Consider the following 71824-nt stretch of genomic DNA (forward strand, 5'->3'; position numbering starts at 1 on the left):
TGGCTTCGGTGCTCGGGGGCAGACACTGGCTATAAGTAGACTTGGCACAAATTGGTTTTGTTTCTCCCCTTAGAGGGTTAATATTGGGATTATTTTACCTTTAAAATTTTTAACTATTAAATTTTCCAGTCACAGGAAGCTCAGTGGGGGTTAAGGTGTGGGTTAGGATGAGGGCAGCGCTGCCAGCGGGGTGTGGGGGGGCTCCCGACCGGCTGAGGGATCTAAGACACCAGGGCGCTAGGGTCAGGGAAGGTGGCTGCTCTGGTCCAGTGGAGCAGAGATCCATGGCCAGGGCTGGGAGGAGGATGGTGGCGGTGATCACTGGGCCATAGGAGGGGCCATCTCATCATTCATCCTGGCATTGGCCACTGTTGGAAGACAGGATACTGGGCTAGATGGAACTTTGTGTAAGGGGACTGTTGTCCACTTCCTAAAACTCAGTGGGGTTGTTTTGGCTGGCTAGCTCCCAGTACCAAAAGGAAGGGGAAGGGTCGATGGGAAACCAGACTCTGAGACTGACAGTCCCCAGGAACAATATGGAGAGGCCAATGCTCCAGGTCAGCCTGATTGACAGGGAGGGCAGGCTAATCAGGGAGTCAGGCGGCCAGGGGGGTCCCTTCCTCCGTGTGATCTGGAATTGCCTCAGTCAGACAGAGTGGGGCCAAGCTAAAGAGAAAGCAGGAGCCCAAGCTGAGCTGGGGGCAGAGTTACAGAAGCAGCCCACAGAGCAGACCTGCAGCAACCAGAGCCAGAGATGCAGCCCAGGGAGCTGGAGGCAGAGCAGCAGCAGCGTTGAGGCAGAGTGGTGGAGCTGGAACTGGGGCTGGAGCAGTCCAGAGCCAGGTGCAGTGAGCAGCTGGAGAGAGCTAGGGGGACCGTTTCTCTTAAAAAGGGAAGAAGGAGGATCCCGGGAACTATAGGCCAGTAAGCCTCACCTCAGTCCCTGGAAAAATCATGGAGCACAAATCAATTTTGAAGCACTTCGAGGAGAGGAAAGTGATCAGGAACAGTCAGCATGGATTCATCAAGAGGTTACGAGGACTCTGCCATGCCGGAGAATGGAAAGGGAGCCCTTGAGGGCAGGCAGGCAGGCCTCTGGGTAAAGGAAGTGGGAGCGAGGACTCAGATCCTTAAACTAGCCCATTTCACCGGGGTAGTGTATAAGCCAGGAAAGTTCCCCACAATAGCGGGACCATTCCCCCGCTTACATTTGGTCTCACAAAGTAAGGCCATTCTCATGTATGTTCTTATGAACTGCTTTATAGAGCTGCTGTAAAATTGGAATGAAATCCACATTTGAAATCATGCAATTGCCGATGAAATAGAAATTTGGGTTCTACGCCACTCTCATAATATGACAATTGCACATTTCTTACAAATTTCAAATTTTATACAGAAATTTTTCTTGCAAGAAAGGATCAATGTCTAGCTAATGTGATGGTTTCCAGCAGCAGTTTTTTTGGTTTTTGTTTTTAATTAAGATCATTTCTCTATATGTAGACTGCAGGACAATGAAATATCGTCCCAGAGAAGGAGCTGTATTTGTCTGATGATAAAAACTTTAAAATGGCTCTGATAGAGTTAGGCAGCCCATTTCAACTGCAATACCCAGCCTTAGTTGCTTGTTTGTTTCTCTGTTCTGGGTTCCTCTAAAATATCAAATCCTGGCCCATTTCACCCATGGATCTCCATCCATAAAGGCCATTGCTCTGCTCTGATACACCAGGTAGTGAAACGTGATTATTTGAACCAACACATTTCTGTACGGTTGTACCTATAAGCCCCATCCCCAGTGTATTTGAATGCTTGGTGCCATCTGTTTCCAGAGAGATTAATGTTTCGTTTAACCTAAATCCTGGTCAGATATTGAATCAGTGTCAAGGATCAAGAGATCGCATTTCCCCTCCCCTGCACCCATTCTACACTCACTCATCGTTCTGGTAGTCAGCAGAGGGAGAAAATGGAAACAGTGCTGACGTTTTATTGAATAAATGTTCTTGGTTTATGTGGCAGAGTTCATTTCTTTCCCATAGACTCACACCATGGCGAATGCAAAACAGGGAAATGGAACATCTGTCAAGGAATTCATCCTCCTGGGGTTCGGGGATCTCCCAGAACAGCAGATCCTTCTCTTCCTGCTGTTTCTAGTGATCTGCATTGCGACCATGGCTGGGAACATCCTCATCATTGTGCTAGTTGTAGCTGATCAGCACCTTCACACCCCCATGTACTTCTTCCTGTGGAACTTGTCCTGCTTGGAGACCTGCTACACCTCCACCATCCTACCCAAGGTGCTGGCCAGTCTCCTGACTGGGGACAGATCCATGACATTCAATGGATGTCTCACACAATTTTATTTCTTTGCTTCTCTAGCAGGTACGGAATGCCTTCTCCTGTCAGTGATGTCTTACGATCGGTATTTAGCCATATGCAATCCACTGCACTATGCAGTCTGCATGAGTGTCAAATCTTGCCTGCAGCTCGCAGGTGGCTCTTGAATAGGTGGATTCCTAGGTGGTAGCATAACAACGTTGTCCATATCTAAGTTAACGTTCTGTGGCCCCAATGGTATTGACCATTTTTTTGTGATTTTATCCCCCTTGTAAAACTCTCCTGCAATGACCTTCAGGAGATGGAAATGGTGACTGTTGCACTCACTTTGATTTTCTCACTGGTTCCATTCCTTCTTACCTTGATGTCCTACATCTGCATCATTGCCACCATCCTGAGAATCCCGTCCACCACTGGGAAGCAAAAGGCCTTTTCCACCTGCTCCTCCCACCTCATTGTGGTGAGCATTTTTTATGGAACTCTGATGACTGTCTATATGTTCCCTACCACTAACATCCTGAGCGACTTCAAGAAAGTTCTGTCTGTCTTATACACAGTCCTGACTCCGCTGGTCAATCCCCTCATCTACAGCCTGAGAAACAAAGAGGTCCAGGAGGCCCTGAGGAAAGCTTGCAGGAAATTCATATTTGGACCATTCTAACGTGTCAGTTTCCTTAGGTTAAAATAGATATATCATGGGCTTGGGTAGGACCTGAACCAAAGACTGCTGAAGTCCCAGGTCGTGTTTCCCTGAGCTTCATTGATCTTTGAGGCATGCTTTTACAGAGAGGAGAGTGGAAATGGAGAGCCCTCTTAAAACCTGTGACCCTAGCCTTTTTAGGACCTATATAAGATGCCACAGGTGGGTACTACTGGGTTGGTGGGAGACTTGAACTTGTGGCTGCTCAAAGCTCAGACAAAGAAGGGAGACTGTGCTCAGTGAGAGGGTGCAGGTGAAACAGACTCAGCTGGAACACTGGGCATCTATTCTGTGTAGGGTGAGAGACTTCTAGATATACAGACAACCCCCTGAAAAATCAGACACCTGCATTCTAAAAATACAGAGTTGCAATGTCAGCATGGAACTCCAACATTAGAAAATTGAATAATTAACTTTCTTTTCATAGAGTGTATTTCATCCCCAGGCTTCATTCAAAGGAAGAGAAAAGCCAAAGGAAACCCTCTGACCTATGCCCCAGAACACAGGACATCAACACAATCCTCTTATTTGCCCATTTTCAGCAGCAATTGAGGGCGAGTTGTTTCCAGATACTTGGGGTCTGAGTGGAATTTTTTAAAGCCTCTGGGCACCTGACCTGCCAGATGAGGCTCTAGTGGAGAGTCAGAAAGCGGAACATCCACCTTCCCCAGGTTTGTGTGTCACTCTGGGGCTTTGGTGTCCAGATGCCTGCTGTGGGGCTCCACAGGGCATGGCCATGGGCACTATGGCCCATTTACTGCAAACAGCTGGGTTCCAGCAGGGTTTGCCAACAGCCAAGCTGGGTTGGTGAATCCCAGAGGGCCGGAATCACTCAGTGTGCTCATAGTAGAAAACCAACTAGCCAGTGTCCCACTCCAGTGCCCTATCTACTCCACCACATCTAATTGTATTAGACAATAGGACCAAAGGGTCTGAGTTGCTCAACTGCCATTAACTGCCCATAGGATTTGGGTGCCTAACATCAGCCTTTTATGGGAAAACCCAGCCTCTACATTTACAGGCAAAACTCTGTCCTGAGAATACCTTCACTCCCAGGGGACATTTACCACGAGTTACTTCTCATTTTTCTCCATTTTCTCAGTGACCCTAATAACTGTGTTTTTGTCACCAAGAGCATCGTGCAATAGAAGAACTAAACTCAGTTTTCTCTTTCTCTCGTCTCTGTTGTCAGACATCCCCTTATCTCTCCCCTTCATGTCCAGAGTAAGGAATAAATGCATGAAGACTTGTCTACACATAGAAATGGCATCACTTAAGCTATATTGGCCTATCCCTGCCTGTGACAGGGCCGTGTGCCCATGGGCTGGAGAGCCGGAGCCAAGCCAGCCCTGGTTAGAGAAGGGTCCCCACCTGAGGGGAATCAGGCCATTTCCAATAAAGGGCAGAAGGGGGATGGGGGAAGAGGCAAACTCAGGAGGCTGAAATGAAAGTTCAGAGAGTGAATGAGGGAAAACCCTGCGACCGGGGGAATTGCTCTAGCTAGGAAGAGCTGGGAGTGGCCTGCTAAGGCGGGCAGGACTCAGACTGGATGGCAGCAGTTTGGGGTACAGGTAACTGGAGGGAAGGTGTAATCTGTCTTTTAGTTTTGAATGTTAAGTTAATAAATAAAACCTAAATTAGGGGCTGTTGTGATTGGACTGGAAAAAAATGCATGTGAATTTTATTTGGGGAATGAACAAGGGAAACTGAGGTGAAGGGCTGTGTTCTGGGCTGCCCCGAGGCCTCCAGTGGGTGCCGTGAAGGGGCCATTCATGTAATCTGACTGGATACAACTACACTGATGTAAAGCTGCTTGTATCAGGATAGTTCATTCCAAAGGGGGATAAGCTATACCAGTCCAAGGGACCTTGATATTGGTTCGCTGTGTCCGAGCTAGAGGTTGTAGTGGTAGAATGATTTCCAAAACAAAGTCACACCACTAACACGAATAGTGATCCTGGTGCAAAATCTGCACGGAGACCTCGTGTAAGTGAGTCCCTGTGAAACTACATCAGTACATTCGTGGCTTTCAAAAGAACTCTGGGAATCCAAGGAACCTGTCTGTCTTCTGCATTAAAATAGTATGCTGAGAATTTACGCTGATTTGCCAAGTCAAAAGCAGCCGACTGACGGAAAGAGGCCCGACTGAATATTTCAGTTTACATAATGGGGTGTGTCTACACTGCAGCCAGGGGTGTGAATGGCATTTCCTGTAGCTCACTAAAAATAAAAACCATGGTACCAGCTGCAGCGCTGGCTGCACAAGCAAAAATGTACCGAGGGCCAAGGGGCATTGGGGGCTGCAGAGATGGGAAAGGGGCAGTCATACTGTATCATGGAGACTAGGGAGAACAGAGGGTGAAGTGTGGTAAGGGCGTTGCCATGGTGTACAATGGGCATTAGGAGGAAGCCAATGTTTTCTGTATCCTTCCTATTAATCTCTACATGGCAACTGATCACAGTGAATGGTTGTGACGGTGCTCCCCATAGGGCTTTATGGAATATGCTTATGAATGTATATATGACATAACTAGTGTAATTTTAGCGTCCTCGTGGCCAAGAGAGTCTGCTCTGCAGGCAGCTCTGGCCAAGAGAAGGCGCGCGCGCAGGAATGCAGCAGGAAAAATCCCCTCCACCCCAGGGGCACCTGTTCCAAATCCCCCAGAGTGAACACACACACCCACAGGAAAAGTACAATGGATATAACAAAGGGAAATATTTATTTACAGAGGGATGAAAGGAGAAAAACAACAAGGGGAAATATAGGGGGAACAGTAAAACAGGGCTGCATCCAAGCCAAGGCCCCACAGGCCCAGTCGTAGCACAGTCTGGAAGGGCAGACACTGAGCAATGTGTCTGCACATAGAGTTCAGGAGTCCTGAGCAAAGTTCCAGTCCAGTGGTGAGTCTTGGGTGCTCCTGGTCATCTTCGGCGCCAGTGAACTTTTCCGAGCAAACCCCTCCGGTGCCCAGGAGCGGCGCCAGGGTTTTTAGCGCCCTAGGCAGGGTCCTTCTGCGCTCCCGGTCTTCGGGGCACTTTGGCGGCGGGTCCCGGAGCGAGTGAAGGACCCGCTGCAGAATTGCCGCCGAAGACCCGGAGCACGGAAGGACCTCCCGCCGCCAAATTGCCACCCCCCCAAATGCTGGTGCTCTAGGCGACTGCCTAGGTTGCCTAAATGGAAGCGCCGGCCCTGCCAGTGCCCTCTTCTGCCGCTCTCTGAAAAGCCACACAGAGCGACCATCTCCCCACTTAACTAGCTACAGCCTCCCTCCTTGTTCCCAATGCAGAGTCACAAGCCCCAGTACTCACAGCCCCATGCAGCTCTGGGCAGCTGTGATACTGGGTCCAGCTCCGGCCTGTCCTTCTCGGGCGATTCCTCCCTGGCACAGTGCTCCTCCTGGCTCCTGTCCTGGGGGGTCCCCGATCGGCCCTGTCCTTCCCAGGCTTCAGGCAGGTTCTCTGCTGTTTCACTGTGTGAGGGCCTGCGGGCTGCTGCCTCTCCCTCCCGGGGAGCTCCAGAGCCACACCCCTGCATTTCCCTCCTTTCTCTCACTGCTCCCCCTCCCCCCAAGAAAAAGGTTTAAAGGGGCCATGCTTTCTGAACCTCAAAGAGGTTACACTAGAATATGTAGAGGGTGAAAAATTTATGAGTTTACCCTGTATAAGCTTTATACAAAGTAAAATGGAATTATTTGGGGTTTGGACCCCATTGGGAGTTGGACACCTGAGTGTTAAAGACTTCTGTTAGCTGCTTTCAGTTAAGACTATAGCTGTTAGAGGACGTGGTTCAGACCCTGGATTTGGGTTTGCAGCAGGCTAGCAGGTCTGGCTCAATCCAGGCAGGGCACTGAAGTCCTAAGCTGCCAGGGCAAGAAAGCAGGGGCAGAAGTAGTCTTGGCACATCAGTTGACAACCCCCAAAGGGTTTCTGTGATCCAACCCGTCACAATGGTAAATAGCCAGTAATAAAGATTAAAACCCTGAAATTTAACTGAAATCAGAAGATTCTGGTCTGTCTGTATTCTAGACAGTTTCAGATTAGATGTGCATCCTTCAAAGTGTTAAGCAATGGGATTTCATTCCTGTCTGCAATATTTTTGCCAGAGATTAATTTAAAAAAAAACCTCTTTTTTTAAAATACAGTTGTGTGAGCCACAAATATTCAACATTTGGGCATTATAAGACACAAAGTTTTGGTGACACAAAATTATTCACACTGGTGATAAATTGGCTGAGACCTTACTGCATGATTAGGGAGTAAATTATGCTAGGAGAGGACTTTGAATAACAATCATCTAGTTCGTTTTGTATTCAGGAATAAGTGGATATTTGTGTTCTTCTGTAACTGCTAGAACACACATTCTGATGGTTATCATGCACTCCAATAGACCAACAAGGGGGCTATAGTTCTGGTACAATATTCTCCGATATGTGCTAATGAAGATCGATAATTTTCTGATGGAATGTTTTCACCATCAGAAAATGCCAAATTGTCAAGATCAAGATGTTCCATAGGAAATTTCTACAAAATTTTGTGTAGGGTGAACAAACAATTGTATAAAATACAAAATTAAATATAATATAAAAATTAAAGAGTGGAATAGAATAGAAAATATAAGTGACATAAAAAGTAATAAAACGTTAAATAAAATTTAAAATAAAAAAAGTCAGAATTGGAATTAAAAAAAATTGAACTCATGGGATTTCCCATGAAATGAAAATTCTGGTTCTGAATAGCTAATAATGAGAAAATCACCATCACATTTCTTACAAACTTGATATAGAATTTATTCATGCCTAAGAAGGTAAATTTCCAGCTAAAATAATATTTGCAGCTTTTTTGGTTTGTTTTTAATGAAGATGGAATAGCTGTGTGACCAGTAATATTGTTTCTACCCCTGCATCATTGCCACCATCCTGAGAATCCCATCCACCACCTCGAGGCAGAAGGCCTTTTCCACCTGTTCCTCCCACCTCATTGTGGTGAACATTTATTATGCAACACTGCTGATTGTCTATATGTTCCCAACCACCAACATCCTGAGAAACTGAAAGAAAGTTCTCTCTGTCGTCTACACAGTCCTGACTCCCCAGGTCAATCCCCTCATCTACAGCCTGAGAAATAAAGTGGTCCAGGAGGCCCTGAGGAAAGCTTGCAGGAAATTCATGTTAGGACCATGCTAACTGATCAATTTCCTTGGGTTAAACTAGATATAACACAGGTTGAGGTAGAAACTGAACCAAAGCCTGCTGTAGTCCCAGGTCATGTTTTCCTGAGCTTCACTGGTCATTGAGCTTTTTTAGGACCAATATAAGCTGCCACAAGTGGGTATCACTGGGATGGTGGGAGACTTGAACTTGTGGCTGCTCAAAGCTCAGACAAAGAAGGAAGATTGTGCTCAGTGAGAGGTTGCAGGTGAAATGCACTCAGCTGGAACACTGGGCATCTATTCCATGTACGATGAGACTTCTAGATATACAAACACACCCCTGAAATCTCAGATGCCTGCATTCTAAAAATAAAATAGTTCCAATGTCAGCATGGAAATCTGTAATGGCGTTGGGACTCACCACCACAGCGCCTCCTGCTGGTGACTCCAGGAATTAGCTCAGTCCTTGGAGGAGCACCCTCTGCCGGTGTTGTCCCGTCCGTCCTCTGGTCCTTTCCTGTTGTCTGGACCCGTGTTGCTTCCCACTCAGCGGCATCCCCTTCAGGACACTGCCCTCCGGCAGTGCCCACTGCTCCGGTCTCACCCCCTTCTGGGGGTCTGGTGTTATCAGCAGTCCTTCTGCGCCCCAGACACCATGGTCAACCACACCCCAAAGTCTAACCCCTAGTGTTAGGGGTCTGGTGCAGTCCACTCTCACCACATGCACTGGCTGGGTGTTCATGCAAGGGGGAAGGGGGGACCCAGGCCCACCCTCTACACTGGGTCCCAACCCAGGGACCCTTTGGTGGCAGCTTTCCTGCCCTCCTTCTCTCCCCTTGTGTGCCTCTCTCCCTGGGCCACTTCCCCTTTAGCCCCTTTGCACCAGCTAGGACCTTCCCTCAGGGCCTACAGCCTGGCAGGTAGCGGGCTGGAGTTCCCTTTGACTCCCCTGAGCCTAACCAGCCCTGAACTGTCCCAGGTGCGGGTCTCCTCACTCAGGAGACAAACCTTCCCCTCTGAAGGTCTGGGAGAGACTGCCTGCCTTCTCTCTTAGACAGCCTTTATATAGGGCCTGGCCTAGCCCTCATTGGCTGGCTCTAATCTTGGCCCTGATTGGCTCCCAGTAAGCCCCTTTCTAAATGGCTGCTGGCCTGCACAGCCGCTCTGGCCTACTCTAGCACCCTCTTACATTGGGGTGGGGTGCCTGCCCCACCACAAACTCCAACAATAGAAAATTGAATAATTAACTTTCTTTTCATAGAGTGTATTTCATACCCAGGCTTCATTTAAAGGAAGAGAAAAGCCAAAGGAAACCCTCTAACCTCTGCCCCAGAACACAGGACACCAGCACAGGCCTCTTATTGGCTCATTTTCAGCAACAATTTAGAGCCAGAAGTTTCTAGATACTTAGGGTCCGAGTGGGACTTTTCAAAGCCTCTGGGCACCTGACCTGCCAGATGGGGCCCTGGAGGAGAGTTAGGCAGGGGAATGCGCAACTTCCCCAGGTTTGTGCATTGCACTGGGGCCTCGGTGTCCGGATGCCTGGTGTGGGGCTCCACAGGGCATAGCCAGGGGCACCTATGGCCCATTTACTGCAAATACTTTGGTGCCTGCAGGGTTTGCCAGCAGCCAAGCTGAGTTTGTGAATCCCAGAGGGCCGGAATCACTCAGTGTGCTCGTGGCAGGATACAAACTATCCAGTGTCCCAGTCCAGTGCCCTATCTGCTCCACCACGTCCAATTATGCCCAACTCCCATTCACTGCCCATAGGATTTGAGTGCCTAACATCAGCCTTTTATGGGAAAGCCCAGACTGTACATTTACAGCCAAACCATTATCCTGAGAATTCCTTCCACTCCCAGGGGATGTTTTCCACCAGTTCCTTCTTGTGTTTCTCCATTTTCTCAGTGACCCTAATAACTGTGCCTGTGTCATGAAAAGCATCATGCAATAGAAGAACTAAACTGAGTTTTCTCTTTCTGTTGAAAGAGCCAGCCCTGGTTAGAGAACGGTCTCCATCTGAGGGGAATCAGGCCATTTCCAAAAAAGGGTAGAGGGGGGATGGGGGGAAGAGACAAACTCAGGATGCTGAAGTGAAAGTTCAGGGAGTGAATGAGGGAAAACCCTGCGAACGGGGGAATTGCTCCAGCTAGGAAGAGCTGGGAGTGGCCTGCTAAGGTGGGCAGAACTCAGGCCGGACGGGGGGAGTTTGGGGTGTAGGTAACTGGAGGGAAGGTGTCATCTGCATTTTAATTTTGAACGTTAAGTTAATAAATGAAACCTAAATTGGGGGCTGTTGTGATTGGACTGGAAAAAACCCATGTGGCGTTTATTTGGGGAATGAAGAAGGGAAACTGAGGTGAGGGGCTGCATTCTGGGCTCCCCTGAGGCCTCCCGTGGGTGGGCCACTCATCTAACGTGATTGGATGCAACTACACTGATGTAAAGCTGCCTGTATTAGGATAGTTCATTCCAAAGGGGGATAAGCTATACCAGTCCAAGGGACCTCAATATTTACGCTGAGTTGCCCAGTCAAAGACAGCTGACTGACGGAAAGAGGCCTGACTGAATAATTCAGTTTACATACATGGGGTGCATCTACACTGCAGGCAGGGGTGTGAATGGAATCTCCTGTAGCCTCTCTAGCTGTACTCTAGCTAGCTCACTAAAAATAGAAACCACAGTACCAGCTTCAGCGCTGGCTGCACAAGCAAGAATGTACCCAGGGCCAAGGGGCACTGGGGGGTGCAGAGATGGGAAAGGGGTAGTCGTACTGTATCATGGAGACTAGGGAGAGCAGAGGGTGAAGTGTGGTAAAGGTGAGGCCAGGGTGTACAATGGACATTAGGCGGAAGCCAAGGGTAATATGGACAATGTTTTCTGTATCCTTCCTATTGATCTCTACCTGTCAGCTGATCACAGTGAATGGTAAATAGCCAGTAATAATGATTAAGCCCCTGATTTTAGTTAAAAAATATTCCTTAAATTATCATAGAATATCAAGATTGGAAGGGACCTCGGGAGGTCATCTAGTCCAACCCCCTACTCAAAGCAGGACCAATCACCAACTAAATCATCCCAGCCAGGGCTTTGTCAAGCCTTAAAAACCTCTAAGGAAGGAGATTCCACCACCTCCCTAGGTGACCCATTCCAGTGCTTCACCACCCTCCTAGTGAAAAAGTTTTTCCTAATATCCGACCTAAACCTCCCCCACTGCAACTTGAGACCATTCCTCCTTGTTCTGTCAGTTATGGAGTCAAACAACTTGGAATTTAAAATTTAAGCCACGGTCTGACAAGATTCTGGTCTGTGTCTGTATTCTAGCCTGTTTCAGATTAGATGTGCATCCTTCAAAGACTGAAGGAATGGGATTTCATCCCTGTCTGCAATATTTTTGCCAGAGATTAATTTTTTTAAAAACTCTTTTTTCCAAAGTACAGTTCTGTGAGCCACATATATTCAACATATGGACATTATGAGCCACAAAGCTTTGGTGACAGAAAATTGTTCACACTGGTGATAAATTGGATGAGACCTTACTGCACGATTAGGGAGCAAATTATGCTAGGAAAGGACTGGGAATAACAATTGTCTAGTTTATTTTGCATTGAGAAATAACTGGATACCTGTGTTCTTCTGTAAATGCTGGATCACACATTCTGATTGTTATCATGCACTCCAGTAGACCAACAAGCAGCCTATAGTTCTGGTACAGGATTCTCTAATATGTGCTAATGAAGATCGATAATTTTCTGATAGAAGGTTTTTACCATCAGAAAATGCTAAATTGTCAAGATCAAAATGTTCCAGGGAAAATTTCAAGAAAACAATAATTTTATAAAATAATTCACAATTAAATATAATATAAAAAGGAAACAGTAGAATAGAATAGAAAATAAAACAAACAACAAAATGTAATAAAAAATCTCAAAATAAAATTTAAAATAAAGAAAGTCAAAACTCATGGAATTTCCCATGAAATGAAAATTAAAGTCCTGAATAGCTCTAATAATGAGAAAATCATCACCACAAATTTGATACAGAATTTATTCATCCCTAAGTGGGTAAATTTCCAGCTAAAATAACATTTGCAGCCTTTTCAGTTTACGTTTTTAATGAAGACAAGACAGTTGTGTGACCAGTAATACTGTTTCTACCTCTGGGAGCTAACCACATGGATTTTCAAACTTCGTTACTTTTGGCATAAGGTGCTCCCCTGGCTGGGTCTCTGTATGTAGTGAGCTCTACTGTGGAATAAGGAAACCTGGTTAAAGAGAAGGACAAAAGTGTGTATGTAGTGCCGTACCCACTTGTCTGTGTATATGCCATGAGCGTCTGGACGAAACTGGACAACAATGATTTTAGACCTCAGTTCTGTCGTACTCATGTCTCCATCAAGAACACCTGCCCATCAAGCTCAGTTCTGAGACCTACCTCTGGCATAATTTGGTCCATAGTGTTGGTGACAGGGACCTAAAACAATGGATTTATGTTTTTAACACTGATGGAAGAGGGGAGAGATTGGTGCTTTAGTTATGCCAGTTACTTGTGATGGGTTTTTAAGTTCTCAAGGACACTTACAGACAGATTTTTAAGATATTTAGGTGCCTAGTGGGTTTTTCCAAAGCAGTGAGGCTCCTCAAACTCATTGGTTTCAAAGGGTGTTCGCAACTTCAATGATTTTGAAAGTCCCACCCAGGGCTGGATTCACAAAGGGTCTGTGATAATAGGCCTACAAACTTACCCTCAGTGCGAGCTCAACTGGGAGAAGTGAGTGAAAGTTCATAAAGCGTCACTGTGACCAAGAACAACAAATGGGGATGGAAAAAAGATGCAAAGAAGAGAAAAAAGACTGAATTAGTCCAAACAAAAAGCTTTTGCTAGAACTCAAGGACAGTGTTACGGTCATGCCTGGTAAACGAGAACAGCATGAGAGCGCAAGTCAATGAACCAAAACTGGTGTGTAGGAAATTAGAGCTAATTGACGGACAAGATAGTGAGGGGATGGGCTATTGCCCCATCACTCCCTTTGGGATTCTCAGAGAAAGAGACTTTGGGAGGAAAGTTGGCCATCACCACGCTGGCTGACCAAAGGACAAGAGAAGGGGAAGATGCACACATCACCAGTGTGGGCTCCCACACCCACTGTCTCCTGGCACTCTGGACTTTCTTCCTAATGAGGAGGTGTGGGGTAAAGCTACATGCCAATGCTACCGTAACTCTGCGCTCCTTGAGCAATGACCCGACCTGCCATAATCCACATGTGCTCACTCTGCCTTGGCAGCGCGCTCAGGCACTAGGGCACAGGACAGCACTAGGGCACAGACAGGACGTGGAGGAGGTGTATGAAATATCTAACAGATTGGAGCTTGGTTCTCTAAGCTCCTATGCAAGTGCCCCAAACAGTGGGCTGGTGCATAATTCTCAGTTTGTCTCTTTGGCCCAATGAATATCTATGTATTTCACACACACCTTCAACAGGACAGAGTGAGAGAGGCCTGGGGCAGGGACCATCTCTTTCTTCTCTGTTTGTACAGCACCGAACACAGTGGGGCCTGCTACATGTTTCCAACTTCAAATAAAGACTTTTTAGTTCTGAAGCTTTAGCTTCTCTGGTCCATTCCCTGATTGGCCAGAAGAAGTTTGAGTCTATTCACATACTGTCAACCTCAAAAACCTAAACAAAACATGCTATTCACTTTTCCTTCCCTGTAATTTAATGTGCCCATTAGCAAAGTCTCAAGGGGAAATTCACCTGTGGTGTTTGCAGGGTAAACAATGACTCAGGAGAGACATTTATTTTCTGGTGAGAGATACAAGGCAAAGCAAACCAATGGTCTCAGCACAACTACTGTGTCCAGCCCGGAACATGCAGGTCTTGTTACTGCTCTGCTCTGTGGTGTGTAGCTACACAGACCCTACACGCCTCCACCAGTACTGTGCAGGGTAGATGTACCTTGAAACAACTAAAATAGGTGAAGGGGGTGCAGATCGGAGATGGATCCCGCTCTCTGAAACACCAAGTGAAGAGGTCACGTTACAGATTCCAGCTTCTTCTATGCCATCTTTAAGGTAAACAAACCTTTCACCTCATCTTCGTTAAAAATAGATCATTGAGGATAGGGAAGAAAATGTCATCGTATCCATCACCTACACAAAGGCATCATTTCCTTTTCAATGATGCCAGGTCTTTTCCCCAGGCCATGGAAAGAATTCATGTTGTAAAGCATTTTGCTGATGGAAAACTCTCAGTGATAAGAATGAGTACATTGCTGAGGGCTTTCCATCTTTAGTACTGAGCATCGGTACCGATACTTTACCATATGAACATTCTGGGTTTGTACAGCTCCAAGCGCAATGGGTCTTGGTCCATGAGTAGGTCTCCTAGAGACCATTGCAACATTCATAATCAATAATAATCTCCATCAAGAATTGAGTCTTATAATAAGTCACTTAATCATTCACATAATCATTAATATAGTGTTGTGATAGATACTTTTGGGGACTACTTCACTGTATTAAGGTCATGGATCACTGTGGGTCAGGGCTTGTATGCAGCTCCAAGAAGGAGGGTCACCACAGTTCTGTCAGGAACCAAAAACTGGAGTGGAGGTGAGGAAGGCAAGTTACTGAGACTACACAACTCCAGAGAAGTTGCACTCTCTCAGGGATGGTTTGCATGTACTGGTTCAGGCTGGCTTTTCCAGAGACTGGTGGCATGTCTACACTGCAAGAGATAGTGGGGCACAACTGCAGCTACGCCACTATCATGTGTAGCATGTAGGATTACCTGCCCTGTGGGCGAGGGGCGTATGTGTGCATTCGGTGCAAGGAGCTCCTGGCCTTCAGATACCGTGTACGGGCTTTGGAGGCCAGGGTGGCGGAACTGGAGGAGCTAAGGGAGGCAGAGAGGTATGTTGATGAGGCTTTTCAGGAGACTAGATTTGTCCCACCTCCGGTCAGACAACCCCTGCGCTGTTAAGGAGGATGAAAGGCCCAGGGAAGGAGAGCAGTCAATGGGAGCAGAGGGAAACCTTCCCATAGTTGGGACCCTCCTTCCAGATGGTGGTGGGGTATCCTCTCGCACTGAGGTTACCTCTCCGGGGGAGAGAACTCCAGTCACTAGGAAAAGGCAGATGTTAGTAATGGGAGATTCAATCATTAGAAACATAGATAGCTGGGTTTGTGATGACTGGGAGAACCATATGGTGACTTGCCTGCCTGGTGCGAAGGTTGCAGACCTTTTGAGGCATCTAGACTTATGTGTAGTGCTGGGGAGGAGCCAGTGGTCGTGGTACATGTAGGTACCAATGACGTAGGGAAGGGTAGGAGAGACGTCCTGGAGGCCAAATTTAGGCTGCTAGGGAAGAGACTGAAATCCAGGACCTCTATGGTGGCATTCTCAGAAATGTTTCCAGGTCCACGCACAGGGCCAGGTAGGCAGGCAGAGCTTCAGAGTCTCAATGTGTGGATGAGGTGATGGTATAGAAAGGAGGGGTTTAGATTTATTAGATACTGGGGAAACTTTTGGGATGGGGGAGCCTATACAGGAAGGATGGGCTCCACCTAAACCAAAGTGGAACCAGACTGCTGGCACTTAACATTAAAAGGTTGCGGAGCAGTTTTTAAACTAAGAGATGGGGGAAAGCCAATTACTGCAGAGGAGCACATGGATTGGACAGAGACTTCTCTTAGAGGAGAGTCTATTGATAGAGATTCTCTAGGTTTTAGTCAGGAGGAGAGGATGGAAGAGGATAAAGTATAGGCCAGATCAGACAAGAAACATTCACATAAAAAAGAATCTGACACATCAGAAAAGGCCAGACAAATAAACAGTGACAAGTTTTTATAGTGCTTGTACACAAATGCTAGAAGTCTAAATAATAAGATGGGTGAACTAGAGTGCCTTGTGTTAAAGGAGGATATTGATATAATAGGCATCACAGAAACCTGGTGGAGTGAAGACAATCAATGGCACACAATCATTCCATGGTACAAAATGATCAGAAGGACAGAGCAGGTCATGTGAGGGCAGGGGGAGTGGCACTATATGTGAAAGAAAATGTAGAATCAAATGCAGTAAAAATCTTAAATGAATCCACATGTTCCATAGAATCTCTATGGATAGTAATTTCACGCTCTAATAAGAATATTACAGTAGGGATCTATTATCAACCACCTGACCAGGACAGGGATAGTGACGATGAAATGCTAAGGGAGATTAGAGAGGCTATCAAAATAAAGAACTCAATAATAGTGGGTTTCAGAGTAGCAGCCGTGTTAGTCTGTATCCGCAAAAAGAACAGGAGTACTTGTGGCACCGTAGAGACTAACAAATTTATTAGAGCATAAGCTTTCGTGGACTACAGCCCGTATGCATCCGAAGAAGTGGGCCGTAGTCCACGAAAGCTTATGCTCTAATAAATTTGTTAATAATAGTGGGGGATTTCAATTATCCCAATATTGACTGGTTACATGTCACTTCAGGACGAAATGAAGAGACAAAATTTCTCGAAACGTTAAATGACTGCTTCTTGGAGCAGCTGGTACAGGAACCCACAAGGGGAGAGGCAACTCTTTATTTAGTCCTGAGTAGAGCACAGGATCTGGTCCTAGAGGTAACTATAACAGAACCGCTTGGAAATAGTGACCATAATATAATAACATTTAACATTCCTGTGGTGGGAAGAGCACCTTAATAGCCCAACACTGTGACATTTAATTTCAGAAAGGGGAACTATGCAAAAAATGAGGAGGTTAGTTAAACAGAAATTAAAAGGTACAGTGACTAGAGTGAAATCCCTGCAAGCTGCATGCAGGGCCAGCTCCAGGCACCAGCTAAAGAAGCAGGTGCTTGGGGTGGCCAATACCAAGGGGTGGCACTCCGGCCACTATCGGGGCGGCACATCCAGGTCTTTGGTGGCAATTTGGCGGCGGGCCCCTCAGTCCCTCTCGGAGTGAAGGACCTGCTCCCGAATTGCTCTGCTGCGGCTTTTTGGGGGGGGCGGCGCTTGGGGCGGCAGAAAACCTGGAGCCGGCCCTGACTGCATGGACACTTTTCAAAGACACCATAATGGAGGCTCAACTTAAATGTATACCCCAAATTTAAAAACACAGTAAAAGAACTAAAAAAGAGCCACCATGGCTTAACAACCATGTAAAAGAAGCAATGAGAGATAAAAAAGCATCTTTTAAAAAGTGGAAGACAAATCCTAGTGAGGTAAATAGAAAGGAGCATAAACACTGCCAAATTAAGTGCAAAAATGTAATAAGAAAAGCCAAAAAGGAGTTTGAAGAACAGCTAGCCAAAAACTCAAAAGGTAATAAAATGTTTTTAAGTACATCAGAAGCAGTAAGCCTGCTAAACAACCAGTGGGGCCCCTTGATGATCGAGATACAAAAGGAGCGCTTAAAAACAATAAAGTCATTGCGGAGAAACTAAATGGATTCTTTGCTTCATTCTTCACGGCTGAGGATGTTAGGGAGATTCCCAAACCTGAGCCGGCTTTTGTAGGTGACAAATCTGAGGAACTGTCACAGATTGAAGTGTCACTAGAGGAGGTTTTGGAATTAATTGATAAACTTAACATTAACAAGTCACCAGGACCAGATGGCATTCACCCAAAAGTTCTGAAAGAACTGAAATGTGAAATTGCAGAACTATTAATTATGGTTTGTAACCTGTCCTTTAAATCAGCTTCTGTATCCAATTACTGGAAGATAGCTAATGTAGCGCCAATATTTAAAAAGGGCTCTAGAGGTGATCCTGGCAATTACAGACCGATAAGTCTAACGTCAGTACCAGGTAAATTGGTTGAAACAATAGTAAAGAATAAAATTGTCAGACACATAGAAGAACATAAATTGTGGGCAAAAGTCAACATGGTTTCTGTAAAGGGAAATCAAGTCTTACTAATCTATTAGAGTTCTTTGAAGGGGTCAAACAAACATGTGGACAAGGGGGATCCAGTGGACATAGTGTACTTAGATTTCTAGAAACCCTTTGACAATGTCCCTCACCAAAGGCTCTTACATAAATTAAGTTGTCATGGGATAAGAGGGAAAATCCTTTCATGGATTGAGAACTGGTTAAAAGACAGGGAACAATGGGTAGAAATAAATGGTAAATTTTTAGAATGGAGAGGGGTAACTAATGATGTTCCCCAAGGGTGAGTCCTGGGACCAATCCTATTCAACTTATTCATAAATGATCTGGAGAAAGGGGTAAACAGTGAGGTGGCAAAGTTTGCAGACGATACTAACCTGCTCAAGATAGTTAAGACCAAAGCAGACTGTGAAGAACTTCAAAAAGATCTCACAAAACTAAGTGATTGGACAACAAAATGGCAAATGAAATTTAATGTGGATAAATGTAAAGTAATGAACATTGGGGGAAAAAACCCAACTATGCATACAATATGATGGGGGCTAAATTAGCTACAACGAATCAGGAAAAAGATCTTGGAGTCATCGTGGATAGTTCTCTGAAGACGTCCACGCAGTGTGCAGCGGCAGTCAAAAAAGCAAACAGGATGTTAGGAATCATTAAAAAAGGGATAGAGAATAAGATGGAGAATATCTTATTGCCCTTATATAAATCCATGGTACGCCCACATCTTGAATACTGCGTACAGAGGTGGTCCCTTCATCTGGAATTGGAAAAGGTTCAGAAATGGGCAACTAAAATGACTGGGTGTTTGGAACGGGTCCCATATGAGGAGAGATTAAAGAGGTTAGGACTTTTCAGCTTTGAAAAGAGGAGACCAAGGGGGGATATGATAGTGGCATATAAAATCATAAGTGATGTGGAGAAAGTGAATAAGGAAAAGTTATTTACTTCTTCCCATAATATAAGAACTAGGGGCCACCAAATGAAATTAATGGGCAGCAGGTTTAAAACAAATAAAAGGAAGTTCTTCTTCACACAGCGCACAGTCAACCTGTGGAACTCCTTGCCTGAGGAGGTTGTGAAGGCTAGGACTATAACAGGGTTTAAAAGAGAACTGGATACATTCATGGAGGTTAAATCGATAAATGGCTATTAGCCAGGATGGGTAAGGAACGGTGTCCCTAGCCTGTTTGTCAGAGGGTGGTGATGGACGGCAGGAGAGAGATCACTTGATTATTACTTGTTGAGGTTCACTCCTTCTGGGGCACTTGGCATTAGCCACTGTTAGTAGACAGGATACTGGGCTGGATGGACCTTTGGTCTGACCCAGTCTGGCCATTCTTATGTTCATGCAGACACTTACTCCAGCGACTGAACGGGTTTTCCTATCTCTGTAGTAAATCCTCCTCCCCAAGAGGTGATAGCTCAGTGTGATGTTATCTGATTAAAATATGACCACATAGATCATTGTTACTGCCTCTGTTATACAATTGCAACAAATTTTATACAAAGTGTGTCAAGTAAGCTGTCAATAGGAAAGTGATGATTTGCTAAATATGATTGTGTTATTTGCATGCATGTATCATTTTTGTATCTGAAGTTATGAGTATTGGCCCCTTTTCTGCTCCAACCTCTGGATTATGATGTACTTGTACTAATAGGAGCATTCTAACCAAGGGACTGAGGATCTTCCAATGATTTGGAAACAACCAAAGACTTAACAAGCCAGCAGTTTATTCTATCACGGCTACAAGCCTGGTCCAAGAACTTTGCATTTATTGTATGTATTTGATTCCTTTAACCAATTGTAACTCTCACCTTTCTTCCTTTCTTTTTATAAATAACCTTTAGATTTTAGATACTAAAGGATTGGAAACCACATGATTATAGGGTAAGATCTCAGTTATATATTGACCTGAGTGGTCCTTTGGGATCAGAAGAACACTTTTGTTTGATGAAATTGGTTTAAATAACCATTCATCACTAAGTCTAGTGTTTTGGTGGTGGTACAAGGACTGGAATGCCCAAGGAAAACTGCTTTTCTGACTTCTTGCTAGCCAGCGTGGGGAGAAAAATTTACTTTTGTTGCTGGTTTGGTATATCCTATGGGGGATTAGCCACCAGTCTTGGGGTGTATCTGCCCTATTTCTCAGCAGTTCGTTCTGAATTTGGCATTCTCAGTTGTGAACCAATGAGGCACGGTTACGGTGGCAAGTCAGCAGGATCCACAGAACAAGGTCAATTAAACTTTGGATCAGAACCCCATGCTATTGAAATCTGATATTGAGAGTTTTAAAGGTTAAAGATCAGTGACCATGAACCAGAAGGTATCAGCAGAATCAAACTGCAAGCCCTGAGAGAGAGCCTGTGTCTTGAACATGAACAAAGAACGGCTGTAAGAGAGCGGGGCTCACCCCTGCGGCACCTCCTGCTGGTTGTCCTTGGGAATTAGCATCCAGCCTCCAGAGTGCCCTCTGCAGGCTGGTGTCTCGCCACCACTGTTGGCCCCCATGTCCCTCCCAGGACTCCAGTGCCCCTTTAACTGGGTGCTGCCACCTGGCAGTAACCCCACAGTTCTGGGTCTCCCCCTCCCAGGGGAACCCCCACCCACTATCCCCACTTTGCCTCAGTCTTGGCTGCTGCCCAGTCTCCATATAGCCCCCATTCACTGGGGCAGACTGCAGTATAAACCAGTCATCACAGGCAAAGCGGATCGGACCTGCTGCCTCTGCCTACCCATGGGTTGCACCATTGCAACCCTGCACCTATTCAGCCTATAGTCAGGCCTGCAGCCTGGAGCTTTCCAGGCCAGAGCTCCTAGCTCCTCTGGCCCTTCCCCAACCCTGCTCCTAACCTGGGTGTCTTGCTTAGGTCCCTGCAGCCAGGCCCTTCTCCCTCTATAAGCAGAGGGAGACTGACTGGGCTTCTCACTCCCAGGCTCTTATAGGGGCCAGCTGGGCCTGATTGGAGCATAGCCACAGCTGAGCCTACTTTCTCCAATCAGCCCAGGCTTTTTGCCCAGCCACAGCCCTCTCCTGGGCTGTTTCAACCACCCCGCTACAATGGCAAATATTCGATAGCAGGAACTAGTAGCTAAGGAAATGCTACAAAAGGTCAAAAGGGATATTGAAGAAGCTGACTAAAAATGGTCTATCTAAACAAAAGGCATGGCGTGACTAAATGCTTGTAAATGTACAATTGTGATCGATCTGATGTTAATATTAATGCTAATGTTAACTCTTGTGACTAGTTTGTTGCTGATGCCAACATCTGTAAAAATGTACAATATGCATGAGCTTTTGGAAAAACCCTTGAACATGCTGGGAGTGAGATGTAAGAACTCACTATGTGCTAGAAGCCTTTATGGTTATACTGTTTCATTTCAACATAACAACACACTTCACGTTAAAAGGCCTTGTGATTCTGATGTTTCAGTTAGTGCCTGTAACTAGTCTTGAAATTGTACTTTGGAGAAAAGACATTACATTCCTAATGTGCTCAAGGAAAAGGGAAACTGAGGCACACTACCATATTGCTTTCATGGCTAAATGCCAAAATTCCTACACAATGAAGAACATTAATCTCTTCAAAAAGAACGAGGAGTACTTTTGCCACAAGTACTCCTCGTTCTTTTTGCTGATACAGACTAATACGGCTACCACTCTGAAATTAATATCTACGTTGACTTCATGTTAATTGGGTTCCAAACATTTGCCAGAGCTTGGATGGATAAAATAGCTGTTTTCATTAGCTCATGGCAAGATTACATGAGATGTATAGGAATTATGCTGCAACAGCAAATCCAATCCACTATTGGTCTAAAGGATTGGCCATGGCATGATTATTGGGTAAGATCTGAGTTATATATTGACCTGGGTGTGTGGCTGGTCCTTTGGGATTAGAAGGACCTTTTGTTTCATGCAATTGGTTTAAATAACCCTCCTCATTACATCTAGTGTTTTGGTGGTGGTACAAGGACTGAAATGCCTAAGGAGACTCCTTTTCTGACTTCTTACTAGCCGGAGCGGTGAGACAGAAGTTTATTTTGTTGCTGGTCTGGTATATCTTATGGGGAAATAATCACCAGTTTTGGAGAGTGTCTGCCCTATTTCTCAGCAGTTTGTCCTGCGTTTGGTATTCTCAATTGTGACCCACAGAGGCATGGTGTCACTCGGTCAACAGAAGAATTGTTTCCTCAATCTAGTGGTGTCTACTGTGGTGGGGAGGGGGGTGGAGGTCAACTTGACTACGTCGCAGAAGGTGTAAAATTGTCCCCAGCCCAGAGTGATGTAGCTAAACTGATCTAAGTTTTAAGTGTAGACCAGCGTAGGAAACACAGAAATAACTGGATCTCTGTCCAAGAAGGGAGGGCAAAGAAGACTTTGCCCCACTCAGGCTCCATAAGGCTGCTCGGTGACACCTGCTGTGTTTGATGTTTGTTTTAAATCTGTCTGTTGTCTTTTAAAGATCTGTTCCTCGGTAATGCTTTCACCTTGAAAATAAATGCGCTGTGAGGTAACTCATGAAAGTTGGCAATACCTGTTCATCACCCTTGGCAAGAAAGCAACGCAGTGGTGCTGGGCATTAGACAGACTGGCTTGCTGGAGACCTTCCTGTGCAAGGCAGGGAGCTGTGCAGTCTTAAAACCCCCTGCCAGATGGGACTGTCTAGAAGGCCTGGGGAAAATGAGCCATACAGAGGATTGAGCGGCTGTAAAAATAAATCTTATCACACCCGTGCCATTATTGTCAGTCGAATTATACAGAGGATGACGGGGTTGCACTGATGTGACATGTTCGGGTGTTATGCGGTATTGGACACTTTGTATCACTAGGACACTGTTTGAAAATATCCGATTGCCTTCACTACTGGCACTACCGTGTGGCTGGCTGAGTGGCTCACTTTCCAAAACCAATGGGATTCAATAACAGAGAGTGAAGCCATGAGCTGGGGGACTGGGGTGTTGGATAAAATAGCATTAAAACAGAGCAATCAGAGAGTGGGGGGCAGCCAGTTTGGGGAGCAAGCTCATTGTGTTGTGGTCCTGTGCGAGTTCATAATCCCCCTTCACCCAGAACGTGAAGTTAATCACGGTGGCAGACAACACCAGCGGAGAGCGAAAACAAACTCACAGCAGGACTGAGGAACGATTCAGTTGCAGACAGAAACAAAACAAGATTCAATTGGCAAGTGTTTCTGAGGGAAAGTGACCGAAACACCACAGTGGTTGTGATGCTGGCAAAGGAAACTGTAAGGGGAGTGAAGTGTAAATTTAGCATCAGTTTGTGATTCATCAGCTCAGTGACGTGTTGTTGTATCAGCCAGGCAAGGAACTAACAAACTTCAACAGGACTTGATTTTTACAGTGGAAACCTCTTTACCAATCTGCTGCTGCACACTCTGTAACTCTCACTCAGCCTCCTCAACTCCTCCCCCCTCCTTCCTGTTTCCTGTCCTTTCAGACTCCCAACAGCCAGTGCTCCCAGTTCTAATAATTACAAGCACATCTAAACACCACATTCCCTCCTCTCTTAAGAAACTCTCTCAATTAAAATAAACATTGTTGTTCTAACCACAGGAACAAATAGGAAACAAGACACTATACTATTGGCAGAAATATTACACTGCAAACACTGTAGATACTACATAATACAGTCTTTAGTCCACACAGGTGGTCATCTGCGTCTGACAGGCCATCTCTCAAGCCCCGGTTCCAGTGCAATGTCTTGTTTTGTTGGTTCTATGGTGAAGTCATCCAATGCAGACTGGGTGTTGGCATAATCTCCTCTTGGTGCATAGGCAGGTGCAAGATAAGAAGTATTCCATACCCGCCCATCAGAAAGTCGATAGGTGTAAGGTCCCTTCTTCGCTATGATTTTAAGAGGAGCTGTGAATTTATGGTCTCCTTTGCGTAAAATTCCAGGTTTTCGTATTCTAACAAAGGAACCACACTTAAACGTTGTTTCCTTAGCACTCCGCCCCTTGTCTGTGAAAGCCTTATACTTTCTTGGGTTCTGTTCAATTGTTTTTCTCACCTCATCCTCGTTTGGGATATCAGGTCTTGCCTATAACAATCCAGCAATGTTCAGTTTAGTATTCATCTGTTTCCCATGCAGTAACTCTGTGGGTGATCTTTGCGTTGTGGCATGTCGTGTAGCCCGGTATGCTTCCAAGAAATCAGTAGTGATTTTGTACACACTCAGCACAGTAACATCTGGTATTGTAACTGCATGCACCTGTTGATTGAACTGGCTACTGCGACATACTTTAGCAAAATGCCCAATCTTTTTGCAATGATTGCACTGAGCTACTTTTCCTGGACATCCTGTGTAGCTTGCAAGGTGTTGTGGGGATCCACAGCGAAAGCATGCTTTTACTGTATTTTGCATTTGCTGATTCTGTGGCTTTTTATTAGTTTTCCTCTTGCAATTGTTTGTCAGCAGCGATAGTGAACTTTTCTGCAAAGGAGTCACAGCCTGAACTGTGCTTTCTGTATCTCTGCTCATTATTTTGGCTTCAGCTGTAGCCGACACAATCTGAGTAGCAATGGGTATTGCTTTTTCTAGTGTAAGTTGTGGTTCTAGAAGTAAGTGTTCTCTTAAATGAAGCATGGTTGTTTTCAATGAGCTGGTCTCTGATCGTCTTATCTGCCATATTCCCAAAGTCACAAGATACAATCAGTAGGGTTACCATATTTCCACAAACAAAAAAGAGGACACTGGGGGGGGGCTAGGGGGGGAAGCCCCGCCCTAGCCCCGCCCCGCCCCATCCACTCCCTCCCACTTCCCACCCCCTGACTGCTCCCCTCAGAACCCCAACCCCCCCTGCTTCTTGTCCCCTGACTGCCCCCTGCTGAGAACCCCCTACCCTAACTGCCCCCACCAGGACCCTACCTGTCCCCTGACTGCCCTGACCCTTATCCACTCGCATGGGTGGCAGGGTTGTAGAAATTTTGGTGGTGCCCAGAACCCCCCACCCCACCTGCCTAAGGCTCTGGGAGGGGGGTTGGGTGGGGGGAGGAGGTCTGGGGTGCAGGTCCTGGGCTGGGGATTAGGGTGCAGGAGGGGTGCAGGTTCTGGGATAGAGTTTGGGTGCTGGGTGCAGGCTCCGGGCTGGGGCAGGGGGTGGGTGTGCAGGAGGGGGTGAGGGTGCAGGCTCTGGGATGGAGTTTGGGGGTGAGAGGCGGTGCAAAGGGAGGGGGTGCAGGCTTTGGGAGGAAGTTTGAGGGCAGGAGGGGGTGTGTGGGAAGGGGGAGGAGGATTGGGAGGGAGTTTGGGGATAGGAGGGGATGCAGGGGTGAGGGCTGTGGGTCTGGGGATGAGGGGTTCATGATGCAGGAGGGGGCTCAGGGATGGAGCAGAGGATTAGGGTGTGTGGGGATGAGGGCTGGGGCTGGGGGGTTTGGGGTGTTGGAGAGGCTCAGGGCTAGGGTGGAAGGGCAGGGTAAGGGCAGCCTGTCTTCCCATTAGTGGATGGGGGCACTAGGACCCGGGGGCAGCAGACAGCAGTTGCTGCTGGCTCTGGCAGTACACGCAGACGAGGGAGAGGCAGACAGGGAGGGGGGACCCACGGAGGGGGGGATGCGCAGAGGGGGGATGGCAGGTGGAGGCTGGGGACCCATCCAACACTCCCCCGCTCCCTGACTGCCCCCCCCGCCACTCCTCTTACCATTCTGGCTCCACGTGGGTCGGTTTGTGTGTTACACAGGACTACAGAGAGAGGGGGGGGAGCAGGGGAGGCCAATGGGAGTGGGTCAATCGGCCTAGCCGCCCAATCAGCAGCCACACTCTGCATGGAAGGGAGGGAGGGAGGCGAGGAAGAAAAAAAACCCAGACATTTTAACCTTGTTACCAATTCCTCCCGGACGGCTATTTAGAGACGCAAAAGCCGGACATGTCCGGGGAAATACGGACGGATGGTAACCCTACAATCAGACTCTTCAGGGAAGCAATATACTGCATTATAGTCTCCCCTGGTTTCTGCTCACACTGGCAAAATCTGTAGCGATTAGCTACTACATTCACTTTTGGCACAAAAAAGTTCTTTAATGCAGTGAGTGCAGTTTCATATTTATCATCTGCAAGGGGAAAAGTGTAAAATATACGCTGCCCTTCTGCTCCAAGGCAGTGGATTAGCAGAGCACGCTTTCTTACTTCAGAAATCTCTGTAGCGCTGATTGCAAGCAGGTAAGTCTCAAACATATGGATCCAGACAGTAAAAGCAATTGGAGGCTCACCTGGGCTTTGCAGAAAGGATGCAGGTGGGTTCAGAGGCAGAAGATCCATCCTCGTCACCAAAATGTTGTATCAACCAGGCAAGGTACTAACAAACTTCAACAGAACTTTATTTTTACAGTGGAAACCTCTTTACCATCTGCTGCTGCACACTCTAACTCTCACTCAGCCTCCTCAACTCCTCCCTGCTCCTTCCTGTGTGCTCCCAGTTCTAATAATTACAAGCAACATCTAAACACCACAAGTGTCTCTCTCCCTCTCTCTCTGGAGAGATCCAGGAGAATGTCAAAAAATGGAAAAAGAATAAAAGCAGGAAAGGGCTGGACCTTGTCTCATGGAGACTAACGTAACCTGCTTTGATACTGTGTTGATCACAGTCCCCTCCTCTTGGCTGAGTCCAATAGAGCCTGTTATCCGTTAGATGAACCGATAATATGTTTGCAGTGCAACAAGTCACAGTCCACCATGGTGAGCCATGGGGACCACTTGTTGAAGTTACAAAAGACTAATACAAAATGGCTTTGCCAGTTTTGACATAAATATACCCAGCGGTGTGTGTGGCTTTCTACCTGCACCGATCTCTTAACTGAGCGGAGGGCAGGTGATAATGGAATCTCAAAGATCTAAATAGGAAATTTGCCTCCAGAGTCTTGGTTCTTCACTGTCCCCACAGGATGAGGGGCCTTATGGAATATTTATGGAATTAAATTGATGCTAAAGCATGATGAAAATGTATCCTCTTCAGATTTCATTGTAAATGTTGGTTTCTTTCCCCTAGTTGGACCTCATGGCGAACCCAGAGTGGGGGAATGAAACAGTTCTCACGGAATTCATCCTGGTAGGATTTTGGAATCTCCCTGAGCTACAAACTCTTCTCTTCCTGCTGTTTCTCGTCATCTACATCGTGACCGTGGCTGGGAACATCCTTATCTTTGCGCTTGTTGTGGCTAAACAGCACCTTCACACCCCCATGTACTTCTTCCTGGGGAATTTGTCCTGCTTGGAGACCTGCTACACCTCGACCATCCTACCCAAGGTGCTGGCCAGTCTCTTGACTGGGGACAGGACTATTTTGTTTAGTCTCTGCCTCACACAATTTTATTTCGTTTGTTCTCTGGTGGTTACAGAATGCCTTCTCCTGTCAGTGATGTCCTACGATCGGTATTTAGCAATATGCAATCCAATGCACTATGCAGCCCATATGAGTGTCAGGGCCTGCCTCCAGCTTGCAGGTGGCTCTTGGATAGGTGGCTTCCTATGCAGTGGCATATTAACATTGTCTATATCTCAGTTAACATTCTGTGGCCCCAACGTTATTGATCATTTCTTTTGCGATTTTATCCCCCTTGTAAATCTCTCCTGCAATGACCCACACTTGATGGAAATGCTGGCTTTCACACTCAGCTTTCTTTTCTCACTGGTCCCATTCCTACTTATCATGATGTCCTACATCTGCATCATTGCCACCATCCTGAGAATCCCATCCACCACCGGAAGGCAAAAGGCCTTTTCCACCTGCTCCTCCCACCTCATTGTGGTGAGCATTTATTATGCAACTCTGCTGATTGTCTATATGTTCCCAACCACAGATATCCTGAGCAACTTCAAGAAAGTTCTCTCTGTCATCTACACCATCCTAACTCCCCTGGTCAATCCCCTCATCTACAGCCTGAGAAACAAAGAGGTCCAGGAGGCCCTGAGGAAAGCTTGCATGAAATTCATGCTTGGACCATGCGAACCGGTCAATTTCCTTGGGTTAAAATAGATATAACATGGGTTGGGGTAGGGCCTAAAGCGAAGCGTGCTGTAGTCCCAGTCCTGTTTCCCTGAGCTTCACTGGGCTTCATGTCCTGCTTTTACACAGTGTCACTCAACCTTTCCAGGCTACTGTACCCCTTTCAGGAGTCTGATTTTTCTTGCGTATCCCCAAGTTTCACCTCACTTAAAAACTGCTTGCTTACAAAATCAGACATAAAAATATTTGTAGAAATACAAAACAGTCACAGCACACTACTACTGAAAAACTGCTGATTGTCTCATTTTTACCATATAATTGTGAAATAAATCAATTGGTATATAAAGATTGTACTTACATTTCAGTGTATAGTCAGAATATACAAGTCATTGTCTTCATGAAATTTTAGTTTGTATGAATTTTCCTTGTGCTTTTTCTGTAGCCTGTTGTAAAACGAGGCAAATCCCTAGATGAGCTGATGTACCCCCTGGAAGACCTCTGCGTACCCCCAGGCTACACTTGCCCCTTGTTGAGAACCACTGCTCTGACAGCCCTGGGCGAGACCTCTCAAAACCTGGTACCCCAGTCTTTTTAGGGCCTATATCAGATTACACAGGTGGGTTTCACTGGGCTGGTGGGAGACTTGAACTTGTGGCTGCTCAGAGTTCAGACAAAGACCCGCGATTGTGCTCAGTGAGAGGGTGCAGGTGAAATGGACTCAGCTGGAACACTGGGCATCCATTTATTGTAGGGTGAGAGACTTCTAGATACACACACACAAACACGCATATATACACGCACACATACGCACATGCACGCATATGCAAACGGACACATACACACACATGCGCGCACACATGCACACACACATACCTGCACATATACATACACACATGCATAGGTACATTCACGCATACGCACAGGCACACTTACCCAGACACACGTACGCATGTGCACACACACACATGCACACATACACACATGCATACGCGTGGACAAGATACACACACCAACACGCACACATACGCAAACATAAGCACACACTCACACGCATGCACACATATATGTATGCACATGCACACATATTTACATGCATGCATGCACTCACGCACACATACGCACACATATGCACATGCATGCATACACACGCCACACACATATGCATGCACACACACATGCACACATGGATAAATTGGATTTAGACCTTATTGGCGAATTTAGATTTAGGATTTATATTGTGCTTGCAGAGCCATTGGCCATTATCTTTGAAAACTCATGGCGATCGGGGGAGGTCCCAGACTATTGGAAAAAGGCTAACGTAGTGCCCATCTTTAAAAAAGTGTAACCCCTTTGAGGTTTAGAGAGCATGGCTCCTTTAAATCTTTTTCTTTGGGGGAGGGGGAGCAGTGAGAGAAAGGAGGGAAACTCAGGGGTGTGGCTCTGGAGCTCCCCTGGAGAGAGAGGCAGCAGCCCACAGGCCCTCAGAAAGTGAAGCAGCAGAGAACCTGCCTGAAGCCTGGGAAGGACAGGGCTGATCGGGGACACCCCAGCACAGGAGCCAGGAGGAGCACTGTGCCAGGGAGGAATCGCCCGAGAAGGACAGGCCGGAGCTGGACCCAGTATCACGGCTGCCCAGAGCTGCATCCGGCTGTGAGTACTGGGGCTTGTGACTCTGTATTGGGAACAAGGAGGGAGGTTGCTAGCTAGTTAAGTGGGGAGGTGGTGGCTCTGTGTGGCTTTGCAGAAAGCAGCAGAAGAGGGCCCCGGAAGGGTTTGTTGGGGGAAAGTTCACTGGCGCTGAAGACGACCAGGAGCACCCAAGACTCACCACTTGACTGGAACTTTGCTCAGGACTCCTGAACTCTGTGTGCAGACACATTGCTCAGTGTCTGCCCTTCCAGATTGTGCTACCACGGGGCTCGTGGAGCCTTGGTTTGGATGCAACCCTGTTCTGCTGCTCCCCCTATATTTCCCCTCATTGTTTTTCTCCTCTCATCCCTCTGTAAATGAATATTTCCCTTTTTTATATCCATTGTACTTTTCCTGTAGGTGGGTGTGTTCACTCTGGGGGGGTTGGAACTGGTGCCACTGGGGTGGAAGGGATTTTCCCTGCTGCATTCTTGTGCGCGCTGTCTCTTGGCCAGAGCTGCCTGCAGAGCAGACTCCATCTTGGTCATGAGGGCACTAAAGTTACGAAAGGGAAGAAAGAGAACCCGGGGAACTACAGACCGGTCAGCCTCACCTCAGTGCTGGGCAAAATCATGGAGCAGGTCCTCAAGTAATCCATTTTGAAGCACTTGGAGGAGGAGAAGGTGATCAGGAACAGTCAACATGGATTCACCAAGGGCAAGTCATGCCTGACTAACTTGATTGCCTTCCATAATAAGATAACTGGCTCTGTGGATATGGGGAAAGTGGAGGATGTGATATATCTTGTGTCATAACTATAAAGGGAAGGGTAACAGCTGTCCTGTGTACAGTACTATAAAATCCCTCCTGGCCAGAGACTCCAAAATCCTTTTCCCTGTAAAGGGTTAAGAAGCTCAGGTACCTGGCTGGCATCTGACCTAAAGGACCAATAAGGGGACAAGATACTTTCAAATCTTGGGGGGGGGGAAGGCTTTTGTTTGTGTTCTTTGTTTGGGAGTGCGTTCATTCTTGGGACTGAGAGGGACCAGACATCAATCCAGGTTCTCCACATCTTTCTAAACAAGTCTCTCCTATTTCAAACTTGTAAGTAAATAGCCAGGCAAGGCATGTTAGTTTTCCTTTGTTTTCTCAACTTGTAAATGTACCTTTTACTAGAGTGTTTATCTTTGTTTGCTGTACTTTGAACCTAAGACTAGAGGGGAGTCCTCTGAGCTCTTTAAGTTTGATTACCCTGTAAGGTTAATTTCCATACTGATTTTACAGAGATGATTTTTACCTTTCTTTAATTAAAAGCCTTCTTTTTAAGAACCTGATTGATTTTTCCTTGTTTTAGATCCAAGGGGGTTGGATCTGTATTCACCAGGAGTTGGTGGGAGGAAGGAGGGGGAATGGTTAATTTCTCCTTGTTTTAGATCCAAGGGGGTTGGATCTGTATTCACCAGGAGTTGGTGGGAGGAAGGGGGGGGAATGGTTAATTTCTCCTTGTTTTAAAATCCAAGGGGTTTGGATCTGTATTCACCAGGGAATTGGTGAAAGGTTTCTCAAGGCTTCCCAGGGAGGGAATCCATTGGGAAATGGTGGCAGCGGACCAGACCTAAGCTGGTAGTTAAGCTTAGAAGTTTCATGCAGGTCCCTACATTTGTACCCTAAAGTTCAAAGTGGGGATACAGCCTTGACACCTTGACTTTAGCAAAGCTTTTGATACGGTCTCACAGTATTCTTGCCAGCAAATTAAAGAACTATGGTCTGGATGAATGGACTATAAGGTGGATAGAAAGCTGGCTAGATCATCGGGCTCAATGGGTAGTGATCAACAGCTCCATGTCTAGTTAGCAGCTGGTATCAAGCAGAGTCCCCCAGGGGTCGGTTTTGTTCAACATCTTTATTAATGATCTGGATGATGGGAGGGATTGTACCCTCAGCAAGTTCGCAGATGACAATAAGCTGGGAGAGATAGATATGCTGGAGGGTAGGGATATGGTCCAGGTGACCTAGACAAATTGGAGGATTGGGCCAAAAGAAATCTGATGAGGTTCAACAAGGACAAGTGCAGAGTCCTGCCCTTAGGATGGAAGAATCCCATGCACTGCTACAGGCTGGGGACCGACTAGCTAAGCAGCAGTTCTGTAGAAAAGGACCTGGGGATTACAGTGTCTGAGAAGCTGGAAATGAGTCAGCAGTGTGCCCTTGTGAGGCTACATCTGGAGTATTGTGTCCAGTTTTGGGTCCCCTACTACAGAAAGGATGTGGACAAATTGGAGAGTCCAGCGGAGGGCAACGAAAATGATCAGGGGGCTGGGGCACATGACTTACACAGAGAGGCTGAGGGAACTGGGCTTGTTTAGTCTGCAGAAGAGAAGAGTGAGGGGGATTTGATAGCAGCCTTCAACTACCTGAAGGGGGGTTCCAAAGAGGATGGAGCTTGGCTGTTCTCAGTGGTGGCAGATGACAGAACAAGGAGCAATGGTCTCAAGTTGCAGTGGGGGAGGTCTAGGTTGGATATCAGGAAACACTATTTCACTAGGAGGATGGTGAAGCACTGGAATGGGTTACCTAGGGATGTGGTGGAATCTCCATCCTTAGAGGTTTTTAAGACCCGGCTTGACAAAGCCCTGGCTGGGATGATTTAATTGGTGTTGGTCCTGCTGTGAGCAGGAGGTTGGACTAGATGACCTCCTGAGGTGTCTTCCAACCCTAATCTTCTATGATTCTATGATGTAGTCCTGTCCTCTGAACTCAAGGCAGGACTATGTCATTATCAAACCGTTCCTCACAGGTGTTTGGACTGTTCTTAAAAACCTCCAATGGTGGAGATCCCACCATCTTTTCCTAATGTCCAGTCTACAGCGCCCTTGCTGCACTTTAAGCCCATTGCATTTTGTCCTATCCTAAGAGGTTAAGGAGAATAACTTTTCCCCATGCTTCTTGTAACGACTTTTATGTACTTGAAAACACTTGTCATGTCCCCTCAGTCTTCTCTTCTCCAGACTAAAGAAACCCAATCTTCCCTCATAGGTCATGTTTTCTGGACTTTTAATCATTTTTGTTGCTCTTCTCCGGACTTTTTCCAATTTGTCCTCATCTTTCCTGAACAGGACACAATACTTCAGTTGAGGCCTTATCAGCGTGGTATAGAGTGAAAGAATTGCTTCTCTTACCTTGCTTATGTAATCCTTCTGCCCCTCTGAGTTGGCAGCAACAAGGGCCGGGTTCAGTATCTAGGGGTTCCGTTTCAATAATGCAATGCAAAACCGACTCGAGCCCCCACCCAGTGACCTAGGACAATTACATACCACCCCCCGGGCGCCTCTAGGAGGCAATACTTTACCTTTCGCAAGCCCTGGGAGGGGCCATCAGGGTGGAGCATGGGCGGGGCCATACTGGAGTGTTTGGGGAGGGTTAGCTTCCCCCAGCCTACGATATGCGCCATCCAGGCCTGACAGCAATATTTTTCCCAGAGATCAATTAAAAAAAACAAAGAAACAAACAAACCCCTTTTTCCAAAATACAATTATGTGAGCCACAAATGTTTAACATTTGGACATCTTAAACAACAAAGCTTTACACAAAATTTTTCACACTGGGGATTAATTGGAATGAGACCTTGCTGCATGGATAGGGAACAAATTATGGAAGGAGAATACAATCTCCTAGTTGGTTTTGCTTTCAGAAATAAGTGTATATTTCTATCCTTTGCAATACACACAACTCAAATGATTATATTGACTGTACCGGAACTGGCCCATGAACTGTCTAGTGTGAATGTAGAACAGTGTCCTTCACGGGATGGAATCAGTGCTATTCCTTGGTTCTCAAATGCTAACAGACCAATTAGAGACCTACAGTTCTGGAACAAGATTTCATAATTTGTATTAAGTGCTGTGGCACCGAAGGTGCTTGTGACCCTGAAACTTTTCTGGGAATGGGAAGAAATTATTTGTATTTTATAATCTCAGGTCTCTGACTTCCGTGCTTCCATGGTGTGGGCCTTTCCAAGAAGCCTAAGGGAGTTAGGTGCCAAATTCTCATAGCAATCATGGGAGTTTGGTCTTTATTGTGTACATTACCCCCCACTGCTATGGGTATCCGCATGGCCCCACAGTATGCCAACTTTTTTATGGCTGACTTAGAACAATGCTTCCTCAGCTCTCATCTCCTAACGCCCCTACTCTAGTTCCGCTACTTTGATGACATCTTCATCATCTGGACCCATGGAAAAGAAGCCCTTGAGGAATTCCACCATGATTTCAGAAATTTCCATCCCACCATCAACCTCAGCCTGGACCAGTCCACTCAAGAGATCCACTTCCTGGACACTACAGTGCTAATAAGTGATGATCACATAAACACCACCCTATACCAGAAACCTACTGACCACTGTACTTACCTACATGCCTCCAGCTTTCATCCAGACCATAACACACGATCCATTGTCTACAGCCAAGTTCTGAGATACAACCACATTTGCTCCAGCCCCTCAGACAGAGACAAACATCTACTGAAGTGAAGAAACAAATTGACAGAGCCAGAAGAGTACCCAGAAGTCACCTACTACAGGACAGGCCCAATAAAGAAAGCAACAGAACACCACTAGACGTCACCTTCAGCCCCCCAAATAAAACCTCTCCAGTGTATCATCAGGGATCTACAACCTATCCTGAAGGACAATCCCTCACTCTCACAGATCTTGGGAGACAGGCCAGTCCTCGCTTACAGACAGCCCCCCAACCTGAAGCAAATACTCACCAGCAACCACACACCACACACCAAAAACACTAACCCAGGAACCTATCCTTGCAACAACGCCTGTTGCCATCTCTGTCTAGGTATCTATTCAGGGGACACCGTCATAGGACCTAATCACATCAGCCACACTATCAGAGGCTCGTTCACCTGCAGACCTACCAATGTGATATATGCCATCATGTGCCAGCAATGCCCCTCTGCTTTGTACACTGGCCAAACCGGACAGTCTCTACGCAAAAGAATAAATGGACACAAATCAGATGTCAAGAATTATAACATTCAAAAACCAGTCAGAGAACACTTCAACCCCCCTGGTCACTCAATTACAGACCGCAAAGTCACAATACTCCAACAAAAAAACTTCAAAAAGAGACTCCAATGAGAAACTGCAGAATTAGAATTAATTTTCAAACAGGACACCATTAAATTAGGCTTGAATAAAGACTGGGAGGGGATGGGATACTCACACCTTCTTGTCAACTGTTGGAAATGGGCCATCCTGATTATCACTACAAAAGTTTTTTTTCTCCCACTCATAATAGCCCACCTTAACTGACTACTCTCGTTATAGTTAGTATGGCAACACCCATTTTTTCATGTCCTCTGTATATATATATATATATATATATATATCTTCCTACTGTATTTTCCACTACATGCATCCAATGAAGTGGGTTTTAGCCCACGGAAGCTTATGCTCACATAAATTTGTAAGTCTCTAAGGTGCCACAAGTACTCCTCGTTCTTTTTGCTGATACAGACTAACACGGCTACCACTCTGAAACCTAAATATGTGAAGCACCCTCTTGCACCTGCATTTTATCTGAGCAGCAGCCTGCACTTCCTTGTTTCAGAAATGACTGACCAGGAGGCATTGAGCTAAGGTTCACATTTTCAAAAACACTTAAGCAAACTTCAAAACTGACATAGGAGGCTAAGTCCCATTGCCTTTCAGTGAGATTTAGGTTGCTAAGATTTAGCAACTGAGAAACTTTTGAAAATAGGATGTAGGCTTCTAAATCACTTAGACTTTTTAAAAAAAGGTAACTGAATTAATTGAATGAGCTCATTGGATGGGGACTGGGTACATGTTTACTTGCTATAGAGGGTAACAGGGGGGTTAGTTGGAGAAAATGTAAGATCACCTAGCTCTGCTGACTGTCTCAAACCTTTCTAAGGGAATTGGATGGGAACTCAGCATTTAAATCACTGAGGCAGCTGTAAAATCTAGAATTAGTGCGTTATTTCTTAACAGTCACCATAACATTCACGCAATAGGGAGAGAGATTTGTTTCCGGAGCAAAAGTTTCTTCCCTCTCCAGGACTCTCCCTTTGAGATTAGAAGTTTGATGCTGGTTTAGTTTTAGAAAATGTCAGTAAATACCAACTTCCCCTTGCCTGTTGCTATCCCCACAGCATACGTGCCTCGGGAGACCGCCTCTCCCCGCAGAAGGATATATAATGAATCAGAAAAGACATTCCCCATTTGACAGAGGGTCTGAGGCACAGGGTAATGTTACCAGACATGGAACGGAGCCTCAGTAGCTTTTCTAGGTTGTCTTTCTAGGTACTGGAAATGCGGAAGTAGGTGAATGCAGTGTGGAGAGAAAATGAGCTGAAAAAAATGGATCCTGGTCCCTGAAATGCTGCATGAGGAGGTGACAACCGAGACTCCACCTGCTGACAGACCCGCCTTAGAGGTAAATCAATCCTTTCCTCCCTGATCCATGAATCTTAAGGAGTTTGAAGCAATGTTGGTGTGTTCGGTAACTAATTCCACTGGAATCCAAGGGGAACTGCTGGGCACTGGTCTCTCTTAAACTCCCAACCCAAAGCAAAATTACGGTTTTTGGAAAAAGGAAAGACTTGTCAGGTCACGTCTATCCTAGCTCCTTATCTGGCCTCCATCACCCTGGTATCTTGGCACCTCACTGCCTTGAATGCATCTATCCTCCCATGACCCCTATGTTATGCAATTACCCCTGCTTTACAGACAGGACCTGGCACCCAGAGGGGCAGATTTATGGAGGTTTCTTGGGACCTCAAGACACAGACCCCCCAGCAGGATTGGAAATCGATGGGTGTTAGGTACGGCCCCTACTCAGGTACCCATGTGCGTTGTTAGGTACATCTGGCCTGAAAGTCACACAAAGAGCTGGTGAAGAAGCAGGGAAATGAACCAACATCTGCCAAGTCCAAAGCCAGTGCTTTAAACATGGGAGCAGCCTTCGTTCCTCTTTAACCTCCCCTCCTCACCCCATTAGAGTTGTGCCCTCCATGGCAGCTCCCTCCTCATGGAACATTGAGTGATCTACCGTGGGGAAAGCGGAGCTGCTTTTGGCCTGCTGTGCTCGGTCCTCAGGGGGCAGACACTGGCTATAAGTAGAGTAGCCACAAATTGTTTTTGTTTCTCCCTTTAGAGGGTTAATATTGGGATTATTTTATCTTTAAGGTTTTTCCCCCCAATTTTTAACTATTAATTTTTACAGTCTCAGGAAGCTCAGCGGGGACTAAGGTGCGTGTCAGGGTGAGGGCAGCACTGCCAGCGGGGAAGTGGGGGGTTCCTGACCGGCCGAGAGATCCAAGATACCAGGGCACAAGGGGCAGGGAAGGCGGCTGCTCTTGGCCAGTGCAGCAGAGATCCATGGCCAGGGCTGGGTGCAGGAGGAAGATGGCGGTGAGCCCCCGGCCATGGGAGTGGTCACCTCATTGTTGAGCTGCTCCATCGATGGGCAGAAGCCATTCGGCAGCGGGGTGGCCTCCCCCACAGCCAGGAACTCACCCTCCTCCTCTCAGCCCAGGCCTGCCAGGGCCGCAGCCTTCCCCGCATCTTGCGCCTGCAGGGATGGGTGTCGCCAGTCATGCGGCCGTGCAGGGATCCCTCTGCAGCTCTGCTGTCCCAGCCCCGCTCATTCACTCCCGTGACAGCTGGGTACAGAGGGGTCCCTGCTCGGCAATGGGACCGGTCACACAATCCCTGCAGCTGCAAGGTGCAGATAGAGGCTGCACTAACGCCCACTCTTCCTGATAGTTTCTGTTGTTGGTTTGGTTGTATCAGCGCATATTGACCTTTACCAATGTCTGTTGATGGAAATCGAATCCAGCTGAGCTGTACGTTTAAAGAAACCTCAAGGCGTTCGCTGTCCAAATCCCATTGAAATCAAAGTGGCCCCATCCATTAAGTCAGTAGAACTTTTATTGTAGATGTCAGCGAAAAAGTATCAAACGGAACAGAATTATTCCCGGGGTGTAAAATTAACCTTGTGCATAACTCTGTGCAGTATCAGGGCCTTACTGAACAGTTAATAAAGATTAATAAATCAGTCCGGGAAAAGATACGACCTCACCCAACTTGTCTCTCTAGGATCAGTAATGGGGAAAGAGACAGTAATGACAGACTAGAGAGAGAGAGAGAGAGAAAGACAGGATTAAATATTACTTTTAACCAAAGATAAAGACAAAAATGTAAAGCTGATAAAAAATTCTGAGTGGCATTTTTGATGAAAAAAATGTTTTGTTGATAGAGATCAAAATGTTCCACAGAGGGAACAGATCAATTTCTACACCGTTTTGTTTAGGAAAAGAATTATTGTATAGAGCTTTATGAAATAAAATATAAAAATGAATAGAAATAAACGTAAATAACTATAATATGCAATGTAATGTAAAATAAAAATATGCTAAATATTAAATTAAAAATAGATAAATACATTTTTAAAAAGGAAAAGTGGAATGAATGTTCTTCATTTATGTCACAAAGTTCATTTGTTTCCCATAGATGCACCCCATGGCAAACACAGAGCAGGGAAACCAAACGTCCATCACAGAATTCATCCTCCTGGGATTCGGGGACCTTCCAGAACTGCAGATTCTTCTCTTCCTGCTGTTCCTAGTGATCTACATCGCAACCGTGACCGGGAACATCCTCATCATGGCACTAGTTGTGGCTGATCGACACCTTCACACCCCCATGTACTTCTTCCTGGGGAACTTGTCCTGCTTGGAGACCTGCTACACCTCCACCATCCTGCCCAGGATGCTGGCCGGTCCCCTGACTGGGGACAGGACTATTTCATTCAATGGGTGTGTCACACAATATTATTTATTTGGTTCTCTTCTTGCTACAGAATGCCTTCTCCTGTCAGTGATGTCTTACGATCGGTATTTAGCCATATGCAATCCACTGCACTATGCAGCCCGTATGAGTGGCAGGGCCTGCCTCCAGCTTGCAGGTGGCTCTTGGATAGGTGGCTTCCTAGGTAATAGTATAACAACATTGTCGATATCACAGTTAACATTCTGCGGCCCCAATGGCATTGACCATTTTTTTTGTGATCTCATCCCCCTTGTAAAGCTGTCCTGCAATGACCCTCACCTGATGGAAACATTGGCTTTCATACTCAGCTTCCTTTTCTCTCTTGTCCCATTCCTGCTTACCTTGATGTCCTACATCAGCATTATCACCACCATCCTGAGAATCCCGTCCACTACTGGGAGGTTAAAGGCCTTTTCCACTTGCTCCTCCCACCTCATTGTGGTGAGCATTTATTATGCAACTCTGCTGATTGTCTACATGTTCCCAACCACAGACATCTTGAATGACTTCAAGAAAGTTCTCTCTGTCGTCTATGCTGTCCTCACTCCCCTCGTCAATCCACTCATCTACAGTCTGAGAAACAAAGAGGTCCAGGAGGCCCTGAGGAAAGCTTGCAGGAAATTCATGCTTGGACTACGCTAACCGGTGAATTTCCTTGGGTTAAAATAGATAAAACATGGGCTGGGGTAGGGCCTGAAGCGAAGCCTGCTGTAGTACCAGGTCATGTTTCCCTGAGCTTCATTGGGCTTTGTGTCCTGCTCTTACACAGTGTCTCTCAACCTTTCCAGACTACTGTACCCCTTTCAGGAGTCTGATTTGTCTTGCGTATCCCCAAGTTTCACCTCGCTTAAAAACTATTTGCTTACAAAATCAGACATAAAAATACAAAACTGTCACAGCGTACTGCTACTGAAAAATTGCTGACTTTCTCATTATTACCATATAATTATGAAATAAATAAATTGGAAACAAATATTGTTCTTACATTTCAGTGTAAAGTCTATAGAGCAGTATACACAAGTCTCTATGAAATTTTAGTTTGTACAGACTTTGATAGTGCTTTTTATGCAGCTTGTTGTAAAACTAGGCACATCTCTAGATGAGTTGGTGGAAGACCTCTGTGTACCCCCAGGCTACACGTACCCCTGGTTGAGAACCACTGCTCCTACCGCCCTGGGAGATGGAGAGACCTCTCAAAACCTGGGGACCCCAGTCTTTTTAGGGACTTTAAAAGAGTTCACATGTGGGTATCACTGGGCTGGTGGGAGACTTGAACTCGTGGCTGCTCAGAGTTCAGACAATGACGGGCTATTGTGCTCAGTGAGAGGGTGCAGACGAAATGGACTCAGTCGGAATTCTGAGTATACATTCATTGTAGGATGCGAGACTTCTAGATACACATACACTAACACACACAAATGTATGATGCCTACGTTATAAAAACATGGGCTCGCAATGTCTGCCGGAATTCCAGTGTTAGGCGATTGTACAATTAATGTTTGTTTCCTAGTGTGTATTTCATCCCCAGGCTGCTTTCCAAAGGTAGAAAAAAGCCAAAGGAAACCCACAGCACGCCAGCACAGTTATCCTTATTTGCCCGTTTTTCAGCAATGGTTTAGGGCCAGTTGTTTCCAGATACTTGAAGGCCCAGTGGGATTTTCCAAAGCCTCTGGGCCTTGCAGGCAAATCAGGCAGGGGATCGCCCACCTTCCCCAGGTTTGTGCATCGTTCTGGAGCCTTGGTGTCCAGATGACTGGTGTGGGGCTGCAGAGGGTATGTCCAGAGGCACCTACACCCATTTACTGCTAACACTTGGGTGCCTGCTGGGTTTGGTAATCCTGGGGGGCCGGATTCTGGGATTCGGGTGCCTAAAGTGGGAGCTTTGTGATTCTAGCCCTAGCTCCACACCCTTTTCCTCACATTATAGCTGGGGAAAGTCAGGCAGAACGAGGTGATGTTACCTGCCCAGAGTCACTCAGCAAGCTCGTGGCAGGCAATCAACTCAGCAGGATCGTTAGCCAGAGTCCCAGTCCAATACCCTGTCTGCTCCACCACGTCCAGTTGTAATTGACAATGGCACCTAAGGGTGTGAGGTGCCCAACTCCCATTCAATGCCTGTAGGATTTGGGTGCATAACATCGGCTTCTAATGGGAAAACCCAGCCTGTACATTTACAGACAAACCAGTATCCTGAGAAATCCTTCCACTCCCAGGGGATGTTTTCCATCAGTTCCTTCTCCTGTTTTGCTGTTTTCTAGGAGCCCCTAATTATTGTGGATCTTACACCAAAATCATCATGCAATAAAAAAAACTAAACTAAGTCTTCTCTTTCTGTCATCTGTTGTCAGAACTCCTGTTATCTGTCCCCTTCATGTCCAGTGCGTGGAATAAATGTGCAAGGCTTGTCTACAAATCAATGTTGTACCACTTTACCTATATCTGCTTATCCCTGCCTGTGACAGGGCTGCATGCCCAGGCGCTGGAGAGCCGGGGGCCAAGCCAGCCCTGGTTAGAGCAGGGTCCCCACCTGTGGGGAATCAGGCCATTTCCAATAAAGGGCAGAAGGAGGGCTAGGGAATGAGGGAAACCAGGGAGGCTGTAATGAGATTTCAGAGAGTGAGAGAGGCTCCTGCAGAGAAAACCCTGAGACCAAGGAAATTCCTCCATTATACAGGGAACAAAGAAGGGAAACTGAGGTGAGGGGCTGTGTTCTGGGCTGCCCTGAGTCCTCCATGGGGCGTCGTTAGGTGTCCACTCATCTACACCAAGTAGATGCAATGATACTGATGTGACGGTGCTTCTGGCGGGATAATTCATTCCCCCATGGAAGGGGAATAAGCAATTTATTGGTAAACTCTGTGCACACTAGAGGCTGTAGCGGTATAACTATTTCCATAACACATTCTCATCACTAACCAAAATAGTTATCCTGGTGCAAAATCTGGGTGGAGACCTCGTGTGAGTCCCTGTGAAAATACATCCGTATGTTCCTGGCTTTGAAACAAACTCTGATAATCCAAGGGAAATGTCTTTTCCATGAACAGAATCATAGAAGAGTAGGACTGAAAGGGACCTGAGCTGGTCATCTAGTCCAGTCCCCTGCACTCAAGGCAGGACTACGTCATTACGGGATCATTCCTGACAGGTGTTTGTCTGACCTGTTCTCAAAAATCTCCAGTGACGGAGATTCCACAATCTTGCAAAGCAATTTATTCCAGTGCTTAACCACACTATCTGTTAGGAAGTATTTCCTAATGTCCAACCTAAACCACCCTCGCTGCAATTTAAGCCCATTGTTTCTTATCCTATCCTAAGAGGTTAAAGAGAATAACTTTTCACCCTCCTTCTTTAAACAATCTTTTATGTACTTGAAAACTGTTATCATGTCCCCTCTCAGTCTTCTCTTTTCCAGACTAAACAAACCCAATTTTTTCAATCTTCCATCATAGGATCTGTTTTCTAGACCTTTAATCATTTTTGTTGCTCTTCTCTGGATTTTTTCCAATTTGTCCCCATCCTTCCTGAACAGGACGCTAAAAGTCCACCAACGCAGCAGGGCTCAGGCAGGCTGCCTGCATGCCGTGGTCCCACGCCGCTCCCAGAAGCGGACAGCTGCTGACACATCTCTGCAGTCCCTGGCGGGTGGAGGGAGGAGGTTTCATGAGCTGTCCCAGCCCCCAGCACCGTCCGGGCAGCTCCTATTGGCCGGGAACTGCCCCAGGACAGAATCCCCTCCTGCACCCAACTCCCTCTAAGAGCCCGCACCCCTCACCCTCTCCTGTACTCCAACACTCTGCCCCAGCCTAGATCCATCCTGCACCCAAAATCCCTCCCAGAAATAAACTAATATAATAGCTGTTCCAAGGCAAGAAGTAGGCTATTTTGAATTAACTTAACTATATTCTACATATTTTAAGACTGAAATGTAACCACAGAACAGCTTTCTGTTAATTAATATGCAAGATTAATATAGCATTAATAGCCTCAATGCCATAATTGTGATCATTTTGTTTTAAATTAGGAAAAAGACTTGTATACAGGGGCCCCACAAAATCTAATAGTCCCAAACCCAAAGGAGAGTTAATCCAGCCCTGGTTCTGTAACAAGATTACATAAAGCAACCCATCTTTTCATGTTCTCTGTATTGTGTCAGAGCTCTGACCTTGTCCCCGTGGATCCCGCGCTTCTAGGCAGTTTATGCTAGCCTCAGAAGCTCACTACAATCCTCCACGTAGCCCTTCTCTCTCTAGGGCCAGGGTTACTGAGCCCTTTTCATCATAGGCCAGCAAGTAGGTTGGTGAGAGAACTCCCACAGTCTCTGTTGTCTCTAGGGCTTATTTCAGAACAGTTTAGCCTCCTGTCCTGACAGGCCTGTCTACCCTTCCCAGGAGGTGTTTCTGTAGTGGCAGGTTGGGGGAACCCGGGCCCGCCCTCTACTCCGGGTTCCGGCCCAGGGACTTCTAATGGTAGCAGCTGTTGGCAGCCAACCTTTCACTGCCAGAGTTGCTACATTTCCTTGGGCCACTTCCCCACAGCTCTCCTGCTTCTCCCTTACTTTAGGCCTTCCTTACCAATGGTTTGAGGGTGTCTTCATTAACCAGCCCTTCAGCTGCACTTCCTCTCCTCTGGCTCCCTGGCTCTCCCCAGCCTGACTGGAGTGAGCCCTTTTATAGTGTCAAAAGGGCCTTAACTTGAGTCAGGTGTTCACATTATCTTAATGGACTCAGCTGACTCTTTGGTTCTGGTCAGTCAGGGAACAGAAAACTGCTAATCCAGTGGCCAGTAGATCTCCCTTTGACTCCTCTGCTGTAGAGGGAAGGAGGGAGAGGGCTGCTGCTGCTGCTGTTCCTGCTGGGCACTGGGCCCTTGCTGCTGCTGCTGCTGCTTCAGTTGCTCCCCTGGCTGGGCTAGACACCTCCACCAACCATCTTTCTCTGTTACCTGCTTGCTGGCTGGCTAGTGGGACCCCCCCCCCCTCAGTTGCTGCTGTCACTCCAACTACGGCCCCTTGGGGATGGGGGGGCTGCTGGCTTGCTCCCCAGAGGAAGGGAGTGAGGGACCCCAGCTCCAGCCTTTTTTGCTGAGGACACCACCATCTGAGCGGGGTCCCTCCTGCCTGGGACCACCACCACCTGGAGCTGCTGTGTTTGCTGCTGGGGAGCTGCTGGAACCCTGAGGAGGAGAAGGAGACGACCACCTGTTGCTGAGGGAACATATGGAGGCTTTGAAGACCACTGTGGAGGGGGCATTTCTGGACTGAGTATTTTTCAAACTGTGCTCTTGTGGTGGGGGTCTGGACTGTGTTTTGGGGGACACCGGGGGTGTGGTGTGGAGCCTGCCCCCGGTCCATCCGTGTCCCCCTTCGCCCCCACCACCACCATCATTTGCCCCCTCCACCACCCCCACTGGCTGTTTTCCATCTGCCTTGTCCTCCTGCCTCTGGGACTGAGCTGCTCACCTGGCTTGCCACACCCACTTCCACCATTTGGGCCTGCAGCAGCAGCCAGCCAAACATTGACTTTGTGTACAAGCACTTGTGGGCACACATACCCCTACCCCCCTTGGACTGACCCCCTCTCCTTTGCAACAGGCCCCCAACTTATCCCTTGCTGCCTACACCATTTACCCCTACAGCCTTTGCCCATCCCCATCCCCAGCCTCAGCTTCAGTTTGTTTGTCTGCCCCGCCTAGCTCTGATTGTCCTGCCGCAGCCCTGAAGCTAGCCCCTTGGTCCCTCCGCCCCATTCCCAACTCGATTCTTGTTCCCCCTACCCTATAGTCCCCCCAGCCCTGATTAGCCCCTCCCCTCGTGCGCACATGCCCCCTCCCATGCGCTTGTACCCCTCCCCTGTTTGAGTTTACCCTTGTTCACTGCACTCCCTTATGCTGTTATCACCCTCAATCCCCTAGTGTAGCTAGAGGAGCCGGAATTCCACTCTGAGTCAGTGACTGACACCCCCCGCAAGTCCTTGATAGCTCCCCAAAACCCATTTAGCCCTCCCCTTCTGGCGCCCTCCTCCCCTGCCTGCAGCCTAGTGGGGAGGAGTGGTTGCCTCCTCTCCCTCCTCTCCCTCCCCTCCCCTCACTGTTTGTCCCCCTCCCTGCTCTCATTATGGCGGGGGACATGGCGGGGGAGACATATGGTCCCCTTCCCACCCCCCAGATTCCTGAGCCGGACTGAGAGGGGCCACCATCCAGCGGCCCATCTACTAGGGCTCGGGATCCTGCCTCTGTTCCCCTCCCCAATTCTGTTCCTGATCCCTGCCCTGACCCTACTCCTGTCCCCAGCCCTGTCCCTGATGCCAACCCCATCCTTATCCCTTCCACCTCCTGCGATGCCATTGCCGCCCCTGGGGCCGACTCCTTCCAGATCCCAGAGGATGACACCTAGGGAGCGGCCTTTGTATTTCCCTGTCCCGACCCCCAGGGCTGCTGTTTTCCCTCCGCCGCCCCCTGTTGAACCGGGGAGCAGGGCAGGCCGCATGGCGTCAGCCCATCGGACGCCACGTCGAGGGTCTGCCCCCTGCTTACCGGTCTCAATGGGGCACAAGGCTGTGACAGAGGCCCCACTGGGGGAAAGTCATAGATCAGTAACCCCGCCCCACCATACGCTGAGAGAAGAGCTGCGGGAGTTCCTTGAGGACGTCCGTGGCTCCCGTAACAAGGTACAGCTTGCACTCCAGTGATGGGGGGATTTCCATCAGATCCTCTGGGCCGCGAGGGCCCTCATGGGGGAGGGTAAGAGGACCGGGTAGCAGGCCACCGTGGCCTACCAGCGGGTCCTCCTCTTCCGTGACTCCTTACTCACCTACAGGGTAGGTCACGGTTTGCTGCGCGGCCCGACGGAGGCCATGGGCATCTCAGCTGGAGAGGATCCCCCCCAGCCCTCCTCATGGCACCGATCATCTTCGCAACATTGAATACCCGGGGCTGTAGGATGGGTCTCCGCAGGAACCAGGTGCTCTCCTTCCTTCGGGAGGGGGGGTACTCTGTGGTTTTCCTGCAGGAGACCCATACGGATCCAGCCGCCGAAGCTAGCTGGCAGCTGGAGTGGGGAGACAGGGTCTACTTTAGTCACCTCCCAGTTCATACGGCTGGAGTGGCGACCCTGTTCTCCCCTGACCTATGGCCCAAGGTGCTGGGGGTCACCGAGGCTGTGCCGGGCCACCTGCTGCACCTCCAGGTCTGCATGGAGGGGCTTGTGGTCAATCTCATTAACGTTTAAGCCCCGACATCGGGCCAGGAGAGGTTGCATTTTTATCTGCAGGTGTCCGCCTTCCTCAGTTCCTTGGATCCTCACGAGTGCCTGGTCCTGGGCAGGGACTTTAACACCACCCTTGAGGAACGGGACTGCTCGGGGACCGAGCAGTGCCCGGGTGCCGTGGATGTCCTCCGGGAGATCGTTGAACATCACTCCCTGTTGGACGTCTGGCGCGACCACCACCCGGACGACGTCTCGACGTTCACCTTCGTCCGGGTGGAGACCCATCGGTCGTGCCACTCACAGCTGGACCACATCTATTTGTCACATTTCCACCTTTCACGGGCCCACTCCTCCAGCATTCGGCCGGCCCCTTTTTCAGATCACCACCTTGCCACCGTGACGGCCTCTCTCTGCGTGGAGAGCCCGGGGCTGGCCTATTGGCACTTTAATAACAGGTTGCTGGAGGATGCGGGCTTCGTAACGTCCTTCCAGGAGTTCTGGCTGGCCTGGCGAGGGCAGAGGCACGCCTTTCTCTCGGCGCAGCGGTGGTGGGATCTGGGGAAGGTACGCACCCGGCTCTTCTGACGCGACTACACACGGGGCGCCAGCCAACGGAGGGATGTGGCGATAGAGCAGTTGGAACGGGAGGTCTTAGAGCTGGAGAGGCGTCTGGCCTCCAGCCCCGAGGATCCATCCCTCTGCAGAGCATGACGGGAGAAGTGGGAGGAGCTCCGGGTCCTCAAAGACCATCGAGCCGGGGGCGCCTTTGTTCGATCCTGCATCCGCCTCCTTCGGGAGATGGATCGCAGCTCCCGCTTCTTCTATGCCCTGGAGAAAAAGAGGGGGGCCAAGAAGCACGTCACCTGCCTCCTGGCGGAGGACGGCACCCCCCTCACGGATCTGGTGGAGATGTGCGGGAGGGCCAGGGCCTTCTATGCAAATCTTTTCTCCACGGATCCGACCGATGCTAACGCTTGCAGAGTGCTCTGGGACAGACTCCTGACGGTCAGTGCGGGCGACCCTGACGGGCTAGAGCTGACTCTCACTCTGGCCAAGTTCTCGGAAGCCCTACGTCGCATGCCCACCAATAAATCTCCGGGAATGGACGGGCTGACTGTGGAATTCTACCACGTGTTCCGGGATATCCTTGGCCCAGACCTAGTCACCGTCTGGGCTGAGTCTTTGCAGAGCGGGGTCCTCCCTCTTTTGTGCAGGCGAGCCGTGCTCACCTTATTGCTGAAGAAGGGGGACCTCCGTGACTTACGGAATTGGCGTCCCGTCTCGCTCCTCAGCACGGACTACAAAATCGTGGCGAAGGCCATCTTGATGCGGCTAGGGTCCGTGCTGGTGGATGTGGTCCACCCAGACCAGACCTACACCGTCCCGGGCTGCACAATATTTGATAACCTGTATCTGGTCTGGGACCTCCTGGAACTAGGGTGTAGGGATGGTCTGTCGTTCGCCCTCTTGTCCCTGGATCAGGAGAAGGCATTTGACAGGGTGGACCACGGGTATCTCCTGAGCACTCTGCGAGCGTTCGGCTTCGGACCCCAGTTTATGGGTTTTCTCCAGGTGCTGTACGCTTTCGCAGAGTGTCTGGTCAGGCTCAACTGGACCCTGACCGAGCCGGTCAACTTCGGGCAAGGAGTACGGCAGGGGTGTCCCCTCTCAGGTCAGCTGTACGCTCTGGCAATTGAGCCCTTCCTCTGTCTCTTCCGTTGGAGGCTGACAGGGTTGGTGCTCCGAGAGCTGGCACTGCGGCTGGTCCTGTCGGCATGTGCCGACGATGTGCTCCTCGTGGTCCAGGACTCAGGCGACTTGGCACGGGTGTAGGCTTGGCAGGCCATCTACTCGGCAGCCTCCTCCGCCCAGGTCAACTGGGTCAAGAGCTCTGGCCTGGTGGTCGGGGACGGGTGGCAAGTAAGCTCCCTCCCACCCGTGCTTCAGGCCATCCGGTGGAGCACGGGTCCGCTGCTCTATCTCAGCGTTTACCTTTCAGCCGCACATCCGTCTCTGCCAGAGAACTGGCAAGGCTTAGAGGGCAGGGAGATGGAGCAGCTCCAGAAATGGACAGGCCTACTCCAGTGCCTCTCTCTTCGACGGAGAGCACTGGTGATCAATCAACTAGTCCTGTCCATGCTCTGGTAGCAGCTCAACACCCTGGTCCTGGCCCCGGGTTTCCTGCCCAACCTCCGGACGGCGATTCTGGAGTTCTTTTGGCCAGGAATGAACTTGGTCTCTGCAGGAGTCCTCCACCTGCCTCCAGGCCCTGCAGAGGCTCCTGTATGGTGCAGGTAGTCCGGCTAGGAGAGTAATGGGGCACGCCTTCCTGCGCCGCTTCCGAGGGCTCCGATACGACTGGCAGTTCCTTTATCTCCATCCGAGAGGTCTTCAGCGAGACTCTCCGGGCTGCCAGTCTTCTACCAAGACCTCCTCCGGACCTGGAAGCTGTTTTCAACGACCAGGTCTGTGGCGGCCACCGTGGGGGCTGATCTTGCGGAGCCCCTTCTACACAACCCCCAGCTTCATGTGCAGGTGGCGGAGTCCCCCACAGTGCACCAGAGGTTGGTCTTGGGTGAACTCACCAGAGTCAGAGACCTCCTGGACTATGACTGGGGAGACTGGCTGGATCCCCTGACACTCGCTCAGCGCATGGGGCTCTCCAGACCTCGCACTCCCCAGTGCGTACTTCAGGAGGTGAATGCCATTTTACTGCCCGCTGTTCGGGCCTACCTCGACCGGGTCTTGCGAGAGGGCACGCCCTGCCCACCCTCCACCCCAGGCCCAGTGGACCTTGTCATCGGGCCCCTGTCCCGTGGACCCAACCGGCCCCCCCGCCCTTTCACTGTGAGCTGGCTGCAAAATCTGCAGCCGGTTCTGTTCCAGACCGCGGCAAAGAAGCATCTGTACACGCTCGTGCTCCACACCCTTCACTTCCTCACCCTCGCGTCCCACCCCGACACAAAGTGGTGGGACATCCTGCCACCTCTCAAGGGTGAGAAGCCCCGGTGGGCCAGCCTATACTCCACCCTGGTTCCAAGGCCCGCCGGGGATATCAGTTGGCGGCTCCTTCACGGGGCCGTGAGCACGGGCGTGTACTTGGTGCAGTTTACCCCTATCCCAAACACCTGCCCCTTTTGCGGCATGAAGGAAACCCTGGCGCACATTTATCTAGAGTGTGCCAGGTTTCAGCCCCTATTCCGGCTCCTCTTAGATATATTATCCCGTTTTTGGTTGCACTTTTCCCCTCATCTGTTTATCTATGTACTCCCCATCTGTGGCCCCACAAAGTCACGGGATCTCCTTATCAGCCTCCTCTTAGCCCTGGCCAAACTAGCCATCTACAAAACCAGGGAGAGGAGGTTGGCCGATGGGATTTCCTGCGACTGTGGGGCCTATTTCCGCTCCTCCATCCATTCATGCATCTGGGCAGAGTTCCTCTGGGCGGCATCTGCTGGCTCCCTTGACGCCTTCGAGGAGCAGGGGGCGCTGTCCAGGATTGTCTGCTCAGTGTCCCCATCAGGTTCCCTCCATTTAGCCCTATGACCTCACTCCCATTCCTGTTTTTTTCATTAGTTGTCCCCCGTGTTTATTTGGTATCAATGGACCTGTGGATCCTCCCCTTAGGCTGGGGGGAGGTCCTTTCACAGTGAGCGGGATTCGCCCGCCCACTTCCTAGATACCAACAGGACTACTTTGTTGTACCCAACTGGCCTGGGTCTTGTTAATACAATCTACACACCCCCATTCATTTGTCCAGGCCACCTTGCAATCCCGCACCGGACCCGAAGCCAGGAAAGAGGCCCAATAGACTGAACGACCTTATTAGGGCATAGTGCTTATCACAGGAAACTTATGAGGGATGTATCCATAGTGTTACCACACAAAAACCGTTTCTGCATTTATTGTTCTTCCTAATAAGGGGAAGACAGTTGGGGCACTAAAAAACCAATCAACGCGTGCCACATTTACTTCCAAAAACTATATATTTAGTCGTTCCTGTATAGCAATTAGAGGTGTCCCAAAATGAATTTACGTCACTACCAGTCCAGGTCTGATCAACTTGGGCTTGACCTTCCCGCTCCCGAATCCAGCCCGAGCATGTGTCATGTAGCCGGCTCGAAGTAATTATGTATATGTTCTCCCATCTGGCTGTTATCTGCATGGTCGTAAGTAATTAGTTACCCATCATTGCTTTGCCTGTGGTCACTTTGCTTGTTACCCCATACTGTGGTTAGACTGGAAAAAGGCTTTAATTGTTAATGTGATTCCTCTCCCTTATCTTGTAAGTGTCTTAAAGGTAGTTACATAATAATTGTAAATGTTTCAAAGTTAGTTACATAGTAATTATAGTTGCTTAAAATCAGTTACATAGTATTGTAATAAGCTAATAAGAATTCATAAAATTAACACTTTATTATAATCATCATCATATAATAAAATTGAGTTGTATCCATTCCTCCTTGTCCTGGGTTATTCAACTCAGTCCTTCACTGAGAACCCTTAAAGAATCACAAACTCCTTTTTGGGCAGAACAGGTTTATCACAGTATATATATCTATATCTATAGATATATAGATATAGATATCTTCCTACTGTATTTTCCACTCCATGCATCTGTTGAAGTGGGTTTTAGCCCATGAAAAAATAAATTTGTTAGTCTCTAAGGTGCCACAAGGACTCTTCATATAATTTGTATTATGTGCTGTGGCACTGCAGATATGTGTGAGCCTGAAACTTTTCTGGGAATGGGAAGAAATTATTTGTACTTTATAATCTTAGGTCTCTGACTTCCATGTTTCCCTGGTATAGGCCTTTCCAAGAAGCCTAAGGGGGTTAGGTGCCAAATTCTCATAGCAATGTCATGGGAGTTGGGTCTTTATTGCGTACATTACCCCTCTTTGAAGATCCCAACCTAAATTTGTAAATCACCCTCTTGCACCTGCATTTTATCTGAGCAGCAACCTCCACTTCCTCCTTTCAGAAAAGACTGACCAGCAGGCATTGTGCTAAGGGTAACATTTAAAAAAACACTTAAGCAAACTTCAAAAGTGACATAGGAGGCTAAATCTCATGGCCTTTCGATGATATCTAAGCTGCTAAGCCTCAGAAAGTGAGAAACTTTTGAAAATGGGACAGGCTTCAAAATAACTCAGTCTTCTTTTAAAATGTTACCTGAACTAATTGAGTGAGCTCATTGCACTGGGACTGAGTACATGTGCACTTGCTATGGAGGGCAACAGGAGGGTTAGTTGGAGAAAATGTAAGATCAGCTAATTCTGCTGACATTTTCAAACCTTTCTAAGGGAATTGGATGGGAACTCAGTGCCTAAATCACTGAGGCAACTGTAAAATCTAGAATTAGCGTGTTATTTCTTGACAGTCACCATAGCGTTCACGCAACAAATAGAGAGAGAGATTTGTTTCAGGAATAGAAGTTTCTTCCCTCTCCAGGACTCTCCCTTTGAGATTAGAAGTTTGACACTGGTTTAGTTTTAGAAAATGTCAGTAAATACCAACTTCTCCTTGCCTGTTGCTTTCCCCACAGCAGACGTGCTTTGGGAGACCACCTCTCCCCGCAGAAGGATATTTAATTTGACAGAGGGTATGAGGCACAGGGTCACATTACCAGACATGGAATGGAGACTCAGTAGCTTTTCTAGGTTGCCGTTCTAGTTACTGGGCATGCAGAAGTAGGTAAATTTAGTGGGGAGAGAAAATGAGCTGAATAACCTGGATCCTGGTCCTTGACATGCTGTGTGACTGAGACTCCAGCTGCTGACAGACCCGCCTTAGAGGTAAATCAACCCTTTCCTCCCTGATCCATGAATCTTCAGGAGTTTGAAGCAATGTTGGTGTGTTTGGTAACTAATTCCACTGGAATCCAAGGGGAACTGGGCACTGGTCTCTCTTAAACTCCCAACCCAAAGCAAAATTACGGTTTTTGGAAAAAGGAAAGACTTGTCAGGTCACGTCTATCCTAGCTCCTTATCTGGCCTCCATCACCCTGGTATCTTGGCACCTCACTGCCTTGAATGCATCTATCCTCCCATGACCTCTATGTGATGCAATTACCCCTGCTTTACAGACAGGACCTGGCACCCAGAGGGGCAGATTTATGGAGGTTTCTTGGGACCTCAAGACACAGACCCCCCAGCAGGATTGGAAATCGATGGGTGTTAGGTATGGCCCCTACTCAGGTACCCATGTGCGTTGTTAGGTACATCTGGCCTGAAAGTCACACAAAGAGCTGGTGAAGAAGCAGGGAACTGAACCAACATCTGCCAAGTCCAAGGCCAGAGCTTCAAACAGGGGAGTAGCCTTCATTCCTCTCTAACCTCCCCTCCTGACCCCTACAGGATTGTGCCCTCCATGGCAGCTCCTCCCTCATGGGGCACTGAGTGAACTGCCGTGGGGAAAGCAGGGGCGTGGTTGGCTTCGGTGCTCGGGGACAGACACTGGCTATAAGTAGACTTGGTAGAAATCAGTTTTGTTTCTCCCCTCAGACAGTTAATATTGGCATTATTTTATCTTTAAGATTTCTCCCCCAATTTTTAAGTATTAATTTTTACAGTCGCAGGAAGCTCAGCGGGGGTTAAGGTGCAGGTCAGGGCGAGGGCAGCACTGCCAGCAGGGAGTGGGGGGGCTCCCAACCAGTCAGGGATCCAAGACACCAGGGCACAAGGGGCAGGGAAGGCGGCTGCTCTGGCCCAGCGGAGCAGATATGCTCCGTCAATGGACAGAAACCATTCAGCAGTGGGGTGGCCTCCCCCACAGCCAGGGACTCACCCTCCTCCTCACAGCCCAGGCCTGCCAGGACTGCAGCCTTCCTCACACCTTCCACCTGCAAGGATGGGTGTTGCCAGCCATGCGGCCATGCAGGGAGCCCTCTGCAACTCTGCTTTCCCAGCCCTGCTCATTAACTCCCATGACAGCTGGGTGCACAGGGCTCCCTGCATGGCTGTGGAGCCAGTGACACCATCCCTGCAGGTGCAAGGCGCAGGGAGAGGCTGCACTAATGCCCACTCTTCCTGATAGTTTCTGTTGTTGCTTTAGCTGATATCAACCTTTACCAATGTCTGTCGATGGAAATTGAATCCAGCCAAGCAGTATGTTTAACGAAAGCTCAAGACATTCACTCCAAATCCCATTGAAATCAAAGGGGCCATCCTTGAATTCAGTAGAACTTTTATCTGAGATGTCAGGGGAGAAGTCTTTGATGGACAGAATTATTCCCGGGGTGCAAAATTAACCTTGTGGATCACTCTGTGCAGGATCAGGGCCTTACTGAGCAGTTAATAGATATTAGTAAATCGGTCTGGGAAAAGATATGACCTCACCTGTGATAAATGAAGTGGGGTTGGTTAGCTCCCTTTTATGGACGGACACCCACCCAGCCAGCCAGTTAGCTATAAAATCCCTCCTAGTAGCTGTTTTTTACTTGCTTTACCTGTAAAGCGTTAAAAAGTCTCACTGCTATGCATAGGTAAAAGGAAGTGAGTGGGCACCTGGCCAAAAGAGCCAATGCGAAGGCTAGAACTTTTTAACATTGAGAAAACACTCTCCTTTTGTCTGTCTGTTGTTGTTCTCCCAGGGAGAGGCGGATAGGGCAGCAGCTATGCTGCTTGGGCCAGGTATGAAAAATCATCAGTATCATACCTAGAAACTACTCATGTGAAACCCCAGATATGTAAGTAGATCAGGATAATGTCTAGGAAGATGTAATTAGGTTTATCCCTTGTATTTCTTTATGGCTTATGGATTCCTCTGTGCTAATTCCAGGTGCTTTTGTGTTGCTTGTAACCTTTAAGCTGGACCTCAAGAAAGCTATTCTTGGTGCTTAATCCTTGTAGTTGCTCTTTTAAAATCTAGCAATAGCCTGAGTTCCCAGATGTATTTCCTTTTTCTTTTTTTTAATAAAATGTACCTTTTTGAAGAACAGGATTGGATTTCTGTGTCTTAAGAGGTCTGTGCACATGTTTTTCAATTAGCTGGTGACAAGAGCTCATTTTTTCTCTCTCTCTCTTTCTCAGCTCTTCCCCGAAGGGGCAGTGAAAGGGCTTGAGGTTACCCCACAGGAAGGATTTCCCAAGTGCACCTTCCTGGGCTCTCAAAGGGGTTCTGCACTTGCATGGTGGCAGCATCTACCAATCCAAGGTCAGAAAGAAGCTGTAATCTTGGGAGTTTAATACAAGCCCGGAGTTGCCAGTATTAATTTTTAGAGTCCTTGCGGGTCCCCACCTTCTGCACTCGAAGTTCCAGAGTGGGGAATCAGCCTTGACATCACCCACCGTCTCTCTATAACAATCAGTAATGGGGAGAGAGGCATTAATGGCAGACTAGAGAGAGAGAGAGAGAGAGAGAGGATTAATCTTACTTTTAACCAAAGATAAAGACGAAAATGTAGAGCTGATAGAAACTTCTTATTGGCATTTTTGATGAAAAAAATGTTTCGATGATAGAGATCAAAATGTTCTAGGGGAACAGATCAATTTCTACACAGTTTTGTTTAGGAAAAGAATTACTGTATAGAGCTTTATGAGACAAAATAATATAAAAATAAATAGAAATAAATTTTAATAACAATAATATGCAATGTAACATAAAATAAAAATATCCTAGAAATAAAATTAAAAATAAATACATTTTTAAAAGGAAAATTGGAATGAATGTTCTTCATTTATGTCACAGAGTTCATTTGTTTCCCATAGATGCACTCCATGGCAAACCCAGAGCAGGGAAACCAAACATCCATCACAGAATTCATCCTCCTGGGATTCGGGAACCTCCCAGAACTGCAGATTCTTCTCTTCCTGCTGTTCCTAGTGATCTACATCGCGACTCTGACCGGGAATATCTTCATCATGGCACTAGTTGTGGCTTATCGTCACCATCACACCCCCGTGTACTTCTTCCTGGGGAACTTCTCCTGCTTGGAGACCTGTTACACCTCCACCATCCTGCCCAAGGTGCTGGCTTGTCTCCTGACGGGGGACAACACCATTTCATACAATGTCTCATACAAGTTTATTTCTTTGGCTCTCTGCTTGGTACAGAATGCCTTCTCCTGTTGGTGATCTCTTATGATCGATATTTAGCCATATGCAATACAATGCACTTATGCAGCCTGTATGTCTGACAGGTCTTACCTGCAGCTAGCAGGTGGCTCTTGGATAGGTGGCTTACTAAGTGGTAGCATAACATTTTCCATATCTCAGTTAATGTTCTGCGGCCCCAATGGTATTGACCATTTTTTTGTGGTGTCTTCCCCCTTGTAAAGCTCTCCTGCCATGACCCTCACCTAATGGAAACATTGGCTTTCACACTCACCTTCCTTTCCTCACTGGACCCATTCCTACTTACCTTGATGTCCTACATCTGAATCATTGCCACCAACCTGAGAATCTGTTCACCACACGGAGGCAAAAGGCCTTTTCCACCTGCTCCTCCCACCTCGTTGTGGTGAGCATTTATTATGCAACTCTGCTGATTGTCTGTATGTTCCCAACCACCGACATCCTGAGCGACTTCACCTACACTGTCCCGACTCCCCTGGTCAATCTCCTCATCTACACCCTGAGAAACAAAGACGTCCAGGAGGCCCTGAGGAAAGCTTGCAGGAAACTCATGATTGGACCATTCTAAATAGTCAATTTCCTTGGTTTAAAATAGATATAACATGGGCTGTAGTAGGGCCTGAACCAAAGCCTAATGTAGTCCCATGTCATGTTTCCCTGAGCTTCACTGTCTTCGTATCATGCTCTTACACAGTCACAGTGGAGATGGGGAGACCTCTGAAAACCTGTGACCCCATTGCTCAGCTGGAACACTGGACATTTATTCCATGTAGGGTGAGACACTTCTAGATATACACACAAACCCCTGAAAAATCAGATGCCTGCATTCTAAAAATACAGGGCTGCAATGTCAGCATAGAACTTCAACATTAGAAAATTTAATAATTAACTTCATAGAATCATAGAATCATAGAATATCAGAGTTGGAAGGGACCTCAAGAGGTCATCTAGTCCAACCCCCTGCTCAAAGCAGGACCAATTCCCAGCTAAATCATCCCAGCCAGGGCTTTGTCAAGCCGGGCCTTAAAAACCTCCAAGGAAGGAGACTCCACCACCTCCCTAGGTAACGCATTCCAGTGTTTCACCACCCTCCTAGTGAAATAGTTTTTCCTGATATCCAACCTGGACCTCCCCCACTGCAACTTGAGACCATTGCTCCTTGTTCTGTCATCTGCCACCACTGAGAACAGCCGAGCTCCATCCTCTTTGGAACCCCCGTTCAGGTAGTTGAAGGCTGCTATCAAATCCCCCCTCATTCTTCTCTTCTGGAGACTAAACAATCCCAGTTCTCTCAGCCTCTCCTCATAAGTCATGTGCTCCAGACCCCTAATCATTTTTGTTGCCCTCCGCTGGACTCTTTCCAATTTTTCCACATCCTTCTTGTAGTGTGGGGCCCAAAACTGGACACAGTATTCCAGATGAGGCCTCACCAATGTCGAATAAAGGGGAACGATCACGTTCCTCGATCTGCTGGCAATGCCCCTACTTATACAGCCCAAAATGCCGTTAGCCTTCTTGGCAACAAGAGCACACTGTTGACTCATATCCAGCTTCTCGTCCACTGTGACCCCTAGGTCCTTTTCAGCAGAACTGCTACCTAGCCATTCGGTCCCTAGTCTGTAGCAGTGCATGGGATTCTTCCGTCCTAAGTGCAGGACTCTGCACTTGTTCTTGTTGAACCTCATCAGGTTTTTTTCTGCCCAATCCTCTAATTTGTCTAGGTCCCTCTGTATCCGATCCCTACCCTCTAGTGTATCTACCACGCCTCCTAGTTTAGTGTCATCTGCAAACTTGCTGAGAGTGCAGTCCACACCATCCTCCAGATCATTAATAAAGATATTAAACAAAACCGGCCCCAGGACCGACCCTTGGGGCACTCCACTTGAAACCGGCTGCCAACTAGACATGGAGCCATTGATCACTACCCGTTGAGCCCGACGATCTAGCCAGCTTTCTATCCACCTTACAGTCCATTCATCCAGCCCATACTTCTTTAACTTGGTGGCAAGAATACTGTGGGAGACAGTATCAAAAGCTTTGCTAAAGTCAAGAAATAACACATCCACTGCTTTCCCCTCATCCACAGAGCCAGTTATCTCATCATAGAAGGCAATTAGGTTAGTCAGGCACGACTTCCCCTTCGTGAATCCATGCTGACTGTTCCTGATCACTTTCCTCTCCTCTAAACGTTTCATAATTGATTCCTTGAGGACCTGCTCCATGATTTTTTCAGGGACTGAGGTGAGGCTGACTGGCCTGTAGTTCCCCGGATCCTCCTTCTTCCCTTTTTTAAAGATGGGCACTACATTAGCCTTTTTCCAATCATCTGGGACCTCCCCCGATCGCCATGAGTTTTCAAAAATAATGGCTAATGGCTCTGCAATCTCACCCGCCAACTCCTTTAGCACCCTCGGATGCAGCGCATCCGGCCCCATGGACTTATGCACGTCCAGTTTTTCTAAATAGTCCCGAACCACTTCTTTCTCCACAGAGGGTTGGTCACCTTCTCCCCATGCTGTACTGCCCAGTGCAGCAATCTGGGAGCTGACCTTGTGCGTGAAGACAGAGGCAAAAAAATCATTGAGTACATTAGCTTTTTCCACATCCTCGGTCACTAGGTTGCCTCCCTCATTCAGTAAGGGGCCCACACTTTCCTTGATTTTCTTCTTGTTGCTAACATACCTGAAGAAACCCTTCTTGTTACTCTTAACATCTCTTGCTAACTGCAACTCCAAGTGTGATTTGGCCTTCCTGATTTCACTCCTGCACGCCTGAGCAATACTTTTATACTCCTCCCTGGTCATTTGTCCAATCTTCCACTTCTTATAAGCCTCTTTTTTGCGTTTAAGATCAGCAAGGATTTCACTGTTTAGCCAAGCTGGTCGCCTGCCATATTTACTATTCTTTCTACACATCGGGATGGTTTGTTCCTGCAACCTCAATAAGGATTCTTTAAAATACAGCCAGCTCTCCTGGACCCCTTTGCCCTTCATGTTATTCTCCCAGGGGATCCTGCCCATCTGTTCCCTGAGGGAGTCAAAGTCTGCTTTTCTGAAGTCCAGGGTCCGTATTCTGCTGCTCTCCTTTCTTCCTTGTGTCAGGATCCTGAACTCGACCATCTCATGGTCACTGCCTCCCAGGTTCCCATCCACTTTTGCTTCCCCTACTAGTTCTTCCCTGTTTGTGAGCAGCAGGTCAAGAAGGGCTTTGCCCCTAGTTGGTTCCTCCAGCACTTGCACCAGGAAATTGTCCCCTACACTTTCCAAAAATTTCCTGGGTTGCCTGTGCACTGCTGTATTGCTCTCCCAGGCTTCCTTTTCATAGAGTGTATTTCATCCCCAGGCTTCATTCAAAGGAAGAGAAAAGCCCAAGGAAACCCTCTGACAGGTGCCCCAGAACACAGGACACCAGCACATGCATCTTATTTGTCCATTTTCAGCAACAATTTAGACCTAGTTGTTTCCAGATACTTAGGGACCGATTGGGATTTTTCTAAGCCTCTGGCCACCTGACCTGCTGGATGGGGCCCTGGAGGAGAATCAGGCAGAGGAATGTGCAACTTCCCCAGGTTTGTGCGTCACTCTAGGGCCTTGGTATCCGGATGCCTGATGTGGGGCTCCACAGGGCACGGCCAGTGGCACCGGAGGCCCATTTACTTGGGTGCCTGCAGGGTTTGCCATCAGCCAAGCTGGGTTTGTGAATACCAGAGGGTTGGAATCATTCAGTGTGTTCATGGCAGGAAACCAACTATCCAGAGTCCCAGTCCAGGGCCCTATCTGCTCCACCGCGTCCAATTGTCTTTTACTCCTGTGAGGAAATAGAACAGGGGGGCCTTCTTTTTAATAGCCAGAGCTGTGAATCTGAAGGCCCTGAAATAAACCCTCCAACAGAGATCTGTTATGCTGACTGCCCTTGCACAGGGCGGTGCAGGCCTAAGCCTGAGCAAGACTGAACAACACAGTTTTCTGCCAAACTCGGTCAAGGGTCATGACCAGAGGATGGGGGGGCAAGGAGGGAAAAAATAAAAAGCCCCAGCAGCAGCACTAATGAAATATGTTCATGGCTGATGAAATATAATAACCGCTTGTGTGAAGCAATAGGTAACTTTAGCTAAATGCAAACTGACTTGTGCAGCTTCTCCTTTGGGTGATCTGTGACCCACTCCGTGATTCCAGCTATCTGCAAAAATAGCCAATCATAGATCTTCTTTAGGCATCCCATGGAACCCCCCACCCCTTAATCTTTAACCAAAAGACCCCAGAAAATAACATGTGTCTTGAGAAATGTACCCAAACTGGTGCCAAGTACCACCCCTGGGGAAAACCACCAAGCGCCCCTCTACCCAAATAAACACCTATTTCTCGGAAAATTAATGAGGAAGATACCGGGGGGGGGGGGCTGACCCTACTTTCTTAACTCGCGGTTTGGGGGAGGGACTAACCCCAACCCTAATTTCTTAACTCATGACGTATTGTTTGTACTTTGCTTGTGGTTTGACGAAATAAAAGCCCGCCTGCGAACGGTCCTCGGGGTGTCAGTCTTCGGACTGCACCCCAGTGCACTGGTATGTATGTCAATAAACTGGCCTCAGGCTTGAGTCTTTGAACTAAAATCACTGCGTGGGGGTGTTTGACCACGACACTCCCATTCACTGCCCATAGGATTTGGGTGCCTAACATCGGCCTTTTATGGGAAAACCCAGCCTCTACATTTACAGCCAAACCTCTGTTCTGAGAATACCTTCACTCCCAGGGGATGTTTTCCACCAGTTACTTCTTGTGTTTTTCCATTTTCTCAGTGACCCTAATAACTGTGTCTCTGTCATGAAAAGCATCGTGTAATAGAAGAACTAAACTGTGTCTTCTCTTTCTGTTGTCTCTCTTGTCAGATCTCCCCTTATCTCTCCCCTTCATGTCCAGAGTGAGGAATAAATCCATGAAGACTGGTCTACACACAGAAATTGCGCCACTTAAACTATATTGGCCTATCCCTGTCTGTGACTGGGCCACAGCCCGTAGGCTGGAGAGCAGGGGCCAAGCAAGCCCTGGTTAGAGAAGGGTCCCCACCTGAGGGGAATCAGGCCATTTCCAATAAAGGGCAGAAGGGGGATGGGGAAAGAGGCAAACTCAGGAGGCTGAAGTGAAAGTGAGAGTGAATCAGGGAAAACCCTGTGACCGTGGGAATAGCTCAGCTAGGAAGAGCTGGGAGTGGCCTGCTAAGGCGGGCAGGACTCAGACTGGATGGGGGGAGTTTGGGGTGTAGGCAAGTGGAGGGAAGGTGTCATCTGCATTTTAGTTCTGAATGTTATGTTAATTAATGAAACCTAAATTAGGGGCTGTTGTGATTGGACTGGAAAAAAACCTGTGTGGAGTGTATTTGGGGAATTAAGAAGGGAAACTGAGGTGAGGGGCTGCGTTCTGGGCTCCCCTGAGGCCTCCAGTGGGCACCGTGAGGGGGCCACTCATCTAATCTGACTGGATGCAAATACACTGATGTAAAGCTGCCAGTATCAGGATAGTTCATTCAGAAGGGGAAGAAGCTATACCAGTCCAAGGGACCTCGATATTGGTTCTCTGTGAACACGTTAGAGGTTGTATTGGTAGAATGATTTCCATGTGTAGCGAGGTCGAGACTCACCAGTGCAGCGCCTCCTGCTGGTTGTCTTGGGAATTAGCGCTTGTCCAGCCCAGATCGCCCTCTGCAGGCCGGTGTCTCTCCTACCTCTGTCCCCTGTGTCCCTCCCCGACCCCAGTGCCTGTTTACTTCGGGGTTCTGCCCCCAGCAGTAATCCACAGTCTCAGTCTCCCCTAGCAGGGGAACCCCCAACCCTCTATCCCCACTTTGCCTCAGTGACTACTGCCTATCATCATTTAGCCCTGCTCACTGGGGCAGACTGCAGTCTGCACTGGTGTCAGAGAATAATAGAGTTCTCACTCTTTGGTTGGATACAGCAAAGTCAGATACTTTATTCTCTTAAGCAGCTGCGTAAAGGGAGAGAGTGCACTAGGACACAGGATCTCCCCCTCCTAGGCAGGTCTCTCAACAGGTAAACAATTACAGCAAGCATTTATACTTTTATTACAGACAATGAAAAGCAACAGCTGCATTTTGTTTATACATAAGTCATTCTGATATCTTGTTTTTCTCACTTATGTAGACTCTTAGTCTACATTCCATATTGTCTGCACATTATCTACACAAGGTCACAACAACTTCTCACACAGTTCTTTCCTACTCACCTCACACAATCTTCACTTCTACAAATCTCGCGTTATTAGGGTTACAGTTAGCCTGACTCTTGCTAACAAACTGTCATGCATTGCAATCCCCTTCCTGTCAGTTCTTTCTCTGCTTCCACGTCTCCCCCCTTTTGTACTACTAGTACAACAAACATTCTCAAATCTCTATTTGCATTAAGTCTTGGAATTCAGATTCTACATCAGATGTTTCAACCTTAGGGGTTCTGATTGGATCTAATGACAATGCATGATTAGCATGGACATGAAAGGTATTACTATTTGTACATCCTTTACAACAACAATAACATAATCCTAAACTAACTAATAACAATACAAGCAATAACATTCCCATAGCAATAATATGATGGGGTTGTTGTACAATTTTAGTCATAAAGCACAATACATCATACTTAGTACATGAAGTAGACACTCTGTAAGCTGTATGAAAGGCATACTTTTCAACTTGATATATATTATGAAGCATGTAAATTTGCCCTTGTATTTCAGAGATTCTTTGAACCTCTGGTAACACTGAAAGCAAATTTTGAAATCGATCAGGTACTAAACTGGTCCAATTAAAGGGTATCTGGAACCTAAGGGCTACTTGCAAAATTCTATCTGCAGGCCAGGAAATAATGTGATTGCCTGCAGTGGTAATGAGATTAAAATGTATATCTTGCAATGTGGTGGTTTTAACATACACACAGCTATCATTAGCTTGAAAAAGTAAGTGTCCTGTCAGGGTAGTTCCTTGTCCCCTACCCTCCCACCAAACCCAGTCATGAACAGTGACAACTTCTCCTGGCTTCAGTTTACGGATACACTGAAGCTGTGGAGGTTCTAATGGCCAAAATGTCCATTGACTCCCTAACCTCATCCAAATGTCAGATGTAATCCCAGGAGCACTGACTAAAAATTGATTGGGCACACCAGGTAGTCTAATTTCCCAGATGTCTTGGTGAATAACCCAATCCCACATGCATCTTCCCCATGGACCTGGCAGGATTCGGTATGTGGGAGCCCACACACCCCTAACCGGTCCATATGCTTGAAAGGAGCACTGAGAACGTCTGCACTTCCACCCAGAAAGTCTCCAAGTATGTCTCCATGACCACAGATCAGATGGTACTCCTGATGTGTCTGTAAGGGCAGTGGGCCAAGCCTGATGCTCTAGATCATTCCGAATGGCCATTAGCTGGTCATTCAGGAAATCCTGAATTTCTGAACATGCTAGATCCCAGTGCAATGCCTTCCCAGCCTCAGTGATACCATCTCTGTCAGCAACTTCTGGGTCATTGAACTAAGGGCGGAGATAACATGTAACTCACCAACTCCAGCCTGTACCTGGGTTAGCTGTGCCCCAGAAATAAGGCCAATAGCCTTCTCTAGTTGCCCCAATTTCTCATTATGTTCTTGGCTCTTAAAAATATTCCAAACTGCTGCTGCACTATTGGCCCATAGGGTTCTGGTCAAGTCTCTCTTCTTTCTAGAGGAAATAACCCAAGCCTTCTGTTGTGCTAATCTAATGGCAGTCCCCCTTGAACAATTTGGGTATGTAGAGGTGATCTGGAAACTGGATAAGGGCAATGAAAATTTAACAGTCCCTAGTGTAGTGTTAATCACAGTCCATCGATATCCTAATACATCTCTCTTTGATGTAGTACTATACCACATCTGTTGGTAGAACACCTTTATATATTTCCGGGAGGCATTGATACTAATGGCATAAGAGGGGATGTATTGCAATAAGGTACAGGTAACATTATTAGTCACTGGAATAATTTCTATGCAGAACAAACTCTTTGGGAATTCATTTGACTATTCACTAATTAGGTGACCAAATAACAATAAGGGCCTCTCTCATTTAACACAGTGCAAATTCCAGGAACAGCCATCAGATCTACTTCGCTATAGAACCCATCAATTGCAGTTACAGATTCTTGGGGTTCACTGGTAGTGATATCATGTATTTCTATCTCCACTGATCCATTTGTTTTCATTCAATTGTTCACTCATATAAATTATCCTGAACTTTAAAGAATAATTTTTCTGAACAAAATTTCAATAAATCACTAAGATGTGAAGGCCTTGGCCAATGGGTTTCATTGGACTACACAGTATTGTTTGTATCTGGGTAAGTTACAGTGGTGGTGGCAGGGGTTAAGGGGCTAGTGGGAGTAATCTTCGTGGTGGCAAGGCGCTTTTGATATTCATCATCTGAAATCAAATTAGGGAGGGCAGTGCATCCTGAAGGTACCTGTCCATAAGCACCTAGCCCTGCCCCTGGAAGAAATCCAAACCACCACTCGACCCTGCATTCCCAAGCACGATCCCCACAGTGCCCTCCTTGCCAATTAACAATGCTCCGTCTCTTCCACCAGGACCAGTTCTTAATGTCTTTTGTAGTCAGGAATCGTTGGATTTTGGTGGTTTCAGCAGAGCGAGTGTTTCTTCTTTTCTTCTCCAAAAGCAGTTGTGATTCAGCATAATACAGGGGAGAGGTTAGTAGCACTTCACCCTGTACTGGTATAATTCCTTTAGAAAAATCCAAAGGCACAGTAGGTCTGCCAGTGAACAAGGGAGAGGTTACTAGCACTTCACCTTGTCCTCCTTCCCTGCTGTCCAGAAGGCACAGCAGAGCTAGCAGGAGAAATAGGCTGACCATCATCCGGAGAATCATCTCCAGTTGGAGGGGTCTTTTTGCACTGAGAAGCATGGGTCCAGGCAGGTAGTCCTTGGCACTTCACAGCAGTGTTGGTGGTTAACAGAACTTGGAAAGGGCCCTTCCAGCATGGAGCCAGGGCAGTCTTTCATTGATGGACCTTTATGTAGACCCAGTCTCCTGGTTCCAGTGAGTGGCAGGGTTGCACAGGATCCTTGGGTAGTGCTTCTTTCCAGGGCCGGCTCTAGGTTTTTTGCTGCCCCAAGCAAAAAAAAAATTGGATGCCCCCCACCACAGCCCTGGGCTCTCCCCCGCCAACTGCACCCTCCTGCTGCCCCAGCCCAGAGTCCTTTACTGGATGGAATCAGTGCTAGTCTTTGGTTCTCAAACGCTAACAGACCAATTAGAAACCTACAGTTCTGGAACAAGATTACATAATATGTATTATGTGCTGTGGCACTGAGGATCTGTGAGACCCTGAAACTTTCCTGGGGATGGGAAGAAATTATTTGTACTTCATAATCTCAGGTCTCTGACTTCGATGCTTCCATGGGGTATGGGCCTTTGCAAGGAGCAGGAGCAGGTTTCTCTAGAGCAGATTAAAGTTGATGGTCTAATTGAGGGAGAAAAGGGTAGATTTTTATAGGTAATGGATTGTTGGCAAGTGAAGCTTGTGAAAGTGAGCCTGAACAAGGTAGAAGTGATTTGCTTAAAGCAGCTCAGTGCAATGAGACACTATCTGCAGAGAATAGCAATTTATCTGTTGGGAGTGACAACTTGCCTGTTAAGAAAGCTGTCGCCCACTTTCCAAGTATATGTCTGAAATCAGCCATGGGTGCTGGGACAAAGGAAAGGATACCTCCATTTGTTTGTCTGTTAAGAATAGCTGTGTGTGTGTGTGTGTGTGTGTGTGTGTGTGTGTGTGTGTGTGTGTGTGTGTGTGTGTGTGTGCCATCCAGTCTGAGTCCTGCCCACTTAGCAGGCCACTCCCAGCTCCTCCTAGCTGTAGCAATTCTCCTGGTCACAGGGTTTTCCCTCATTCACTCTCTGAACTTTCACTTCAGCCTCCTGAGTTTCCCCCTTTTCTCCATCCCCCTTCTACCCTTTATTGGATATTGCCTGATTCCCCTCAGGTGGGGACCCTTCTCTAACCAGGGCTGGCTTGGCCCCGGCTCTCCAGCCCATGGCACATGGCCCTGTCACAGGCAGGGATAGGCCAATATAGTTTAAGTGGTGCAATTTCTATGTGTAGACAAGTCTTCACATATTTATTCCTCACTCTGGACATAAAGGGGAGAGATAAAGGGCGGTCTTATAACAGAAACGACAGAAAGAGAAAACTCAGTTTAGTTGTTCTATTGCACAATGCTCTTGGTGACAGAAACACAGTTATTAGGGTCACTGAGAAAGTGGAGAAAAATGAGAAGTAAATGGTGGTAAATGTCCCCTGGGAGTGAAGGTAGTCTCAGGACAGAGTTTTGGCTGTAAATGTACAGGCTGGGTTTTCCCATAAAAGGGAAAGTGCTTCTCAGCTTATGTTACTTGAAAGTTTATCAGTTGTACCAGAGTTGGTTCTGGATTTAACAAAAGCCCAGGAAGGAAATGTTACTAAATTTGTGTCTGCTAGGGAGAAAGGCATTGTAACTAGGTGGCATCCAGTTAGTGTCATAGCAAAGTCCCAGGGACTAGGCGATTCTGGTGCTTCTATTTTGCCTGTTGCTAGTGTGTTGTGGAGTAAGATTATGACAACTCTGTTTAACCAGGTTGATATCATGACCAGGGCACAGGAGAGCATGAAGGTGATTTAACTGTGTTACCCACTGACAGTGTGGAAACTTGTAAGAAGGAGGGAATGGTCCCTAAGCCTGCGTGGATTGAGCCTTGTAACCTGCATGTTGCCAGTGATCAAAACAGCAAAGGGAAAGAAAGTGCCTCTAACCTTTTAACTATGGAGTCTAGCAGCTTGCATAAAAGGGAATTGTGTAAAAATCCTCCTAATGTGCCAGAGGTGATTCTGGATTTAAGTGAAACCTGGAAAGAGTCTGTCGTTGCTCAGGAAAATGTTCCTTTAGAGCAAGCCCTAGGTGAAGGGCAGAATTTCTGTGAAAGGTGGATTGCTGCTTAAAGAAGCTCATAAGGAGAAGAATCCTCATGGTAGTTTTTGCAAGCAGGGGTGTGGAAGTGATTTGATAGTTTCAGTTCCTAACTGCCAGAGTCTTTCAGATGTGTATGGATCCACTGACCCAGCTTTAGAAAGATCCAGTGTGGATAACTTAAAGAAGGTTTTAGATGGAACGAAAACTGTAAGGGAATTTAAACAGCCCTATAAGCCAGTGGCTATGCTTGACCAACCGATGGGAAGACAATGTTGTTGAGACATGAATGTCTGCATGTTGATTCTTTAAGTGAACAGTTAGTGTCTCAGGTTCAAAGGGAAGCCTGGATTCCTGGCTATACACAGCAAAGCAGCCTTGTGAATAAACCCATAGATGCTTTGAATATGTCCTGTGATCTCTTAGTAAACTCTGAAAATATAATGCCTTGTGGATGCCAAAATTGGTAATTGAAAAGCAGAACTGTACTTCAGACATGATGACAGAAAATGGTTGTGTCTCTTTAAGGCAGGGGTCTCAAACGCGTGGCCTGCAGGGTGATTTTCTGCGGCCTGCGAGCCCCTTGCAGCCCCCCCTCCCCGCCCTCTCCCAGTGTTTACCAGAGCAGCTCCGGCCGGACATGCACCGGGAGCAGGGAATGCTCCCTGCCTGCCTGCCCTGTCCCCGCAAGAGGCTGGAACGTGGGGAAGGGGGGGGCGAAGGGGCTGTGTGTGGCTGTTGCTTCAGGCAGCACCCCCAGCAGCTCCAATTGGCAGGGAACGGGGAACCGCGGCCAATGGGAGCTGCTGGCGGCGGTGCCTCAAGCAACAGAAACACACAGCCCCTCCCCCCCCCCCTCTTCCCCACGTTCCAGCCTCTTGCGGGGGCAGGGCAGACAGGCAGGGAGCCTGCCCTGCCCCCGGTACGCGCCGGGCCAGATCCTGCCCCCCGAACCACTCCTGCAGCCGAACCCCCTGCCCTGAGCCCCCTGCTGCACCCTTCACCCCAACCCCCTGCCATACGCTGCACCCCTCCTGCACCCCGACCCCCTGCCTCACCCCGCACCCCTCCTGCATCCCAACCCACTGCCCTGAGCCCCATGCCGCACCCATCCTGCACCCCGACCCCCAGCAGTACCCTGCACCTCTCCTGCACCCTGACCCACTGCCCTGAACCCCCTGCCTTACCCCGCACTCCTCTTGCACCCCAACCCACTGCTCTGATCCCCCTGCTGCACCCTGCACCCCTCCTGCATCCGAACCCACTGCCCTGAGCCCCATGCCACACCCCTCATGCACCCCGAACCCCTGCCATACTCTGCACCCCTCCTGCACCCTGAGCCCTGCCCTGAGCCCCCTGCCACACCCTGCACCCCGAACCCCTGCCCTGAACCCCCTGCTGCACCCCACACTCCTCTTGCACCCCAACCCACTGCCCTGAGCCCCATGCCACACCCCTCATGCACCCCGACCCCCTGCAGTACCCTGCACCTCTCCTGCACCCTGACCCCTGCCCTGAGCCCCCTGCCGCACCCTGCAACCTGACCCCCTGCCCTGAACCCCATGCCGCACCCCGCACTCCTCTTGCATCCCAACCCACTGCCCTGATCCCCCTGCTGCACCCTGCACCCCTCTTGCACCCCAACCCCCTTCCCTGAGCCCCCTGCCGCACCCTGCACCCTGACCCCTTGCTGTACCCCTCACCCCTCCTGCACCCCACACCCCAACTCCCTGCCCTGAGCCCCCACCACACCCCACACCCCTCCTGCACCCCCTGGGGGCAGGGAGCGGGCAGAGTTGGGGTCGGGATTTCGGGGAAGGGGTTGGAATGGGGGCAGGGAAGGGGTGGGAAGAGGCAGAGCAGGGGCGGGGCCTCATGGAAGGGGTGGAGTGTGGGCGGGGCCGAGGGCGGCGCGGTGGGAGGTGTCGGTAATGCGGCCCTCGGGCCAATGTACTAGTCCTCATGTGGCCCTCATGGTCATTTGAGTTTGAGACCCCTGCTTTAAGGTGTGGTGTCCAGGCAATCTACCTAGCTGAAAAGGGAGAAACAAAGTTGCCCATAGCTGCCAGCAATAAGACCATAACCAGACAGACCATAGATTATGGCATAACAGAAATCTCAAATTTCAACCCTCTAAAGAGGGGAAAGAAGGAAGGCAAGTGAACCCATGAAAGGCCAAATGCCCTTATAAACTTTCCTCACTCATCTCTAAATTACCAAAGCCTCAAGGATGTGGTTAAACTAAAAGCCTATGTTAAGGAAAACCCTGAGGTAAAGAAAAAGCTACAAAGCGTTGAAAGGGTATTGAAGAAACTGACTAAAAATGGTCTATATAAACAAAAACCTTGGTGTGACCAAGTGCTTGTAAATGTACAATTGTGATTGATTTGATGTGAATATTAATGCTAATGTGAACTCTTGTGACTAGTTTGTTGCTAAGACCAAAATCTGTAAAAATGTACAATATGTACAAAAACGCTTGAACATGTTGGGAGTGAGACACAAGAACTCACTATGTGTTGGAAGCCTTTATGATTATACTGTTTCATTTCATGGCAACACACTTCACGTTAAAAGGTCTTGTGATTCTAATGTTTTGGTTAGTACCTGTAACCAGTCTTGAAACTGTACTCTGGAGAAAAGATATTACACACCGAATGTGTGCTAGGAAAGGGGAAATTGAGGCACATTACCATATTGCTTCCTACACTATGAAGAACATTAATATCTACATTGACTTGATGTTAATTGGGTTCTAAACATTTTCCAGAGCTTGGATGGATAAAATTTTTATTTTCATTAGCTCAAAGCAAGTTTGCAAGAGATGTACAGGAATTATGCTGCAACAGCAAATCCAGTCCACTATTGGTCTAACCAAGTTTGACTTTGGGTTTATAAAGGGATTAAATAATATTACTACTTCCATAATGAACCTTACAAAGAAAGGGCCTCTTTTTATCAAACATGATTTTGATAAACTATTTCTGTTATACCCTGATACTTCTAATATTGGTTTTGAAGCTGTAGTAATACAGAACTAAGAATGGGAAGTTTCTATGATGCATTCAGCAGTGTCTGGGACACCCCTTCCAGCATCAATTTTGTATTGGCGATGTGATGTTATCTGATTAAAATATGATCATGTAGATTATTGTTGCTCCCACTGTTGTACAATTGGAACAAATCTTATACAATGTGTGTTAAGTAAGTCGTCAATACGAAAGTGATGATTTGCTGAATATGACTGTGTTATTTGTATGCATGTATCATTTTTGTATTTGACATTATGAGAATTGGCCTCTTTCCTGCTCCAACTTCTGGACTATGATGAACTTGTACTAATGGGAGCATTCTAAACATGGGACTGAGGATCTTCCAATGATTCAGAAGCAACCAAATACTTAACAAGCCAGCAGTTTATTCCATCACTGCTACAAGCCTCATCCAAGAACTTCGCATTTATGGTATGTATTTGATTCATTTAACCAATTGTAACCCTTACTTTTCTTCCTTTCTTTTTATAAGTAAACCTTTAGATTGTAAATACTAAAGAATTGGCCACAGCGTGATTATTGGGTAAGATCTGAGTTATATATTCACCTGGGTATGTGGCTGGTCCTTTAGGATTAGAAGAACCCTTTAGTTTGATGCAATTGGTTTAAATAACCCCTCCTCATTAAGTCTAGTGTTTTGGTGGTGGTACAAGGACTGGAATGCCCAAGAAGACTTCTTTTTGACTTCTTATTAGCCAGTATGGTGAGACAGAAGTTTATTTTGTTGGTGGTTTGGTATATCTTATGGAAGAATAACCACTAGTTTTGGGGTGTGTCTGCCCCATTTCTCAGCAGTTTGTTTTGCATTTGGTATTCTCAGTTGTGACCCATGGAGGCACGGTGAGACTCGGTCAACAGAAGAATTGTATCCTCAACCTAGCGGTGTCTACTGTTTGTGGGGGGAGGTCGACTTGACTGCGTTGCAGAAGGCGTAAAATTGTCCTTATCCCTGAGAGATGTAGCTAAGTTGATCTAAGTTTTAAGTGTAGACCAGCCCTAGGAAACACATAAATGAACAGGATCTCTGTCCACGATGCGGGGGCCAAGAAGACTTGGCCCCACTTTGGCCCCATAAGGCTGCTGGGTGACTCCTGGTGTGTTTGATGTTTGTTTTAAATCTGTTTGTTGTCATTTAATGATCTGTTCCTCAGTAATGCTTTCACCCTGAAAATAAATGTGCTGTGGGGTAGCTCAGAAGTGTTAGCAATACCTGTTCATAGCCTTGGAGAGAAAGCAACGCAGTGGTGCTGGGCGTTAGGTAGATTGGCTTGCTGGGGACCTCCCTGTGCAAGATAGGCAGCTGTGCAGTCTTAAAACTCCCTGTCAGATGAGACTGGGAGAAGGGTCCCTGCCGAGAGACAAGTGACGGCTGGAGATATGACTGGGAACTCTCAGAGTGGACCATGGAGGGGGAAAACATGTGCAGTTACCCTGAGATTGTAATAATAATTCTCTAATTCTACACATTGTTCCATTGTTTTCCTAACGATTCCTATTTTATTATTGTTGTTTGATTATTAAGAGAGAAATTGATAAGTGTCTAGAAGGCCTGGGGAAAATGAGCCACACAGAAGACTGAGTGGCTGTAAAAATAAATCTTATCACACACATGCCATTATTGTCAGTGGAATTATACAGTGGCTGACGGGGTTGCACTGATGTGACATATTCGGGTGTTACATGGTGTTGGACATTTTGTATCACTAGGACACTGTTTGAAAATATCTGATTGCCTTCGCTACTGGCACTACCATGTGGCTGGCTGAGTGGCTCAGTTTCCAAAACCAATGGGATTCAGTAACAGAGCAAAGCCATGAGCTGGGGGACCGGGGTATTGGATAAAATAGCTTTATAATAGAGCGATCATAGAGTGGGGGGCAGCCAGTTTGAGGAGCTAGCTCATTGGGTTGTGGGTCCTGTGCGAATTCATAATCCCCCTTCACCCGGAACGTGAAGTTAATCACGGTGGCAGACAACATCAGCCGGGTAGCGGAAGCAAATTCTAAGCAGGACTGAGGAACCAGTCAATTGCAGACAGAAACAAAACGAGATTCAACTGGCGAGTGTTTCTGAGGGAAAGTAACCAAAACACCACGGTGGTTGTGATGCTGGCAAAGGACACCATAAGGAGAATGAATTATAAATTTGGCATCAGTTTGTGATGCAACAGCTCAGTGACGAGTCTCACTCCTTCTCTGGAGCGGTCTAGGATCAATGTCAAAAAATGGAAAAAGAATAAAAGCAGGAAAGGGCTGGACATTGTCTGATGGAGACTAACGTAACCTGCTATGACAGCGTGTTGGTCACTGTCTCATCTCTTGGCTGAGTCCACTAGAGCCTGCTAGCCATTAGTTGAACTGATAATATGTTTGCAGTGCAAGAAGTCACAGTCCACCCTGGTGAGCCATGGGGACCACTTGTCGAAATTACAAACGACTTGACAATTTTGACATAAATATGCACAGCGGTGTGTGTGGTTTTCTGTCTGCATCGATCTCTTAACTGACCAGAGGAGGGTGATAATGGAAACTCAAAGATCTGAATAGGAAATTAGCCTCCAGAGTCTTGGTTCTTCACTGACCCCACAGGATGAGGAGCCTTATGGAATATTTATGGAACTAAATTGATGCTAAAGCATGATGAAAATGTATCCTCTACAGATTCCATTGTAAATTTTTGTTTCTTTCCCCTAGTTGGACCGCATGGCAAACCCAGAGCAAGTGAATCAAACGGTTTTCACAGAATTCATCCTACGAGGATTTGGGAATCTCCCTGAGCTACAAACTCTTCTCTTCCTGCTGTTTCTCGTTATCTACATCGTGACCATGGCTGGGAACATCCTGATCTCTGCGCTAGTTGTGACAGATCAGCACCTTCACACCCCCATGTACTTCTTCCTGGGGAACTTGTCCTGCTTGGAAACCTGCTACACCTCCACCATCCTGCCCACGGTGCTGGCTGGTCTC

The 71824-nt window shown here is 47.5% G+C and overlaps 3 protein-coding genes and 1 pseudogene across 3 annotated transcripts in view; all 4 read left to right on the forward strand.

Annotated features, from left to right (window-relative positions):
* Positions 1–2042: 2042 nt before the first annotated feature.
* Positions 2043–2992, forward strand: LOC122174148 (olfactory receptor 10A7-like; annotated as a pseudogene).
* A 24030-nt stretch (positions 2993–27022) lies between these two features.
* Positions 27023–28068, forward strand: LOC103306570 (olfactory receptor 6B1-like). Its single transcript, XM_024110844.2, has one exon. It carries the CDS (start codon positions 27091–27093, stop codon positions 28066–28068), a length of 978 nt encoding a protein of 325 aa, XP_023966612.1. The 5' UTR covers positions 27023–27090.
* A 10144-nt stretch (positions 28069–38212) lies between these two features.
* On the forward strand, positions 38213–39172 carry LOC112060448 (olfactory receptor 5AP2-like). Its single transcript, XM_024110843.2, has one exon. The coding sequence runs from the start codon at positions 38213–38215 to the stop codon at positions 39170–39172; it is 960 nt and encodes a 319-aa protein (XP_023966611.2).
* Positions 39173–71557: 32385 nt separating this feature from the next.
* LOC103306569 (olfactory receptor 5AP2-like) overlaps positions 71558–71824 on the forward strand; it is a 981-nt gene continuing 714 nt past the window's right edge. Inside the window, exon 1 of the mRNA XM_008174323.2 lies at positions 71558–71824. This exon is cut by the window's right edge and continues 714 nt beyond it. Coding sequence (XP_008172545.1) covers positions 71561–71824 — 264 coding nt within the window. The 5' untranslated portion in view covers positions 71558–71560.

The sequence above is a fragment of the Chrysemys picta genome, chromosome 13 (genome assembly GCF_011386835.1).
Source record: "Chrysemys picta bellii isolate R12L10 chromosome 13, ASM1138683v2, whole genome shotgun sequence".
NCBI lineage: Eukaryota > Metazoa > Chordata > Testudines > Emydidae > Chrysemys > Chrysemys picta.

Excerpts from the sequence above, each read along its gene's own strand:
- LOC103306570 (XM_024110844.2), top strand. The coding sequence starts at position 27,091 with ATGGCGAACCCAGAGTGGGGGAATGAAACAGTTCTCACGGAATTCATC.
- LOC112060448 (XM_024110843.2), top strand. The coding sequence starts at position 38,213 with ATGCACCCCATGGCAAACACAGAGCAGGGAAACCAAACGTCCATCACA.